The sequence below is a fragment of the Chanos chanos genome, chromosome 10 (assembly GCF_902362185.1).
Source record: "Chanos chanos chromosome 10, fChaCha1.1, whole genome shotgun sequence".
Lineage (NCBI taxonomy): Eukaryota > Metazoa > Chordata > Actinopteri > Gonorynchiformes > Chanidae > Chanos > Chanos chanos.
The window spans coordinates 22,153,815-22,224,483 of NC_044504.1; the positions used below are offsets into that span (position 1 = coordinate 22,153,815).

Below are 70,669 nucleotides of genomic sequence, written 5' to 3' on the forward strand. Positions count from 1 at the left end.
GTGTTCAACAGCAAACCGTTCACACACACACACACACACACACACACAGAGAAAAACAAGAATGGGAATGTGGCCTCTGTTTGTCTGTTAGATACACACACACACTCTCTCTCTCTCTCTCACGTGTAAAGTACGACAAGCATGAACAGGGTGTGTTACAAGCTGTGGGATCAAAGTAAATGGCAGTCTGAATCTAAACATACACAAGATTTACTGACCTACAGAAAAAACAACAAGCACATACTCATCACTGTTGGTTACTCCAGGCTCTGTTGCTTCAACTGGATCTCAATGTCTAGTATATCTCTACCATAAATAAAACAAGACACGTTTTTTCTGCTCGTCCTCTCATTTACCTCAGCGCTTAGATTTAAACGATCTCATCACATTTAATACTCTCAGTGTTATCCGGTTAACCTTTTAATGCCACATTGAAGTTCCCATAGCTTAAAAAGAGCATCTAAACACAGTTTGTGACAAACATAGAGATTCACACACACACACATACACACAAAACATCTTTGATGAGTGACTATGACCAGGAGATGATTTCATGGGTCTTGTGAACAGCTGAGGTTTAGCTGAGGTGGAGAAACAGACAAACTCCTATCTCATTACATCTCATGAGCAGTATCTGATGGTGTTGGCAGGGAGAAGATGGCATGGTCATTTGGTTATCAACTAGTGTGTGAGAGCTTCTCTCCAGATGAGGAACTGTAACAAACAGGGAAACTCACTGACAGGTGGAAGAGACTACTTATTAATTACTCATGTAGCATTAAAATACTCATTAGACTGGTCTCTAGTTTATCATACAAAATATTTTATCAAGATATTAATTATTACATCAACCTAGACATTTAGACAAACACACATACTGAAAAATGAGTGTACAAATACAAGAAATTGGAAAAGCCAGTTCCATGTCTGTTTCATATTTTAATATCCATAATACTTAAATAGTAATAATAGGCAGGTCACTTACAGTGTAGAACAATTCCCATTTACAGTTCTACTGTCTACAGGGGTGCATCTCAGGATGGTTTACATCGAAAAATAGAATAAATAATTTTAAGCAGCATCTTTGATTAGGAAAATGGACATCATTTCTTCTTCTTTTTTTCTTTTTTTTTGGACAAATGGTTCAAATATACATAAGTGCTTCATGTTACAAAAATACATCATGTTCTTCATCTTAGATCAAGGACATTAAGGACACTATATGCAGGTTTATCTCCACTGGGCATTAAAACTGAAAGTTTTTTTTGTTTTGTTTTTAAAATAGCTTATAGCTTTTGACAGACATGAAATCATCTGAACTCAATACAATAGGTTCTAGGCATGTGTCAGTATGTTACTTTTTGATACAAACAGTCCGGTAGAGCTTAGAATACATGAGTATATTTCACGTTGATACGTGTGTTAACGTGTGTTAACTTTGTGATGAGAAACAGGGACATGCCCCCCCCCCCCCTCCCCCCAAGGCCTGGTTACCCAATAGAGAGCCTGAAAATGGAGTTACCAAAATAATGAGAGCATTTAAGAGCAAAAAAACATCCAATCTCCAAGCCAAACTGTCTTTCTAAAGCCTAGTCTCAACTCTCACACCCACAAAATCATTTAAAGGAAAACACCCTGTTGCATCTGGCAGTATTAACCCTTTCTGAGCTGTAACATGTGACGACGTGCCCAAATAAAAAACGTCAAAGTCTCGCAGGCACAAAGTCAAAAAATTCCACTTTAAGAATTGACAACTGTGTCATAAAACACTGAAGATTAATGGTTAATTATGTACACGCAAAGTATTATTTCCAACCAGGCTAACACCCACACAGATTCACAAACAATCATAAATTCATTTGGAAATCTGTACGTGGGAGCTACCTTGATATATAAACAAACTGTTCCCTCCATAAGTTAGAATTATTTAAATATGCTCTAAATCTATAAAATTGAAAACATTCAGGAGACTGAAAAGTATCCAGGGGACATCTACGTGGATTCTGTTCAGATCCACCAATGCCAATTCATCCATCAATAACTCCGATTGCTGCCAAAAACACCATTAGAGAGAGGGAGAGAGAGAAGAAGAGAAGGAGAGGGAAAAAACAAATAGAGGACTAAGAGGCACAAGAATGAGACAGAGAGAGAGAGAGAGAGAGAGAGAGACGGAGAGAGAGACAGTGTTTTTCTGCTTGAAATTACAGATCAAAAATGCACAATGCTAATTTCACCTACCTGTAACTGCTGAGCGCAATCAGAAATCTCTAAGGATTAACTTAAATGACTATGTCGTCATGGAGACAACATGCAGTGAAGTTCATTAAGAAGAATGTCCATATAAGTCTACAAACAGCTATTAGAACAGTAAACAACAGCGGGAAAAGACAAGAATGAAGTGGTAAACCAGCTGAAACGAGTGCAGTAAGGTCAGTTGAGTCCCTGCTCTCCAAGAAGTACACATCCATTTATCCATTTCTCTTTTCATGCCATCTGTCAGTTGTTTGACCTTCATTGACCTCTGCTTTGGGCTTTGTTCATCAGGGATGTCCATTTAGCCAAAGTCAATGCGTGGTCTGTACTCAAGAACCATGGGGTACGCCTACAGTGAAAGGATAAGACACACATAAACATCCATTAAAATAAACACCTGCACACCTGTCAACAACAGCACTCTATAACTTTGAGAAGAAGGTTTTGAGAGTTTGTACTTTTTTTATTCTTGTGCTCATGTGTTTTTATTTATGTATGTGTGTGTGTGTTAATATTTAGCTGTGGATGGAGTGAATGTAGTAGCTGTCTTTAGTCCAAGGACAGTCGCTCACATTTCACATTCATGAGTTTTATTCATCTACGTACCCACTCACAACACTCATAAACACACACACATGCACACACACACACATGCACACACACGCATATACACACTCATCAGTGACTAACTCCTTTCTTCCAAAGTCTAGACCACTTTTCAGTATCTGATCCTTCACCCTCTGAAGAAAAGTAGCTTTACCATGCTGTCAAAAGGACACACACGGACACACACACGCAGATGGGCACAAATACATCAAGTATCTTGTTACAATTTACAAATACTTGCTCATCAAATGTATCAAAATAAAATACAAAATACTGGTGTGAGAAAATGTATTTAATTAAATACAAGTAATTTGCAATTTGAAAATACAAAAATACATACAAAATTATCTGTAACACTATTTTAGACACTTAGCAGATGCCTTTTTCAGGAGCAATTTACAATAAGTGGAACAGTGGAGTAAGCTAATTTCCTAGATCTCTAACTTTACAAGCAATCATCTGAAGAAGTGCAACACATTTAGTATAAGAGATTAACTGCTATAAAAACGCCTACAATTAGCTGTTAAAAATGAATTTTGTCCTTAGGAAAAAAAGTAGCTAGCCTGATTTATCGATAATGAAGGCTTCCATAAGACTAACCACAAGATGCCACTGTCCCCGGCTGTCTGAGCATGCCTGTGGCGCTAGCTAGAATGCCACTAACAAGCTAGCAAGTAAATTCACAAGTTTAAGAGCACAGCTGTTTGCTAATTGCTCTATTCTTCTGTGCTATAATGACATTCAGTGAGCAAATTTTGATTGTATATTTTACTACATACTTTACCATAAGACACTGGTTCTCAGCTCCAGTCTTTAGGGCCCACTGTTCTGCACGTCTTTGATTTAACTCTTCATTATCACAGTTAATTGAGCTAATCAAGGGCATGATGATTAATTGATCAGTGGAATCAGGTGTGTCAGTCCTGGGATAAGGAGAGTTGAAATAAAGACATGCAGGACAGTGGGCCCCCAGGACTAGAGTTGAGAATCACTGCCTTAAGGCAATTTGCACCGAGCACCAAAGCAGCTTCTTTCCTTGGGTTACTGGTCATGAAGAAAACAAACAGTTCACAACGAGCACGCGGGACCCAACAGGATGTGTCACGTGATTTACTTAGATCTAGCCAAAGACTGTGATAGGCTATATTTAGTAGTCCTATAGCAAGCCTGGTGATGAAAGTTCTTATCTTATTTCAGAATAAAATGACATATTTAAATACACAAAATACAATCTCTCAAAGCATTTTGTTGAAAATTACATCTGATTGTTTTCCATTTAGCAAAATACAAATTACAAAAGACCCAAAAGTAATTAAATACATATTTTAAATACATTTAACTGAAATACTGCCCGTCTCTGCACACACACAAACACACACACATACAAAGAGAGACACTTACGCTGTCCCCCTGTAATCTCCAGCGGGTTCGGTAGATAAACTCCAGGGTGTGATCCTTGCCCATGATCTCCCCATTACAGAGAACGTCCAACTGCGCGTACATACACACACACACACACAGACACATTCAGGGTAAATGCTCTACTACGGTTGACTGAAGTAAATGTTTGTGAAGTAGTTTAATGTAGTAAATGTGAAAGTTCTCACTTCATAAGAACTTGGCAAATTGAGTTTTAGACAAAGAAATTTCTTAATGGTTCCCACTGTAACACGGGTGGAACAGCGAATGAATTTCTTCATCAAACCCTGTGAAAATTACAGAAAGGTTAAACCCAAGCAACGAAATATGTACATGCAGAGAGAGACAGCAATGTACACACATACACACACACACAGACACACACACACACAACATCCCAATAAACTGTCGGCCAAAACACACTCAATCACTAGACGCAAACATTTGTAATTATGTAACACAGAAACCAACACAAAACCACAGTTGCAAACAAACACAGTTACACTTAAATATACTTGAATGCATATAAACACACACACACACAAAGAAACACAAACACACACACACATGTTCACACCTTTACAATGCTCTCTCCCGATTGCCCATTATTTCGGAGGCAGTCCAGACATATAGCGATTTGAGGATCACTCCTGTGGTAGTCTCCACCCTTCTCTCCCTCATCTTCCTCTTTATCACTCAATCGAGCCTTTTTGGATCTGGGGCTGTCTGCTAGCACAGCACATACACACATTTCAGCTCTTAACTGAGCAGGTGCTGAGTAAATCTAATACAGACCAGAGAAAGCAGACCCGATGAAAGCCTGCAAAATTCTCTACAGTTAAAACCACCATTTTTTTTTTTTTTTTTTGGTGTGTGTCGGTAGTCTGGTCATTTTAGAGTTGTACCTTCACCGTTTGTTTTTGACTTATTCTTCTTCCAGAAATCCATTTCCTGCTGTTCCTCCTCTAGCCAACAAGCACAGAAATGAAAAGCAAATCAGAGCATTATGAGAAGTGTAAACCACTTTCAACATATAATCATTCCAGACAATGTTAGAAAATATCAGTGCATTTAGGACTGACAGCATGTTCAGTTATATGATGTAAGTCTAGTGTGTGATATAGTGTACACGGAGTGTGTGTGTTTCACTCACTCTCTCTCAGGCCAGGCACTAACTTGAAGATGATTTCTTCTAAGGTCTTATCCAACCTTAGAGAAACAGAGAGATTGGAAGGGACAGGAGCATAAATGAATTCTTTTGGATGCAAAATGAAATGAACAAACTGCAGTGAGAGTCTTATCATCCATGGCTACGCAAATGCGAAGGAGAGGGGGAGAGAGAGAGAGAGAGAGAGAGAGAGAGAGAGAGATTTACCTCAGCATCTCAAGTGGGTTGGTTTCATGGACCTGAATTCCACACTCAGGGCATTCATTACTCTCTTCAAAGTGCTGAACAATACAACTCTTACAAACTAGACAAGAAGAGAGGAAAAAACAAAACAGTCAATGAATGTAAAACATAAAACTAGAAGTATACAACACAGATAATTCTGCAGGGAATTTGGGGGAATTTAATTACAGCTTTAAAAAGTGCTAAGTTAGCCAGTCTGTCGCAGTTTCCAGTTCCTGAATCATACTTTTAATTAGGGTGTTTGAAGCCACTGGTGAGCAGTCTGTTCTGTTTTCTCTCTAAATGTAGTTAAAAAAATAATTCACACTCATACTCAGAGACATTTACAGCAATCTATGGTATTCCTGGATACTTATAACTATCGTCATATAGCACAAGCCAGTTTCAGTCCTTACATCTCTCCAGTGACTCAGTAAGGTATTCGGTCAAACATCAACTCAGCCGTGACCTCTGACCAAATTCACTAACTTTCCACCTCTCTGACATCAGCCATTAATTTTCCACAGCAGACGGTTCAACGAGGTTTGTCACAGGTAGAGAAAGAAGGACATGGACAAATGAGAAGTGATAGTCAGTGTGCTGTAATGTCTAGCTCAAACGTTTGGCATCACTGAGTGTTCACTCACGGAGTGGACTTCTGAACTGACGTGCAGCATGACAAGCCACCGCGCACACATTAGCTATCAGGTGACATCATTCTCCAGAGGCAAAACTGCCACACGACTAAAAAGGTATTCCACTGATGGGATGTAGCTTGTAATTACATCTTGTTACCCTCCCACTATTACACTGTTACTCAATAATTATAACAGTGCTGCTGATAGGCCTTTTCGTGAATGGATCCATAAAGTCCCATTCTAACAAATGCATACAGACTCCAAAGTTGCATTGGAATAGAACTGTCGATGGGAATTATGAGCGTGTCTTTATGCTGGTAATTTACGTCTACATAGTTAATCTGGGTTAGTTCAGTAGAAAGTGTTAAGTGATGATTTTGATTGGAAATATTGATCTGTTCCACATACCTCACATTAAGCACTCCCCATCTTTTGAACAGAATTGTTTGTTACCCTCAAAACTAAACTTCAGTAGTGCTAATGCCATCGATAACTGGTTGATAATATGAGTATGGAGTGTAACAGTTTGAATGAAACTAATGGGTGAAATGTTTAGAGTTCTGGACGAGTGGACTGAGACACACTGAAATATTTTAATAACAAGAAAGAAAGAAAGAAAGAAAGAAAGAAAGAAAGAAAGAAAGAAAGAAAGAGAGAAAGAAAGAAAGAACGATGAAAAGAGACTCACAGGTATGGAGGCACTCAGTCACAGCAGTAGGTTTGATAAGGTAGCCACGGCACATGGAGCAGGTGATGTAACGGTTGAAATCTCTGACCAGGTGCCTCCTCTGGGACGCCATCTTGACTCGAAGATCACGGGGTGAGGAGGGTCATGAAACAGTGGTCACAGCCACATCTGCAACCGGTCACTGGGTTGCCTCAGTAACCTCTTCATGGCCAATGTTATAAAGCCCTCTTTCCTCAAATGTACAAGCATTCTCACGTGGTGATGGAAAAACTTGAAGCTTCAAAACTCTAGGGGCAAGACAACATTAAGTTAGTTAAGGGAATTTCAAGTGTAAGGAGACTGTAAGGATAGGCACAGGCACGAAATGTTCTCTAGGCATACCACTCATGGGTGTGTGTGAGTGTGTATGTCTGGTGTCTTTGTGTGTGCATGTGTGACCTTCAAAGGATTTTAAAAGTACAAATATACTTGGGAAAGTACCGGTCAAAGCAAAATGATGGTGAAACTTTGGGCGTGGCAGTTCCTTTTGGAAGTTTTCACTGGCATGATGTTACAGTTGTGTGGTTGTTGAATACCTTCCATGTATTCCATAAAAAAGCTTGCTTTTTCATACACATACTCTCTGTACAGCATAAATGAAATAAAAGAAATACAGCAATTACAGAAAACTGTAATCTTTGAATTCTTTTTTGCGTGACCAAAAGAGTACTGGCCATGATTTCGTTTGATAAAAGTTGTGCATGCAATGTAATGCACTATATAAGTAATACTTCACAGTGTAATAGCTTAACGTACTGCTAGTTTGGGTTGGGTAAAAAGGATACTGGTGCAACTGTTTTGGCAGTTTTCAAATTAGTTTTCTGCGGGCATGCTCCGATCAAAGTCAAGTCCAATGAGAAGATGATGAGAGCAAGTCCTCATTATAAAAGTGAATCTATTCTGATGACGCAGTGTTATTTTGCCGTTTCGTGTCGTTAATGACTTGTTTAACAGAGTCTGATTTACAGACAAAAAGTACATGAACTGCTAACGACTTTCTCATAAGAAGAGCTAAATCCGTGCCCTCTGAATATGACAATACGCCATCGAAGAATCAACAATTTGTAGCAAGCTAATGAAAAGATCTATGCGCACATCAAACTACAGGCTGTTGTTATTCGGTCTCTCTCTCTGTCTCACACACACACACACATACACACACAAACAGACACACATGTACTACCCACGCACCGTGAGCTATGAGCTACAGTACCGTTATCTCATCGCTTGAGCTCGAGCGCACTAGCGTCATGGTTAGCGTGACGTCATCTACATCAAAATCATAACACACGGTAACTTCAAATCGTTACTTCGTTACACAGTATACGTCTGTACTTTCTTTGGTTACAAGTAACCATAAAATTCCCGTTATAACTTTGTACAATCGATGTGCGTGTGTGTGTGTCTGTGTGTGTGCGTGCATGAGTGTGTGTGTGGGTTGGAAGCTAACTAACGGGGCACATGCTTCCTTGCCTGCCTGTGCTGTACCAACACGACACATGACACAAATCCTCCCCTCCCCAAACTTTGCACTCACATAGACACATACACAGTCAGCGTCGGTATCGTTACGCACATTCCCACGCTAGGTCGCGATGTGGATTTTACTCACCGTACAAAACAGTGTCGCTTAGCTTTCTGATTTGTTGTTCCGTTTAATGGTGGTAGGAGCAGATCTAAATCCACGAGAGAGTCACATCGCAGCTACCGAGCGGAGAGTCAGCGAGCGGACAGTGTGGTCGGTAAAGTGGGGAAGAACACGGAACCAGCGCGCCGCGCAGGGAGAAGTGCAGCGCAGAGGAAAGGGGGCGGGGGACTAATCGCTGCTGCTTGTTTACGCGATGCTGCCGATTCATGCAATCCAGACGGATATTCACTTTAATTTTTCTTCTGATATTTTGACAGTGTGATCGCGTGTGTAAAATGTTGCCTATAGCCTATAAAGGATTCATATCAGATAGGATTCATATCTACTCCCAGGAATCGATGAAGAATTGAAATTTGAAGTAGAATTTAAAAATATCAATGAAACATTTATCGGTCTTCCCCTTTAAAAAACCTACAAATGCGTCTGACATTCTCTAATTGTCCCCGTACACTCCAGTAAATTCCGTGACCTAATTTGTGTTATAGACTAGTCAGGTAGTAAGACTTCTAAAGCCATAGGTGACAAGGATCTGTTACTGATTTATGTACTCTTCCCATGTTTAGGTAATTTAGTCATTTGAACAGCAGAGCAATTTCTTTCTCATAATGTACTGATACACATGTTAAAGTTTACAAATACAGGTTAAAACAAACCGTTTTGATTCCTTGTTTTGCACAGGCCCTCCACTTTAACATGTATAACACAGTCTGACACAGATATATCAACCTAAAGATAATTAAAGTTTTTATTTTCCTCTGTAGTGAAATCAGCAGCCATTACTTTGGAAGGTCTGGGATGCTAGACAGGGGAAAATGTATTTTTAATAGCTTGATGTAAACAACATACCGTAGCAATGTTACCATAGCAACTGAACCTGGGGCTGCCCTCTGAACTCTTCCTCCCCCTCCACACAGGGAATGTTGCATCACCACTGAAAAAAAGGCAGAGCTACAGTGGATATTATATGGCCCCCGTGCAACTGTTTGTGCAGGTAGAGGGGAGTGACACACACGTGCATACACTCACATATAACCATGCTTAAAATCACAGAAAGTTCACTCATATACACATATATATTGTAACATAAATTTGGCCAGGTTCTGGCCTCCCACCACACACACAGATATGCACATGCACACGCACACACACACACATACACACGCACGCATGCATGCACATGAATGCACATACACCCATATACTCAAGTACGCAGTCAAAAGAATAATTGAAGTCAATATGGAATGAGTATTCTGTCTTACAAAGACTGTGTGATAAATGGTTGTTTGCATCGGGCCTTTAGAGGAGAAGTAGAGGAGAGTTTTCCCTTGAGACTTTGGCTGTCCTTCAAGCTCAGCTCCTGATCTCACCTGCCACCATAGGGTGCTATTTATAGATGAGCATACTGAAATGGAAGAAAAGGATGAAAAAGAGAGAAAAGTGTTATTCTCTCATCTCATTCCTACAGACACACAGGCTAACAAAAATGAGAGTCTTCATTCATGGAAATTAAGTCGTTTGCTCTTTCAAGAATACCTCTGCAAATGGCCATTTCTCATGAAGATCAACACTGACCATTTTACCAAAACACTACAAAAGTCCACTGTAGTCCCAGACTTTTACATCAACAGCAAATATTAAAAACTATCATGTAGATAGATAGATAGATAGATAGATAGATAGATAGATAGATAGATAGATAGATAGATAGATAAGCAGGCAGGCAGACAGACAGACAGACAGACAGATAGATAGATAGATAGATAGATAGATAGATATATAGATAGATAGATAGATAGATAGATAGATAGATAGATAGATAGATAGATAGATAGATAGATAGATAGATAGATAGATAGATACTTAGATAGATAGAGTAGCCAACTGAACTCTTATCTATGAACTCTTTTTCAAACATCCTAGTGCTAAAAAGGTGAATTTGGAGAGGATTTTAATAGACTGTTAATAGTCTCTGTGGCACCTTTTCTTTATTATTTAGCTTTTTATTTAACCTTAACAAGGACCAAATGATCCACTTTAAAATGTGCTCTTTAACCTGTTTTATATACCCACTTTATAAGCAAAAACTAGGGTGAATTTGTAAGAGATTCTGTATAGTAACAGAATGGAATTTAGCCAAGGAATTAATCATTACTGTCAGCAGCAGAACATGTTTGAGAATGTTCTCAAAATTTAGATAAATCTCACTGGTCTTTTTAAAATATATGATGAAGTTAAAGGTCCAAAAACGTTTTGAAGTCAGCTTCTCTTTACTCTAAATAGTCATCAGTTTTGGTTATCAAGGAAGCATTTGTCAGGTTATCAAAGCCTAGCCACTCACATGACAGACATTTGCATACTAGAGAAACCAAAAGTAGTGACTGTAGAGTAACTCAAAGCCATTTCAAGGAACCCTAAAAACAAAGGCGCCTGAATTGGAAGATCTGTAACTGAACTACAGATATCTTCTTTCCATGAAATACACTTACTCAAAATGTTTACAGTTCATTGTCATAAACTTTACTGTTTACTCACCAATAATCTGAAATCCAACTTTACCTTCAGAGCATCATTGGAAAACTAAACTTGAGCTAATATTACATTTTCATTGTATTGTTTCTCTCTCTCTCTGTCTCTCTCTCTCCCTCTCACTGAATGTAGAAATACAGGTAGGCTTCAGGTAGAGGTTGTGTAATTCCGCTCCGACATCTATTTTTCTATTTTTAACCTTTTATCACTCTCATTGTTTTCAGTGAAAGCAAGCCTAAGAAATGGAGAGGGAAACAGAAAGGAAGGTGGAGGGAGAGGGTAGGGGTGTGGAATGATTTGCTATTTTCCTTAGCATAAAGAAGATCCTGTCCATTTTCTGTCCTTCTCTCTCTCTCTCTCTCTCTCTCTCTCTCTTTCTCTCTCTCTCTCCCTCTCTCTCTCTCTCACTCTCCCACTCTTTCCTGTCTCTCTCTCAAGTCTGCAGTGGCTCAGATAAGACTGGGGTCACTTGAATAGTGGTTGCAGTGGGGTGGGATGGGGGTGTCAGTCACTGATGGGTTGATATTACTAAAGTGAACGGTCTCTCCACCATAGGGAATAAAATCCAGACATCACTCCAGCTGATTTCATAATTTAAAAATTCGTATTTGTCTGAGGCAAACACTCAACTGGTCTATCGTTACAACTGTCTTGTACATTGATGTTTATATGGTATTTTATTTGATATTTATGATGTGGCTTTAAAAATGCTTTGGAGTCTAAATCATCAGTATAGTTCAAATGATATATTTTTAGACTTGGCTCTTATTGAAGATTAGATGAAGATAGATAGATAGATAGATAGATAGATAGATAGATAGATAGATAGATAGATAGATAGATAGATAGATAGATAGATAGATAGATAGATAGAGTGACATTAAGTGCCTTTGCCAGACATGTTTATGTTCAGAAATAGAGAGAGTGACAGAGATGGGTGGGTGGGTCAGAGGAGAAGAAAGTGACTCATAAGCAGCTGAGAGATAGATTTTCACTTCAGTGTATATGTGTGTGTGTGGTATATACTATGTGAATACCACATATTTAATGTGCAAACTCTCCTGTGGGAGACAGAGTGAGTCGTAATCCCCCATCACGTGACAAATTGTCGAGGCAGAATTTTTGAGAAGGCGAGCAGCATTCCCAAATCCCTGTTAGTGGGAGAGCAGGCCATTCCCAAATCCCTCCTGCTCAGGGAGACATTGGTCCCCCTCTGGTATGTGTTTGAATTATCCCAGATACCCAGTGGTCTACTGTCCTTGTTGCTCTTCTTTGAGGTCCAGGAGTAAAGGAATTGTGATTGATATAGCCATAGTGATTAGTGCTTAGAGGTCCAGGCCAACAACAGTGTTTAGATTTTGTGATCTCGCCATTCCACCTCTTCAAAAACATAATTATTTGGTCAAATGTCATGTCCAATATAATCCCAAGAATGTCACCTTTTCATGACAATGACAATGAGGTGAGGGGGGATGGAGGAGGACGTGAATGAGAAAAGTCAGAGAATGCCCTAGATGGACAAAAAGGAGAGATGGGAGAACAGCAGATTAAAAAGCAGAGAAAATTTGACAGCGGGGACCAAAAGAAGAGGCAAGGGAGGGAACAATTTTGTACTTAGGAATTATGATGTGTTTTGAGTGAGTGTGTGTATGTGTGTGTGTGTGAGAGAGAGAGAAAGAGGGAGTGTGTGAGTGTGTGAATGTGTGCGCGTGCGCGAATGGCTATGTGTTCACTGAGACACACGTGCTCTTAAGCCATGGCTACATGGTTATTCTAGGCTGGTCCCGTGTTCCTTATCCTGTATGATAATAATAATCACTATTATAACAACAACTCTATTGGGATTTAAACAGCTGCCACCATATCTGAAATACCACACACACACACACACACACTCATGCCAGGGAAGTCCTTGGCCAAGGTCACTGGGTTACTCATGTAGGGAGTGCTGTGTAATCTCTGTGAGGTATTGACACATATCCAACACATAATACTCACTAAAGTAGTCTCATTAGTGACACCTGCAAATCACTAGCTATTTTTATACATACACATACATAAAGGTCAGATCCATCTGATTGCAAACACTGACCCAATATTCATTTCTGCATTTTATATATATGTGTGTGTGTGTGTGTGTATACACATATACATACATACACACATATATATGTATGTTTGTGTGTGTGTGTGTGTGTGTGTATGTGTGTATGCACATGTGCATATACATAGATAGATAGACAGGCAGACAGACAGACAGACAGATCAATGTGTGTGGTGGGGGGGGGGGGTGCAGTTATATGATTGGGTGTATTTGCCATGTTGTTGTCCATCAGCTCTTTATGATCATGTCAATAAACCTGTTAACAACCCTGTAAAACTGTATAACAAACCTGGTCAATCATTAATTCACAAACAGCATAACATATGCAATCAATCACAGCAGTTCTGTCTCATAAAAGTAGATTTATGTCACTGTAAGATTTACACTTCCATTCATAGTTAATGCTAAAACAGGTTGTAATTCAGATGCTGCAATACTGCTATTAATAATACTAGTATCCTCCACAATATCCTGCTTGGCTTTACGCTGTCACAGTTGGACTACTGATGGACAGTCCTCTGATGGCTGACCAGTAACAACTGCAGTGGAGTCGAGGATAGAGCCCATCCCAGGATGTTCCTCTTCTATTAACTCTGCACCTGTTAAATCATAATTAAAAGCACAAAATGTATTAACAAAACAACATTTGCTTCTCTTATCTTCTTTCTTTCTTTCTTTCTTTCTTTCTTTTTCAAATTTAGCCCAAATCCAATCTAAATCTTAGAGAGCATATTTTCATGTTATGTGCAATAAAGTGTGCTAATGCATTTTTTGCCAATGAATGAATGAATGGATGGATGGATTAATGGTTTTGTCTGAATCAGCGCATTAAGTATAGCTATTGTGTGGCCATCTGTTCCAATTTGCATTTTAATTTTTTTCTTTAAGTTGTCTCCCTCTCTCTCTTTCTATATATATATATATATATATATATATATATATACACACACACACACACATATATAAATATGTTTTACATGAATGAGTGATATCCATGATTAACCCTGTTTAACATTGTGAGTGTTGTAGTTGGATCAATTTAGTTTGAATATGGGTGATCTCTACAGATAGTCACTATTTTTTTTTTCATTGTATCTCATTTCAGCTGCACATTAATGCAAACTAAATGCAAACCTTTATTCCTCTCAGCTATCTCAGACCTGTAACAGAAGAAGAACCGTATATTAAATAAATAAGATTGTCTGTTATTGCACAGTTATATACTGCTTCCTCATGCAGCCCCTGCTTCATCACGGACAACTAACCAACTTATAACCCCGGAGCACCTGCATATATAAAGGCATGATTCAGTGACATCAACCGACGAGTTTATCTCTGTCCGTAAGCGGAAAGTGAAAACAAGTTGTCAGTCGTTCCCTGAAAGATATTAAAAGCCTATACCTCATTATTGTCACACGGTGAAGAACTCAGGGAGAAACTTTATAGGTGTGTCATCGCATATCTCTCATTCTTGCACACGAGAATCACGGCCAGACCGGCGTGTTCTTTTCTGTAAACGGGTCCGTGTTCCTCATAAGGGGAAGATATGATTTATTACGGTCATTATTAAAAATAGTGGCGTATCTAATATTCTATCACTTAACCACAAGCATGTTGAGAACCGGAAATATGATACTGTATAAACAAACCAAACTGTAACGACTGGCTATTTGATCTCTAAATGATCCAGACAATTTTTGTCTTTTTAAGGAGATTCATACAAGATCTTGCGCTGAAAATATTTTACATGACAATTTGAGTATTTACATTTTACTTGAGTCGCGTCCTTGACTCAGGAGGTAAAGGCGACACAGTCATACGTCCAATGCTTCGCGTGAGCCGGCTAACCTTCACCTGCTGCTGGTAAACGCGTGGGGGCGAGGGCAGACGGAAGCCGCGCATTTCTCGGTCGTTTAGTCACCACGCGCAGCAGGACAAACTGACCTCGTAAACTGCATTGGGTTTCACCTTTCTCATAGCAAATGCCATCAGTAAATAGAGAATGAGAGAAAGACAGGGTTTAAAGAATGTGTGAACGTGTCTTGCCATGCGGTAACTTTTTTCTTAGCCGCCTAAGGGTGACATCAGATCATGTGGTGGCTAAGTGCCAAACGAGCCTAAGCGCCAAACGAGCCTAAGAAGACACTTTGCCTTCTACCCAGCCACATGGGTGGGGTGGCGTGGGGTGGGGGGTAGACTGTGTGTCTTTCTGCCCACTCAGGAACGTGATCTCACTGAGAGTTTTTTTAGGGTCTCTCAGGAACAGTATATATATGAGAGGTGAAAGAAGAGAGGTCCAACAGAATACAACCAAGAGACTTCAAACCACTTGGGAACTCTAATTAAGAGACTGGACCTCGGCGTGTCTCAACACAAAAGAGCAGATCATACAGGAAGACAGAGAGAGAAAGAGAAGAAAAGAAACAGAAAAATACAGAAAGACACATTGAAGACAAATTCTCAGAAATACAAAGATGGGTTTGCTACGCGTGGAAGAACTGGTAGGAGACATTTATGGATTATCCAATTATCCAGTATGATTTTTGCTTCCACTTGGTCTTTATGTAGGTTGATATTAATGGATATTTTATTGAAATGTAACTGTGTTCTCCTCTTCAACAAGAGAAAAATGAATTACTCTAAGTCGCAAAAAGAAATTTACAAGTACAACAGGTTGATCTGTTGCTCTTTGTCAAACACACACGCACTCACACACACCCACAGATGGATGGATGCAGTGAGAGTTACTCCACTTGTTTGGAATAAAACAACTGCCGAGGCATATTTTTGTATTAATATCTACTAGACGGATGGATGAATGCATCTTTAAATATCTCTCAGACCACAAGCGCCACTATGTCTTTAGCTAGTTCAATTTGACCGCAACAGTGCTCCAACTCCCACTTTAAGTTTAGCTTTGAATTTAAAAGCAACAAGGACTCTCTGGGCTGTGAAAGAAAGATTCAGGGCACTGTTTGAAATGGATGACTGATAAAGATGTCATCCAATCACAGGTTACTGGGAAGCGCTGTGAGGGAAAGGAGACAGGAGACCGTCGTGCTGAGGTGTATGCCGTGGGCGAGTATGAATCCTCTGTCAACAATGAGAAACAGGACGATCTAAGGACACACAAGGAGCTGAGCGCCACATGCAAGAGTGACAACATCACTGAGAATGATCTCAACATCACACTCAATGTGAGAGACACATGCAGTATAAATACAAAAAGCTCATTAAAGATAACACTTGCACATGATTTCAGGAGGGTTTTAACAGCTCCGTTAAAACCAATAGCAGACTCATTGTGGATAGATGAGGGACAATTAAAAAAAGCGCAAACTGAAAAGTCTAAATAAAGTCTCTGCGTCTTAGAAACTTGATTCTTCCTCTTCTTTTAAACCACTCTTTCTCCCTCAGGTTGATTACTCTGGGCATCTAAAGCTGGAAACAGTGGATGACCTCTTTAACATCATTAAGCTGAAAAAGAGGAGAAGAGAGAGAAAGAAGCTAGTGCAGAAGAAGGATCCGGAACCTGAAGTCTTGGTGAGAAAGCAAGGAAGTGAGCGTGAAGAATATTTAGTGTCAGCTGTAAAAACTCATTTTCTGTTATGGCATACACAGAAAATGGGACGTAATTAGCATTGAGCTGTTTGCCAAATCATTGTTCATATGAAAACCACTATGTTTTATAATAGCCTTCAACAAAACAAAACAACACCTCATGTTAATCATTGTCTGTACCCTTCTTTTCCTCAGCCAGATGTTGTGGATAAGGCTATGTTCCTGATGGCTGCTATGGAAAATAAATTACCTGTGGTGGAGAAATACCTTTCAGATGGAGGAGATCCCAATGTCTGTGATGATGTGAGTGTTAATAACCCCCAAAGAGCCAGGCAAATCATAACGTGACCTTAATTCATACATATGATAGACCAGAGACAAGGCAGTATATTAATGTTCTCATATCCAGTTAAAACACTTACCCTGATCTAAGGCCTATTGCACACACACACACGCAGAAAATCACTGTGGTAATATATACCATATCCTATATCCTTCTCTTCCCACTGTGCACCACCGCCAGAAGAGCTGTTCTTAGACTCCTATTATCTCTCTCTGTTACGTAATAACCTTCTTGTACAGCACTGCTCTTCACACTGAATCTAATTCTCTCTTCCTCTCTCTCTCCCCTCTCTTTCTCTCTCCCCCTCTCTCTCTCTCTCTCTCACACACACACACACACGCACACACACACACAGTTTAAGCGTACTGCTTTACACAAAGCTAGCTACCGAGGTCACGTCGAGATCATGAAGAGGCTCATTGAGGCTGGAGCATCCATCGAGAACAAAGACAAGGTAGCCTTCCTAACTTCCCTCTGTACAGCACACAACAGACAGAATTTGATGCTTGTCATTTTATCTCTGGCAGACACCTCCTGCCTTATACAGGCAGGGCGGAGTCCCTCAGAAACAGTGGCAATACAAAATAGACTTTTTGTCAAGAATGGCCTACTACAAAAAATGAGATCTGAAATATATTAGAAGAACCTCCAACAACAGACAGAATTGCACCCACTGGCAAAAAATTTCCATGATAACTTTAAAAGGAATTAATAAATGGAACATAATTTGATTAAAGATACGAAATTAATCTTCACAGGCGTTCATATTTAGACCCATTTATTACCACCCTAATATGGCTCTGTCTCTCTAGCTGGACTCCACAGCTGTGCACTGGGCGTGTCGAGGGGGTAGTCTGCCTGCCCTGGAGCTTCTGCTAAACCATGGAGGCAAATTTAACACCAGGGACAAGGTACACCAACATGCACAGTGTGCATTTCAGTCATGAGGATTAAACAGCTCTCTTAAACAAGTAGGAGGGATATTATGGATATATGAGATGATACTGAGAACTCTGTCAATAATAATTCTTAATCAGAACAAATGACAAGACCTGTTGGTGATGACTGTTGCAACTACAACCTTTGCTGCACTGCTATGCTCTTAGTAGTTCCCTACTTGAATTACTTTATCACTGTTGTCTTTTATAAACGGTTTATTGGTACCAGTAAATAATGTATTATAGTTCTTTAGGTACCATCCTTGCTGTTGTTTTATTATATTCAAAGTTGTCCTTTTAAGTTGTAGTGCTCTAGAACTCAAATAAATAGTCATCTAAAATATAGCAGGCTAATATGTACTTCAGCTGTTCAGATCTGTAAGTTATGGGTTTTTTTCTCTGTGTTCTATCAGCTGAATAGCACACCTCTCCATGTGGCAGTGAGGACTGGTCACTACGAATGTGCAGAATATCTCATTCACTGTGGAGCAGACATTAACGCTAAAGACAGGGTAAGATGTATAGAATTGTCATTCTTTCACATTCTTTCTGCTCACAAAAACAGCACATATGCTTATCTGTGTTAAATTGGCTGCGGTGTTAAATGATGAGAAAGAAAGCAGTGTCCAATAGCAAAAAATATATACAGAACATTAAAGCATTACATTACAATACATTACATTAAAATACATTCAACACATGATAACTCCCACAGAATAACCTGAGTGTTTTAAGGCTGAGTCGTATCATGAATGTAATTTGTAAAAGCATATATTTTAAATTCATCTTGACTCAGACTGACCTACATGCACTTGAGGAATCTCAATTACACGTATTGACAAAATTTGACTTGTACTTTTAGGACGGAGACACACCTATGCATGATGCAGTGAGGATAAACAGATTCAAAATGATTAAACTCTTGCTTCTTTATGGGGCTAATCTGAAGACAAAGAACAATGTGAGTAAAGACTAAAACTACATATACATACATACATACATACATACATACATACATACATACATACATACACAGACTGAGGTGGTCCATCAGCTCTGATCATGCTCATGAACTACAGCACAGCACCCTCTGGGGTTTAATTCAGACACTACACAAAGAATTACTGAATCATTACATAACTTTGATTTATGGAGTCTAAAATCTGTCTACAAACATAACTCAATAGTTTTCTTATTATTTTTCTCTTCCTGATGCTCTTTTAGGACGGAAAGTCTCCAATGGACAGTCTTCTATCTTGGCAAAGTGGAGCTAAAAACATTTTGAACAACTTTAAAGAAGATTCAATAAGTCCAACGATGTAAAAAAAAGATTTTTTCTCATCCACATCCTTCAGGGGTTTTATTAACTTCTTACAAGACTTGGTCTTGATAAATGCAAGCTGTGCTTCGTGGTTGGCTTATTATAGAACTGTCAACGATTGCTGGCCAATGATTTGAGGACTGAAGCCCTGATAGCAGTGGCTGACATAACTTTTTGTCTTGTAGTGCTGGTAATGGCTGATAAGATTCTCTGAGAATGCAATGGAAGGAGTTAAATAAGAGGTCAAAGTATAGTTTGGCATTATGTGAATCTGCTGGAACTTTATGTCTCTCACAGTTACAGTCCAAGTGATTATAAATGTTCACTATGAACACAAATGAATTTTTAGGACTGTCCTTTTAGTGACAAGAGGGCCCCATGTTTAGTGCTGAGTATGTGTGTTTATGAGTAGGCACAAACATGGGAGAATACTTGAATATGAATGGAATTGAATGTGATCACTGGTCTGGGGATGTTTTTTCTTAAATAGAGAATCTATTTTGAAATGTTTGCTACTTTCCTAGATTTTTAAATTAAACACTTTGGCAGACATTTTCAGTATTCCATATGATGGTAACCAGTGTTTTACTATGCTATTTGTGTTATTGTTCTGTTGTTCTCTTGCATAATGAAATTAAATTATCATTTTAAAATTCTACTTATTTTATGTGCTTTTATTTGATTAGTCACATAATTTGCATAATTCTGGCCCTTTATCAGATACCACACAGCACATTTTGCTGCAAACTGGGGACATAAAAATAATTTTGAATAAGTGCATTCATCAGCACCCACTTCTCTTCCAGACGTGCCTGCTACAGGCATACAATATATACTTAAGCTGTACACAAAAGACTCTTACCTTAAGAATGATAATCCTCCTGACGTGACCTCATCTTCACCTAAAGAGTTGATATACGCTAAAGTTCAGGTTTTAAGCATTCTCTCTCAAACATTGTGCACGTGCGGGTTTTAAGAAACTTCAACTCCCAGCAACCCGTCTGGGCGGACCTGATCATTGATTGGTTGAATTTAAAAATAAGACCGCGCCTGTTTGGAATGTGACAGAAGCACAGTGGAATTTTTTAGCGATATTACAAGTGGACAAATGATTTGACAAAGATCTGCCATGTAAGTATTGAGAAGGTTATGTCTCATGTTTTATAATTGCTTGGTAACCGAAACAGACTTGTTAGTTACCTGACTCCATGACATGTAGTTATAACTATACGTTGTTTGAGTTTGAAAGCTAACGTCAGGCTGTTGTCGATAAACAAGTGTCGTTCAAATGAAATAACCTTTAGCTACATAATCTAATCTAAAACTGATTTATCCTCAACTTGATATGTTATAGTAACCTTGATAAATCAGATTTTTAGCCACAAAAGCGTTCAACAATGCTATTTGTACTTCATGTATGCCTTCTTCGATGTTTTTAGTGAGATGGACACATTTTTGAATACCAAAGTGGAGAGAGTGGAAAGTATTACAGTAGAGGACTTAAAGAAAGATTTACGGTCGGAATTTTTTGAGTTAACATCAGATATCCAGGTAAGAGATCGACGGCGCTGTTTTATTAAGTGCATTTGCTATATTTAGACACGTTCTAGGCAATGAGCGTTGTACCAGGTTACAGCATTCGTTTTAAACGTGTCGTATCAATGATCGTGTAGAATTGATTATCATTTTTTATAAACCAACAGAACTCATCTGCGGTTTTGGAGAAAGAACATTTGCAAGTATACTTAAGAATACGACCATTCACATCTGCGGAGACCGAAAATGGAGAATCACAGGTAATTGTTAAATAAGGCAGTCTCTCGGTTTGGTACGTTGTTCATTGTTTTCTGTGGTTTTTGTGTGAGCTCTGAGTTTTAATAATTCAGTGATTGTATTTACGAAATACTCATTCGCTGGTAAACTGAACGGTTTCATATCGAATAATCGAGACAGGATTCTGAGCGGGCATGGCTCTGCTTTTTTCGTATCTAGGATTGCGTGACCATCCAGGCTCCAGACACTGTGCTTTTAAAAGCTCCACGGACATCTTTGTCTGCTCGGCAAAGCGACAAAGCGGTTCCACAAACGGCCCAGCGGTTCCAGTTCTCACAGGTGAATAGAGGAGTTTTTTGCGGTCTTCTTATGTTTACACTGTCATTTGTCCAGCTGCAGCACTGTTAAACATTGTAAAAATTGTAAAAAGAACTTTTGTAGAATAACCGTTATAAATGTATATTGAATTTAGATTTTCAGATGTGGCTGTCAGTGAGATCAAATTGTCTATTATCCTGGAAAAAATGCATCTTTTAGAATATCACTGGACTGATTTATTCACCAATCCATGTTGCAATTTTGTCTCATCTTTATTTAGAATCACTGTAGGTGTGATTTCAACCAGCTGGTGATTTAATGTATGCTTGTGTATCCAGGTTTATGGACCTGAGACCTCACAGAGAGACATTTTTGATGGCACAGTGAAAGGACTTGTAAAGGATGTGCTTGAAGGCAGGAACTCACTCATCTTTACGTATGGAGTTACCAATGCAGGAAAGACCTTCACATTTATAGGTCTGAACTTGACTCCCTTTCTTCTCTTTCTGTACCCACCCAATTAATATTTTTCAACAGTGTCACACAAAGGACACAAAATACTACACTGTCTGATTAGTCTTTAAAATGTGCTTTTTTTAATGTGTCTGGCTTTTATTGTTCAGTCTGTCAGTGATTGCCCATATGTAATAGAGAGAGACAGAGAAACGCCCAGTGAATTCATCACCCTAAATGTGCTGAAACCCACCTAGAAGGTGTTGTAGTTCTGCTGAGTTTCTGTTGCGCTGAGACAGCTGTAGCAGGTGTGAACGATGTACCCATCTAAGGATCTCTCTACCCCCCTCTTTTCAGTTTGTGAAAGAAACACAGTATCTACACACTTAAAAGATCCTTACATACACAATACCTACAGACTTGTTTCTGTTTTTAGTTTGTTTTGGGTGAAAGTCTTTCTTGTTCACCTTATAATGTGAATTTCCCTCATCCCATTTCAAGCACCGTGCTCTTAGTTGTTGTTTTCTCTGACTGTAGGACCAGAAGAGGACCCAGGGATCCTCCCTCGCTCTCTAAACCTCATCTTCAGCAGCGTGGAGGGGCGAGTGTATGCCCAGACCACCCTGAAACCTCACAGGTGCAGAGAGTACATCACACTCACTGAGGAGCAACAGAATGAGGAGGCCACCAGCAAACGCAACCTCTTCAGACTCCTTAGAGAGGTATAAAGGGCCTTAGTATTAATGAAATGGAATTATTTAGGTTTTTCTTTCATTTATTTTGATCTAGTCATTTTGATTGTTTTATATTGGCCTACATTTTTATTTAATACTTTATTTGACTTTGACTGTGCTTTTATTGTACTATTAATAGGCACAACTATTTACCATTAATAGTTTGAGTTTGGCAATTGTATTTGATAACTGAAATTTATTCTATTGTTTGCTCCTAAAATGTTTTAATATACTGCATGTATAATGATGTCTAGATACAGTACAGGAGATCCCATAGTTTTTTTTTTTTTTTAATTGCTTGTATTATTCTCATTTGTAGAAGCTTATCCTAATTTTCTCTTCATTTTTGAATGGCAAGCTGCACATGAACTCTTGTAAAGTGTTTCCTAGATAAGACATAACACACTTCGATACATACAAATAAATGTTTGACTGTGAATGGCCACTAAAAAGCAATGAGAGGTGGACTGGCCTCATGACACAGTCACATTTCCCCTGGTGCCTCATCCACAGAGCGAGAGATGCACCTCTGTAGCACTTACAGGCCCTTCCTGCCATGTTTTAACTCCTTTAATCCTCCTCTCTCTTTCAGAATGAGAGCCACAAAAGTCTGACGAACCAGTCAAGTTCCCGAACAACTCTAGAGGGTAAAGTCAACTGTGGCAGAAGGAGTCCTAATAGTTTAGTTGATTCTTGTAAACGTTTTATTTTGTGGCGTTTTTAAATTCTTTTCCTGTCTGGTTTCATAGGTTCAGCCTTAGGCGATGCTGATGCACTTGTAAATGAAGAAGGATTCAGTTTAGATGTGGGTGATCACACCAAGTTTTCGGTGTGGGTTTCGTTTTGTGAAATTTACAACGAGAACATCCATGACCTTCTGGAACCAGTGCCGAGTAGCAGTGTCAGGAGAACCGTGCTGCGTCTTGCCCAGGATGTTAAAGGGAATGCTTTCATCAAAGGTAATGACAAGAACCTTCCTAACATATAGATCTTTAAATATAAATCATAATAAATCATAGAACTGTCCTGTGGCTTCACATCCATACACAAACTTTCTTTTTCAGTATGTGTTGTCTAATGTATAGATAATAGTTTAGGGAACTGTAAGATAAAAGAAAGTATAATCATGTGCCAGGGCTCCTGATCCCAATGTCATTATTTTGCAAACATGGTCAGACTTGAGTTTGAATCTTTTATTCATGGTCTTTGGTTGGTTACAGACCTGAAGTGGGTTCAGGTAAATAGTGCAGAGGAGGCGTTTAAGGTGCTGAAACTGGGCAAGAAGAACCAGAGCATCTCCAGCACCAAACTCAACCAACTTTCCAGCAGGAGGTAGTTATCTGCCCGCCTGATGGTTTCTCTCCTCCTTAAACCCCCATAGTTCTCTTTTTCTGGGTTACATTTTTCCCATGTCTTTGCCTAACCCAGATACTTCAGATACATTCTACACAAACATTGCCAGTTGTAATGTAGAAAAGACTATACCACATATAACATTTTGTTTTTAGATAAATAAGCACAGGCTAAGGGTTTAGAGACTGTTAAATGTTTGCTCAGAGAGACTTGTTTTACTGCTCCTGTTCTTAAAGTTGTTGTTTTTTTTCCCCCCTGATATTAGTCACAGCATTTTCTCCATTCGTATCCTGCGGATTGATGACTCTAGCTCTCCCAGATTTCAGACAGTCAGCGAGTGAGTTCCCAAAAAATATTTCATTTGAACATGCTTTTCTCCACACATCACATATAAGGTGAATGGGGATGTGAGAGCTACATGTTGTTTTATTTGTTGGCTAGATTGTCGCTTTGTGACTTGGCGGGCTCGGAGAGGTGTGCTAAGACGCAGAATAAAGGCGATCGCCTGAAAGAGGCAGGAAACATCAACACATCCCTGCTCAGCCTTGGCAAATGCATCAACGCCCTCAGACAGAGTCAGCAGGCCAGGTACAGAGAAGCCTGTCTCTTTCTCTCTCATTCTCTTTGTCTGGGATTCAAGAAAAAGGCTTTAAAAATGTGTGTGTGTGGGGGGGCTTTTTGGCTTCTCTGTCTTTCATACCATCTCTCTCAACCTTATGATTTTCTGTCGCTGTCCACACTCCCCCAGGCAGCACGTGCCATTCAGGGAGAGTAAACTCACCCACTACCTCCAGAGCTTCTTCACAGGGCGGGGCAAAGCCTGCATGATTGTCAACATCAACCAGTGTGCTTCCATGTATGACGAGACACTCAACGTACTCAAATTCTCCGCTGTTGCACAGAAGGTGTGTGTGTGTAATGAGTTTATGAAATGACCAGCGAATATTAAACGTTCAGCAGTGGGTTGTCTGTACTTTTTTTTGCTCACGCTCACCCTATGTCTTTCTATCTTTCCTTGTTTCTCCCTCTCCCACCTACCTAAAAGGTTGTAGTCCTCACCCATAAGTCCATCCCCGTTGTAGTGAAGAAGAGTGCGAGAGAGGTGTCCTTCATCATCAACAATGCAGACCGTCAGAAGCTTCGCCGCAGCTCCATGGTACGCTGGGATACCAGCCTGGAGGATGTTCAGGAGAGCATGGACTCTGATGAAGAGGATGATGATGAAGAGGAGGAGAGTATGATGGAAGACACCGTACAGGAGACAGAGGATGAGGGGAAAGAGACAGTGCTCCTGGATAAAGATGCCTATGAGGTTAGGAGAGGAGGAAAGATTATGTGTCTTTTGACATATTGTACATTCACATATACATTTTCATATCAGTTTGCCAGTTTGAGTTCCGAGGCATAAAATGAAATGTGATCCAAATGTATTTTAGTGGAGTTATTTAGGGGTTTTTTTTGTTTTTTTTTTTTGCATAAAGATGTTCACGTCATGTACACATCACACTAGAGATAATGAAATAGCCTTTCATATAAGATATAAATTGAGAAGCATGTAATGAAGTTTTTTTTGTTTTTGAATTGAATTTAGGGACAACTCCGGTTATTGGAGGAGCTTCAGGAGCTGCTGCAGAAGGAGAGAAATACCAACTTGTCTCTGGAGGCCCATGTACGGGAGGAGGTTACTAAGGAGTTCACTGAGCTTTTCTCCCAGATGCAGGCAGACTATGAGTAAGAGACGCCTTAGACCATCTCAGTTTAGATTGCTTAATGTTCAAGTGTTGTGTTTTTTCTCTTGGTGTTGTCTATAGTGACATGTTTACAAATCAGGGAATACGGTGGGAAATGTTTATTAACTGAATAAAGTCAAATTTTTACTTATAGTTTCAGTCAAAGGGCTACAGTCAATGCCAGTCCTGGGGCCCTATTAGAGTTTACACTTAGACTTTCAAGTTGCAGGTTTAGTTATCAGTAGATAATCTATATGGCATGTAGTGGCGGACGAGTGCAAAAAAAGTACTGTTATGTAGATCTAACAGCATCTAATAAATTTCTCTTTCTCTCGCACACAGTGACCGCTTGACGAAGGAGAGGGAGCTCATGGAGGAAAGATGTGAGAGACGACTGGAGATCTTAAAGAATTTAGTCCGAAAAAGCTCCAGTGAGGATGACGATGACGCTGCATCAGAAGCCAAAGTCAGCGTGACCTCTCAGGTTACTGATCCATTCATGGTCATTTATCAAAGCATGGTTATTACTTTTTTTTAAAAAATAACATCGTCACAACAAATGAACCGGGTAGGTTTTTTTTTAATCTCTGGTGTATTCCAATCTCCCGCCCTGTATGTATGTGTAGGATGAAAAACCAGCGTCTCTCACTGGAATGATTGACTCCATGTACTCTGACCTCGCTGGGATAAGAGAAGACGCAGAGGCTGCTAAGTCCTGTTTGGTGATCTCTGACCCCCACATGTCCACAACCTTGATTGACCATAAGAAAAAGGCCACTGAACTTTCAGAGGAGCTCAGTAAAACTCAGACTCTTCTCTCAGTGAAATCGCAGGGTGAGAATATTAGTGAATTCAATACCAATTTTCCTCATCCATCATACCGAAATATATCCATCAATACGACTCCTTACTGTTGGCCACTCGTTCTAAATACAGCAAACATTTTCTTTTGCAGAACTGGAGAGTCTGGGTTGTCAGTTGAAGGACTTTGAGGAGACAAAAAGGGTACAAAGCTGTGAATGAATTATTCTTTTATTCATACACAAATCTTTGTGTATATCAGTCTGCTGTCTTGATGTAGGACCTCTGACTGTTGACTTTGACTGTTGCTAACTGCCTGTGTTGTGTTCTGTAGCGTCTTGATTGTCAAGATCAGAAGGTGATGGACCTGATGGAGATGTGTGATCAGAAGGATCAGATGATCTCAAAACTTCAGATCTCTCTGGATCAGCATGTGGAATTCACCACCAAGGACGTGAGTGTAATAAGAAACTGGCACTTGGAGCCAAAACTATTTTATTGTTTCGCTTCATGCCTTTTTCTATAAGTTACATTGCTTGGGCTCAGTTACGTGCTAACTAAGAGCTGCTGTTTCATGTGCTATAAGGCCTTATTTTGCTCAGTTTGATTTATCGTGGGTTTTGTAGAAAGCCTTGATTGATTCCATCAAAGACGAGCTCATTCAGCTGAAGAAGAACTGCACATGCTCAGACCAAAAAGTGTGGGGCTCCCGTGTGGAAAACAGGAAGAGACGACCAGAAGGGGAGGTGCAAGAGCAGCCTCCTAAAAAGAAAGGTACAGACATCGCCCTCAGTGCTGAGAAACCCCTCCCGTCTTTTGTCTCCAGCCGAGGGGTGGGGCGAGAGAATCGGGTCAAAGGTCGCCGATACCTCCAAGGCAGAAAAAGACTTTCTGGGATAAAGAAGTAGCTCTTTTACTGAATATGTAAAGCTTCATATCTGCATTTTTAAGAATTATTGTATTATTTATGTATTGTTATTTACATATTTATCTGAATAAAACTGTTTATTTCTTTCTGTTTTTTAAACCCTGGGGCAACTTTTCTGGTCAGACACTGTGTGCTAAAGCAGCGTGTCTGTATTGTGGTTAAGGAATATTATTTGTGATGCCCATGGAAAAAAAAATACTGCACCCATGTTATTGTGTGACATAGATCTGACATCATGAGCTAAAGGTTTCCCTTAAACCACGCCAGTTCTCCGCAGTCTCTCACAGAGACATGCATAAACCATGAGATAAACACGAACAAAAATGCAACCACAGTGGACAAAGGGCAAAGCAAATGTGGAAAACTACTTTTAAGAGTACAGATTGGCACCACGTGGGATACGTTGTGCTGGAAGATGATGTGTAGATATCAGACAGTGTATCAGTATATTTGCATGTGCCCAAAATGAGCAAGTTCAGCTAAACACAAATTTCTTGAGAGAGTCTAATTCATCACACGCAACTTGTTTGAATCACATAAATTCACTTTTGTTTGAAAAATACCTCTACATCAGAGACTGCAGAATATCACTAATGAGACTGTATCCTGTGTCTCTAGGAGAACTGGAGGACTGTACTATCCCAGAAGTCAACTCACAGGGGGGATTTGATAACTCTACTCTTGATGTTGAAGGCCAGCTTGAGTGTCTACGTGTAGAATCACGGCGGAAAGATGAGCACATTGTAGATATGAAGAGGCAACATCAAACTCTGGAATTCTGCATCCAAGATCTGAAATCCGAGCTGAAGGAAGCAGAAGGTTGCCGGGACAACGTCCTGAAGGAAAAGGAACACCTAACTGCGGAGATAAGTGCCCTCCAGAAGAGGGGAGAGGAACAACAACAGAAACTCAGCGATTTGGAGACACAACTTAGCTCCATGGAAGCCAGACTTGTCGCTGCCCAAAAAGAGTACGGGGCTGTGAAAACAGAGCTTGTCTCCATGGAGACCAGCAAAGCAGAGTCAGAGCGGGCTTGTCATTCTGCCCAAATTCGATTGGCTGAGCAGGATAACAAGCTTAAAGAGAAAACTGATCTTGCTGAGAAGCTTCAGCAGGAAGTCATGCAACTGACTCAGAATATCAAAACGTCCAGCTTACAACAGCCAGGCTTTCAGCGTTGCCATGATGACCTGAAGGCACTGCAAAAGGAGCTTTCCATTTCACAGGAGGAGTGTCAGAAAAGAGGAGAGAGAGTCAAGGTTCTAGAGCAGCAACTCAAAGAACAAATAGAGCAAGAACATGAGTTAAGAAGAGTAATCACTGAACTTCAAGCTGAAGTCAAAACTCTGAAAGAGGCCATTGCCCGGCAGGAGGAGCAGGCTAACAGCCATCAGATGAAGAGTGAGGCTGAGGAGAAAGCCGAGAAAGAGGCAATGCTTTTGGCAAGAGAGGAGGAGCTCAAACAGAAGGAGGCAGCACTGTCTCAGAAAGAGAAGTGGCTCTCACAAAGTGAGCAAGAGCTTATTGACCAACAGAAAATCTTAAAAGAAAGGGAGGAGAAGTTGGTGGGCCAGCAAAATAGTTTGAAAGAACTCCAATCCAGTAAAGACATTACAGAGAATTCTACAGAGATTAACAAAAACACTACCGACGGGGAAGCTAATCTGGCTCAGAAGGAGGCAATGCTCGCTGAGAAGGAGACGCAGCTCTCCCAGCTTGAACGGAGTTTGAAGGAGGCACAGGAGCGGCTTGAGACACAAGAGACTCAGGCAGTGCAGGAGGCACGCAGGAAGGAGGTGGAGAGAAGGAGAGAACTTCTGGCTGTAGCAGAGGAGGCTATCGCTCAGAAGGATGCAGATCTTAAGAAACGAGAGGAGGAGATTCAGAGGCAAGACTTTGACCTTAGAGAGATATATACTTTAACATGAATTGGCAAATGTTCAGGTGTTTTTGTTTTCCGTAGGACTCTAAAGTTAAGTTTATTTGAGTACTTATTTGCGTGTGTGTGTGTAATGCACAGGTTGAAGGAGGATGTGAAGACTCATTCAGATAAAGTGAAAAGTCTCACATTGGACCTAGAGAGGAGAGATGACGACATGTCTGACCTGAAAGAGAAACTAAGTGACTCTAAGAAGCAGATCCAACAGGTGCAGAAAGAGGTGAGGGCCACAAACCATCTTAACATTGCTCTGTCCACATGAGCACAATCTCCATAAGACAGACCACTTGGCACCTGACACTCCTGTAGGATTATGTTCCTTGATTGGAATATTCAGTTGTTTTCCAGCTCTATGGCTCAGATAGATAGAAGCATGTACTGATGGAGTGTTACCACTTGACAGAGTGCCATCCTCAACTTCAAGTTCAACCTCGCAGATTAGCAAAATAAATCCTGTTTCTTACACTTAACACATTGTCATATCTGCAGACACACACTTAGTACACTGTAGTATTTGTGTGCCGTAAACCCAGCATCGGGTGAACATCATCTATGGTTCTGTGTTATCTCATTTAGATCTCATCCATGCGTGACATTGAGAAGTCTCTGAGACAGAAACTTCACGATCTGGAGAAGGTTAAAGCTCAGCTACAGAGTGATGTGTCCAGCCGGGATCGCACTATCCTCCAGTTAAAGAGTGTAAATACTGATTTTTATCTGTGCCTGGACTTCAGATGTTTTGAGGATTGTAACGATTTTATCTGAACTATCTGAATCGCTTCTTATTTGTCTTTTTTTTTTTTTTTATCTCCTTCAGGAAGCATCCTCAGACTCTAAAGCGGACGGACATTTCCAGCTATACCAGAAAGCATGTAAAGGTATTTCATTCCTCAACGTTTACGTGTGAAAAGGTCAAGAACTTTAGGTCCACAGTGCAGAGGTTCAGCTCACATGTGGAATTCATGGTTTGAATCTCAGTAGCAGCAGACTTGCTGACGTTAGCCAGGGGCCTGAAGGAGTGTGAGAGGATGTGTCGCCAAAGCAGTTACAGCTCTCATCGTGTGTATATCTCCTCCACACACATTTGAAGTGCTCTGAGATGCCACACAGCTTATAGCTCAGAAAAATGTGCTGATGCCAATAACTTCAGCTGGAGTGGCTGCAGAGAGAAGGGAGACTCTCTGAGAGATCTTGAATGATGGGGCAGTTCCAAAAATACGGACACGTTTTACAGAAAAGGGGACCTTGTTGTACGTGTTGTGTGTTTGTTGTTTTTTGAATGTTGAGGGGCCATAGGACCTGTGCATGAGTGATGGGTTGATTTGGTGTGTTTACAGACCTACAGGCTCATGAGCGTGTGATAGAGGACATGCGCTTGGCCCTGACCGAACAGGAAGAGACTCAGACCCAGCTGGACCTGGAGCTGGAGGCCAGAGAAGATCACATCAACGAACTCACAGAAGGTTAGATCAGACATTGTACAATGAAATACATTATAACACAGCATTGTTTTCTGTTGATTTATTGCTTTTTATCTGGTATGTGTATTGGTGTTTTGCTGTCAGAGCTGGAGAAGCTGAGAGGACTGGTGCTGGAACCTAGGAACGGCAGAGAGGCTCTCCCCTTGTCCACCTCCCTGTCTTCTGACGACATCACACAGGCCAGAGAGGAGCTGAAAAAGGCTCAAGAGAATTTAAAGGTCACATATCTAAGAGGTTCTTTCCCATCAAGAGAAGGGAAAAATACTTCTAAAAATTACATTCTTAAATGTTACCCATTTAATGCACGTATCAAACATTGGGTATCTTGTTAAAATTTATATGTGTGTATAGTTGGCAGATGAGAAGCATCAAGCCGATCGGAATAAATGGTTGGAGGAGAAGAAGGCCCTTATTCAACAGGCCAAGGAGACAGAGGAGAGAAGGTACCAGGACATGAGGCGATACGCAGACGACCGGGAACGCTTCGCCAGCCAACAGACGGAAATGGTAAAGAGTGACCTTCTTTCCTCTCAGAAGTGTGTATGTGTTTGTGTTTGTATGAGTACATGTTATTTGTTGCGGTTCTAAATTCCTGAGAAGACTTTTATAAGGCAATATAACGGTTTTAATGCCAGCTGTGTGCGTGTGCTGATGTGCATATCTGTGCTGTAGGAGTCTCTGTCCGCTCGTCTCAGCACTCGGGAACAGGAGATGGAAGCGTGGAGGAAAGAGAGAGATGTGCTTGTCTCTGCTTTGGAAGTGCAACTGCAGAAACTTTTATCCTCTAATGCAGAGAAAGATAAACAGATCCAGGCACTCAAAAGCAGTAACACCCTCAGCCCACCAGAGGTCAGTACAGGGCAATCTAATACATAGCAGTAACAGTTGAGCGGTATTTGGCTGAATTTAAGATAGTAAGTAGTAAATTTAGTAGTAAATTTAGGGAACATTAATAGGGCTGTCTGTCAATCTTAAAAAGTGTAATTTAAAAACTACATGTTGTATTATTAACATGGCAACTGTCATATCTCTAGTTATCATGCTAGTTGTAGGAGCCTGCTGTATGTGTGTGTGTCTTTAATAGATAAGCAGGTTGACAATGTCACTGGTTGGTCAGGGGATATTTTTAAAACTTACAAAACGATTGCGTTTCTGTGCGCTTTCACGTTTACCTTTAAAACATTCCTTTTGTCTTTCTGTTTTTTCTCTCTCTCTCTCTCTCTCTCTCTCTCTCTCTCTCTCTCTCCCAGCGAGCTGACGTCAGGGTGGAAGAGCTGCAGGGTCAGCTCAGTGAGAGACATGCTGAAATCCTGAGTCTGCAGGAAAAACTCAGCGCACTACAAGACAACCAGAGAGAAAGAGAGACCAGCACACACAGAGACTCATCAACACAGGTCCAGTATCCGTCTAACTCTCTGAACTATACCCTCCACTGTCAGCACAGCAGGCTCCCTCCTCAGTACTGAATCGGTGGTTTCATCAGTGCGGGTCTTTTTTTTTTTTTTTTTTTTAGATAAGAAAACAGTTTTCTGCCCCTTCCAGTGCTGGAAGTTCTGCAAAGTTCCAGTGCTGTTTTTGAAAGGGATTCTTTTTGCTCTCCAAGCATTTTAAAATGTGTATGAAAGTGAAGAAGTTACCCCAGGAATATTTATACTGATGACACAGGCTCAGATGAGAGGAGCATATTTATCAGGTGATTATATATATTAATACTACCAAGTCTAAACATGTTTTGTGTTGTCTTCAGACTTTGTCAGCAGAGGAATGTGTGTTGCCCAGGCCTCTGGACAGCAGTACACTCAAACAATGCCAGATCAGAGGATCTGTCTCCAGCCAGGTAAACTACACACTCAGCTCCTTCATATACCATACCACTCATCAGCAGAACCCCACTCATCTCTACACTCTACACTTTGATTAATCATTCTGAATGAATGAATCCAACTATACATGCCAGTCTATACACACACACACACACATATATGTGTGTGTGTGTGTGTGTGTGTGTAGACTGGCATGTATAGTTGGATTCATTCATTCAGAATGATTGATCAAAGAGATGACTGCTTTGAGTAAATGAAGTGTAGAGATGAATATACATACATACATATATGTGTGTGTGTTTGTGTGTATATATATGTGTGTGTATGTGTATACATATACATGCACACACACACACACACATATATATGTATGTGTGCGTGTATGTGTATGTGTATGTCTGTGTGTGTGTGTGTATACGCACATACACAGAGATTTGACAAAATGGAAAGGAAAAGGAACATTTAATGTTCCTTTGTCTGTACAAAGAGCACAGATCAAAGCTTTAAGTGTGTGAATTTGCTTGTACATCTAATCTTTTCTTCTCTCTCGATGCCTTTTATCTAGGATTCATCTAGTAGCTATCCATCTGTTCTGGACTCTTCAGAGATCTCCACAGAGGCGGGCCGGCGCTCCAGGTTCCCGCGGCCCGAGCTGGAGATTTCATTCAGTCCCCTGCAGCCCGACCGCTTCGCCCTTAAACGTCAGGGAGAGGAGTCGGCCGTGACCGTCAAAATCGCCCGCTCTGCTCGCAAACGCAAGAGCAGCGAAATGGAAAAGGTACAGGGATGGGCTTCGCTTCACAATACTGGTTCAGAGAGTACTGAGGCTCTAGATGTGTGTGTGTGTGTGTGTGTGTGTCTGCTCTTTCGCAATTGTTCCAGGTGTGGTCCTGTTCGTATAATTCTTGCTCTTTATGATAGAAAAAAAACCCACTGAGTTTGACTACATAACAACTACAAAACTGTTGGCGCAAAGGCGTGCCAGTCAGCAGTGTGGGAACTGTCAGACATGCCTTTATTTGCGTCTCACCAAATATTGTGCCTTTTTAGTCCTAACTTTCAAAACACAAGATGTCCATTTTGGAGTCCTTTCCCCCTCTTTAGGTGGAGTATGTTAGACCGGTAAAAGTGTAGGAAATTAACAAGAGAAACAAAACAGCAGCTTGTTAGATCTGAGCGTTCCACATTTCATTTGTGTAACCTAATCCGCCCGACAAGCTTACGCTGCCTGCGGCTTTTTAATTGACTTAATTAGCCATTAACAAGGTTCTAATTGGCTCTCGTTTAAGTGTAATGATCAAAGTTCTACAGTGTAGTAGTAAGCTCATTAAACAGACTGCTGTGTGTTGACTGCATGGTTGTGCTTGGCAACAGCAACGCTGTAAAAAAAAACATGGCTCTACATCACTCACTGCTGCCCAGAGAAACAAACAAGCAACTTCAGTGAAAGTTCTGGTGGTTTGCTCTGTTGTCTGGGTGTCTAACATGTGATCGTTTTAAGGGATACTCTACTGAATGTGAAGCTGAAGTTATTATGACTTCCCCCCCCCCCCCCCCCCACCCACATGTCTGTTGGAATCCTTATTTTGTTCTTTGCCCTCATGCTTTCCATAAGGAGGTTTAGCTACTGATAAAAAGTTGTTGGCATCTTCAGAATGACCGTAATGGACAAGCGACCACAAAGAGAAAGCTGTGAAATACCACTAAAATTTGTTCATCGCCAAATATATTGCCAGACATCTGGTACAACTTAGCCCAAGGCCCGCACAGCCACACAATAGCACAACGGCTATAAAAAGCTTACACTTTAGCCTATGTTTAGATTTGAACTCAGTACCATCATTGTCGTTCTTCTTCTCCTTCCTCCTTCTTTCTTCCTTCTTGGCAGCCTTTCACCATGCACTCCCCATAAATGCCACATGAACAATAAATACCCCAACAGTGCAATTAGATTTGATTAATAATGCCTGTATATACTGCAGAGAGGGCATTGACTATAAATCAGGCGTAAGACTTGTGTGGTGATATGGTTGCTTGTAACTGTTTGGTTTATCACTATATAATATCTATTAGGTATCTACAGAGTGTGGTATGAAGTTTAATTAACTTAGGACTGTACTGTCATGCCCCGTAAGCGGAATAATGAAATATACACTGACTACATGCTGACAGAGAGAGATGAAGAGAGGGTAATCTCACACAGTGATATGGATGGTAGGGGATAAAGGCTGGCAGAAAATGAAAGTGCAGTGTCAGAGACACACACACACATACACGCGTATCTACTCAAATACTCAGAGCTCTCCGTCATACAGTGAATGGATCAAAATCATTCTCTGACACAGCCCACGGGTTTTCTTTAAACATCTGGACCCTTGGTGGTATTCGTGTGTGACAGTTAATGAATTGACCCTCTGTTTGCCCTTGAAGAAAGGAAACCGGAGCAACAAAGCCAGAACCAAAAGGGCCCTCGACCATCAAACTCAGGTATCACCACGCGCCGTGTCGACTTATCCCCTCCACCCATCATCCATCTCCATTCTGAGCACATCATGGTTAATAGGGATCTTTCAGCCTTTTAATCATTTATACACATCTGACAATGTCTGAAAATTTCCCTTGAGGATGGAAGTCAGAGAGTTAAGAACCTGTCTGAAGGGGTTTAAATGCCAGGTGACAGCTTTGACCAATGGACCTCCACCTGGGTCATGTGCCCTACCTCACTGTGTTGGCCTGAGAGCTCGGGAGCGTGTCATTGGCTGTCAATGAGGATGTCACGGCAGCTGTCTCAGAGCCGTGGGGGGAGAGAGGGAATAGTGATGACTCATTTTGGAGCAGGACTAATGAGTTCAGCTCATAAATAAGCCACCGTTAGAGCCAATCATTCCCTTATTTACCGTTTTAATTATTCCGTCCTTTGATATCTCCAGCTACCCCTCAGAACAGGTTTCTTTTAACATTTGTCTTTCTCTGTCCTCATCCCTGCCATTTGTTTTTGTGTGTGTGTGTGTGTGTGTGTGTGTGTGTGTGTGTGTGTGTGTGTGTGTGTGTGTGTGTGTGAATGGGTGTGCACATACATCTGTTCCAGTTACTTGTTTTTGTCTGTATGTGTGTGTTTGTTGATCTGTTCCTATCTGATAGCTTGTTTTTTTGTTTGTGTATGTTTCCATGTGTGTGTTTTTGCAAGTGCCTGTGCTCGTGTGTGTGTGTGTGTGTGCCTGAGTTATTTATATCTTTTCACTCATCTGTTTGGTTTTGTGAGTGTGAAAGCTCTGGGCTTTTGAGTGAGTGAATGAGTGTGTGTGCGTGTGTGTCTGTGTCGCGTAAACCCCACTGTGGAGACAAACAGTGGGCTAGATGTTGGTGATAACTAGTCTAATCCAGTCTTGGCTCTGGATCTGACACTAAGCCTTTGGAGCTTGTGTCTTGTGCCTTTGAGCTGTAGGAGATTTCTCTTTGAGACTTTGAAAGCTCTTTAACGTTCACTCTCTGACTGGCTGTGCCTCGATGACCCAGAGCCACTTATGCCTTATGCCCTCACGCCTCATAAACCTTGTAACGAATGGACTCAAACCTGCTGAAATTGCTGTGATTAGTTTTGTACTTTTCGTCTGAAATAAGTTGTTTAATTGACACCCACATCCCACATACAACATTTAATTCATTTAATTCTCTTTCACATCCACGCCGTCCTTTCCGTCTGTTAGTTTTAATTGTGTTGTGTGGTATCAGTAAGCACTGAACTCACTCTCTCTCTCCCTCTCTCTCTCTCTTTGCCTGTCTTTCTGTCTCTCTTTTAGGATGGTGTAGAGAGTGAAAACAGAAGGAACTTGAGGAGTAAAAATACACCCAGGTTGGGTGTACATGAGGAAGAGGTTTGTGTGAAACTATATGTTTCTCTTTGTGAATTTTATAAGAAAATTATAAAATAAATGGCTGTTTGCTAATTGAATCACTTATAAGACCATGTTTGAAACTGCACAACTGAAACTGCATTCTGGGCTGTAAAATCATTGTGGTATGTGGGGTAGGTACATTATTTTAGTATGAATAAAAGCTTTATATGTATATTTTACTCTTTTTGTCACCTTTTTAGTGTTCTCCAGCTTCGGATGCAAAAAGCCTGCAGAACTCTCAGTCCAGCTTACGCAGTAAGAAGGAGGCAACATTCCAGAAAATTGGAGACTTCCTTCAGGGTTCACCAACATTCCTCGGAAGTAAAGGTCAGCTGATCCTCACCTTTATTCTGCTCCACCTATCCTTCCATTCTGCTCTCTCACCTCCTTACAAACACATCTTCTCACATCTGTACTCTCTCGTTCTCCTCTGTAGCCAAGAAGTTCATGGGTTTGGTGAGCGGGCGAACTCCTGACAGTGCAAGTGGACCATCTCTCAGTCTGAAGCCCAAGCGGTCCAAAAGGAAACTCCACCGTCTTGAAATCTCTTCCCCTCTAGATATTCCTGCTCCGGTAAACAACAACTCTACAATCACACACACATATCTTACAAAACACGGTAAACACTTCCACAGAACCACATGGACACCTCTCATGGTACACACGGTCGCAAACCTAATCTTCTACTCTGTTGTTAAAGCGAAACAATATCTGGGTCGTGACTCATTCAGGCTCTATTCCTGAGAGCTAACCTTTTAACTTACTCTCTCTCTCTCAGATTGTTGGTCGAGATACAGATGAAAAAGATAGCGACCACCTCATCATTAAGAGACGTCTTCGGACCAGAAACTTTAAATAGATGACCAACAATTCCGCCCATCAACTCACAAACCACTACTTTGAGAAGGGAAGGTTGTCTCCAAGAACACTGTTCTTTTTTTATTTTAAATTTGAACGTTTTTTTCTTTAGTGGTTCTGTGCTTGAAATGGCTTTTCTTCTTTAGAATTCTTGCACTTTTTTGTATTGGCACACTGATTATTATTTTTATTCTATGTTCTCATACTGTATATGATGCGTAATGTAATTGCTTAATAATGAAAAATATTATTTGGAAGTTAGGACCATTTGACAAATTTGGGTTATGTTAGATTTTGCTGAAGGGAGACAGTTATTTTGTTGCTTCAAGGAAGAGAATGGTGGATAGTTGTCAACACTATTTGATGTGAATTAAAACATTCACAAAAGGTGGTCTTGTTCCCCTCAAATTTATGTAATCTTTGTTATGGAAAGACAGAAGTATGCTCTTTTTTAAAAATACACTAAAGATGTAATAGTACAGGCTTACTATATACTCTGCTTGTAAAAATATTTCTTTTAATATAATTATATTTCTGTAGCTATAAGGTAGAATGTTTTGTTTTCCCCTTCTGCCTGCCACAAATATATGTACTCTATTCTGCAGAACAACAACAACAACAACAAAAAAAACATACTGAAAAAAACATTTTGACTGTTGTCCTTTTTGAGATTGACTTTCGTGCTGATAATGCTTTACTAGCTCAGTGTCAATGACCTGTTCATATGTCCACTTGCGAGATGCCATTAGCCAAGATTAACCTCTGCTGTTACCGGGTCTGCATAGACAACCGTTAAAATGTCTGCCCAGTCCAAAAACAGCCCCTTTCTGCCGTCAATAAAGCCTCCCTGAGCTGCGTTCAAAACAGCACCCAATGGGACTATTTATCGTAATTACTGTACAAATGTTTACGCAAGGCTAACCAGTAATGGAATTAGCTGTTCGCAGTAGACCATATCTCTGATACGAGTTTAGATGGTGCAGAGAGACCTACAAAGAGATTTACAGTGGATGGAGAGAAACAGCTTAAGGATATCAGATGGATGAAGGGAAAGGAGCACAACCAGGTTAGGAATTGTTGGATGAAGGACAGATAAGTAGGGACAGGTTTAGAATATTTTGGATGGATGGAGGGTGAGAGACACTTACGGTTGTTTAGTTTGAATGAAGGGGGGGCGGGGGGGGTGCAACAGCATTAATGAGTCAGTGGAACAGCATGGCTGTGGAAAAGCACAAAATGGTTATGTGAGTGTGTGGGACGACAAGGAACAGCTGGCAAGTGAGAGATCAGGGATCTATACTCATATGTGCGCTCTCATACATTTTTGTGGATCACATGTTTCCAGTGGTGCCCAAGGAAGTTTTGTTTGTGGTGTGACTGACGTCATAATTGTCACAGTTCTCTAGAGGGAACTGAATCACGCTCCTCTCCCGTTTCAGATATTCCAGTATGTAACACATATTTCTGACTAGTCTGGTATATGTAATTTAGTTGTGACTGGTGTAAATCAGAATGAAGCCTGTTTTTGAAGATTTGTGTATTTAGAACATGTGTATGATCGATGTGTTAATCATTTTTATAATCTTATGACTATGACTCATGAGTATTTACTAATTTCTGTGTGTATCAGGTGACTCATATCTCATATAGGTGCTGGCCATTAATTTACTGACCTCAGTGGTTTTAATATTTCCATTAAGCTTTGTTTTCTCGCCTTTATACTTCCCTCTGATGTTCATTCAGCGCTGACACATCAGTGGTCTAAAGAAAATAAGGGATTTCAGAGCCTGTAATTAGCCATGGATAAGAAACTGAAAAGACGCTACATCTCCTCAGATCCTCTGCCACTGCCTAAGGTACAAGACTATCAAAATGTGGAGTTGCCAAGGGGAACAATCTAATTGCCTATCTTCATCTTTAAATAGACACTAGATAATGATTGGGGGTATACTAAAAAAAATCATTGAACATTTCAACTTTTCTTCTTGTTTATTAATTTGGAGTGACAAAAAGACGTGGCGAGGGGAAAAGTTTTCTTGCTTGAGATTCGGGCCTGGCTTAGCATTGGTCCTATTTTGTTTCATACTGAGAAATTTGAATGTCACTGTGATCTTGAAACATCACATCCCACTCAACTGCTGAATGCTGAGAGGATTTGTGAGTGACATCCTGTTTCTTTCTGCCAAAATCATCACAAGTCAGATTGTAAAATGAGACGTTAAAAAAAAAAAAAAACTCAAACAAAGCCCTGTGATTACCAAAATTTTAAAAAATGGACTTCTCTGGCAAGCTTCATGGGAGTTTAAACACAAACCATAGAATCACACCTTTTGCCCTGTTTTCTCACATTCCTTCCTCTCTTCAGCTACACATTTTAGCACTTCACACAAAACAGTGCAGAGGGACCAGCCAACACCATTTGCTATAATGGAAAGCAATAGAACTGAGAAGTAATGGTGCCCAACCGGACATCCAGGGACCAGGGCAATATACTACCAAGCACTGTCAAGGGACACAAGTCATTATAAGCTAAAGAAAAGAATTCTGTGTTTTTGCTTGTTTTTAGGACTTACTGTTTAAGCGTGTTATTTGCAGTCACTTTTAGGCCTGTTTACTCTTGGTTTAAAGTTGGCAGCATTGTTCTCTAGCCCTGAAAGTATAAGTTCAGTTATTATGTAATGGAGTTATGTGGGCCATTCTCTAACCCTGCAGTTGGGTTGAGGTTGAATACTTTTTCTGCAGCTTTGCTTTGTTAAGTGTAGTGATGATCCAATAAATATGCCATCATGAGGTGCTGAAAACCACTCAAATGGTCAGTGTAAGACATTGCTGGATCTGGCTCTGTACTTGGATTTAAGCACAACTTATGCATCTTGCATATATCTCAGAACTACAGAAGACTCAATCAAAGGGTTACCCTGTACCAGCAGGTTTTGTTCCCAATGTCAAAACTAGGGATGTGCCAAATCCAAGATTTGGTTTCAAATTTGGCCGAATATTCTCGTCTTTGAAGGGGTTTGGATTCGGCCGAACCTTATGCCATTTTATCGACCGAACTGAACCCTACACCTCGACGTAGGCCTAATGAGAGTGGATGCAAGTGATGATGGGAAACTGTTTGCATTTGGCAGTTCAGTAGTATAGCCAGACAGTAAAAAAGAAAGTCCCAACCAAAAAAGCATTGTGTGGCAATATTTCAGGTCAAAAGAAAGCGATTCGGTTTACCTGTGCACACCACCGACCTCTGTGCCAAGTGAGAGACTGTTCAGTACTGCTGGGGACATTTGGCTCCGACGGTCATAACCTACGGTGACCATTAAATGCAGAGCGTCTTATTTTCCTAAACGGAAACATGTCATTTCATGTGTTAGGCTAGATGGACAGTAGTATTAAGATTAAGATTTTGAGATCTGACAGATTTCTCGTGGGACAAAATTTTCAATTAATGTTTATTTCAATATTGTAGGCTACTTAATAGTTTTGTACGAATGAAGAAAGCATGTATCCTGCAGTTAATGATGACTTTACTTTCAAGCTGAAACATTTTGGTGTTTTTGAGTGAGCATTCAGCTGTTTTCGGTTGGTAAATGCAAGGTCCTAGCAAAAGTTATAGGCAGCCCAATCTTTTTTATTATAATTAAAAATGATGCAATAAATGTTTATCTGTGTTTATTTATTCTACGGTTGTTCTTGGTCTTTAGCCCACTGCATTTATGTGTGCATGACTGAAATGAGTGGGGTTCAGTATTCGGTTTCGGATTCAGCCAATCTTAAGCACTGGATTCAGTATTCGGCTGAACCTTGAAAAATTAAGACGTGGTGTATCCCTAGTCAAAACACTAGATGTTAATTCAGTCAATATACAATGTTTCGGAAAGAAGGAGGAGCTTTAAGCAGAGTGATGATTCATTTAGTTCCTTTAGTTTAGTTCCTTTTCCTCTTCATTTCACCTCTAGTATGTCCTCTCTTCCCTCCATTCCTTTCTTCTGTTTCACCATCCATTCTTACTATGGTCCATTAAAATGGCTAAACTGATTGTTGAATAATCTCTGGCACAAAGTGGAGAGATCTTCCATGAGCTCAAATACAAATCAGGTCTAGGTTACTCTGCACAGGCAACAACAGAAAAACGAAAATACTTGAATAATTAAGGATATATATAAGCCATACATACCTGAGGAATCTTCTGTGCTTCTGTACAGAAAGTATCTACAGATCTGTGAGGGCATTGCAAGAACATTGTCACCTAAATAATCAGACAAACGTTTGTTGTTTTTTGTCTGAAGAAACCGTAGCTATTTTTACAACATTCTGCCTTCAACCATTCTTGGCTTTTGTGAAGTAGTGAATGAGCATCACACAACAGTGATAGATATTCATGATGCAGGTAACTTACCCTGTAATTTAGAAAATGTTCATTTAGCGTGTCATCTCCTCTTAGCTAATTCAACAATGGGCCAAGAAAGAAAAAAAAAAACTAATTTCATTCTCTTGTTGGGAAAGAAGCGACAGTAAGCCCATTTTCCTCCTCAGTCTGCACACATGGCCAGCTGGCTGTACCATTGCTTTTGTTCCTCAACCACAAAGATGTAATTACTGTTTTACAATTAAGTTTTAGAGGGCATTTTAACTGAAATGGCAGCATTTCAACAAAAACATAGATTTCCGTCATCCCGTTTAAAAAGAATATGAATAGTCTAATATAATTGCGATATTTAAACGTTGAAACACAATGTGCTTGGTTGGCATAGTGACATGACCAGATTGTATCAGTGCAGTGAGTGCCTATCTCTAAATGGCCAAAGATATATAAGAGAAGATTTTCCATGCTAAGAGCACTTCCATTGCAGAATGTCAGAGGCGTTAGGTTTAAATTTAACTCTCCCAAACTCTCCCAAAAAGGAGGGTTTGTGGTCAATCATTTATGGACATATATGATTTGTCGACATTGCCGATCACTGAGTTTTATTAAAAATGTGTTGCTGTTAAGACAGAAGAGAGGCCAAAGAGGACAGCCACTTCAAATGCAAAACTGCAAGGAAGTGTAGGCTGATGATGCCTCCCATTAGAAAATGTCGGCACAAAACTAATTTTCCTTTAATCCTGCCCCCCCCCCCCCCCCCCCAAACTAGTTTGTCAGACCTTTTTACCATTGTCCTGGGGTTAATGCCGAGTGTTGTGTCTCCTTACTTAATGCCTCCAGCTCATTCGCCATGCTTCACGGAGCATGAATGGAGAGAATATTGGCGTGTAAACTTTATTTCTGTCTGTTATATTGTGTTTCTTAAGGTCACTCAATAAAATCCCATATGGAATTTCACTGTAAACAGAAAAGGCTGAACTCACCACACAGGAGAGGCAAGACCAGACTGGTCGATTGCATGCGCCACGCATGGTAACAGTATTCAGGTCAAGAGGCCTCTGAATTATCCAGGGCGGCTGACGTTCACATGGCTTTTGGGTTGGAGTCTGGTTCAATGGTTCATGGAAACCTAATGTGTGTGATATTTGGTTAAGTATTTCTTGTGCATGCCTTTCGATTTTGAGATCAAATTTAGAGGTTGAACACGGTGGACAAATTGATCATTGTGCAATAAAGGCAGGCATTAGTCTGATTATACCTCAATGCATTTTGTGCTACTGAAAAAATAGTAAAACATCCTTGTGTTTTGGTGAGAAATGAATGTGAGCTGTGTTCATAGATATGTTTAAATTTCATGTTTAATAGTAGAATTTAGATAAGTGACAACTGTGGGCTTAAAATCTCTCTCTCTCTCTCTCTCTCTCTCTCTCTCGCTCTCTCTCGCTCTGTCTCACACACACATACACTCAGACTCAGAAAGGAAACACTAATGACATGATAAAGTTGTCATCAGCTACACTCTGTGTAAGGGCTGTCAGGAACACACAGGAGACAAAGAGAATGAAAGAAAGAAAGGGAGGGAGGGAGAATGGAGATAGTGTTAGGTGTGAGAGTGAGGGGAAAAGGAGGGGAAGCCAAAAGGAGAGCAGATAAATTTAGAGAAAGGAAATCTGCAGGGAGACGGCTTCCGTCAGTTTTCGAGGGGAAAGACACATAAAAAAGAAGGATGGGAAGAAAGTTAAAGATGGATAGAGAGCTGGAGATCTGGGAAGGGAATAAGAGGAAAAAAGATGAGAGGACAGATAAGAATTGTATATGACAACACCAAAAGGAAGCTGTGCCCTAAGAATTCTCTTGATTTCAGCTGATGAAATGTTGCTTTAACTTCAGTTACCCCCTAATGATTCAAACAAACAAAAAAAAATCTTCATCCACCCTTTTTAAATTATCCAGAGACCCTTGCTGACTTGCTTTAGTGAGATATTTCAGTAAGGTGCCTCAAAGGGTCACCCAAACCTAAGAAAATTTAGTCCTGACACAAATCTTCAAACTCTGTGTAGCCACCATCATAACCACACTGCTGAGTGGACTAATTAAGATAATCTGTTTGGCTCAAAGACTGCAGCTCCAGTCAAACTCAGCATTAGCCATTCTCATTTTGGCTTCAGTCTGTTTGTGAAACCTGTAATCGATCACTTTAATTGCCTGCCCCAAAGCTGCTATCTTCCATATATTATTTGCAAGACCATGAAAACACATATTTCTCTCTCTCTGACTCTGTCCCTATTATTTCTACTTATGAAGAACTTGAGGCATCCAGTAGTGGTGGAAGTGTTTAGAATTTAGCAGCCACATTAAAAATGAATTTCAATGATTAATCATTAATTAGAGATGTCTCCAGATGAAAGAATTGTTCATGTTTGACTGCAGTACGAAGGGATTAGTTTCAAATGTGAAACTGAAATGCAGTGCTGATATGACACACTTGCTCTGTATTAATTATCATTTGAAGTTTAAATTGAACTGGAAACCTGCAAAAATACAGTGGTTTTGTTATTTATATTTGAAGGTCTCATCTCCATATTGTACCATAGTCAACATAATAGTTTTAGAGGAAAGTTGGTTTAAAATGCAACAGTGCAAATGGTTAAACTATAAGACTTTGAAAGATTTTGTGATATACAGTTTGTGTATCCGTGTGTGCATATGAGTATTACTTTGCCATACACATAAATTTGATTGTCTGGATTTGTGCTGTGTGCTATGTATGAGTGTGGGTTGGGTTGTACTGACTAATTGGCAATGTTTTCTCACTTTCAGACCATCATCAGACTAACACAAGACTCATAAAAACAAAATAATAGCAGTTTTAACTTTTGAAAAAAAAAAAAAAGTGTTTTCTGAAAATTTTAAAGAAATACAGATGCGAAGTCTGCTTCTGTAGCGTTTGTGTGTGTGTGTGTGTGTGTGTGTGTGTGGGCGTCTGTATGTCGTCTGCTTCAGTGAATATAATACAATTAATGCTACATGAATAGGATGTTGGTGTGCTAATAAGATTTGTAACGTATGAGGGGGAACTCTGCCCAGTGATGAGAAATGCTCAATCTAATCAAATCAGCAAATGAAGAGAGAAATGATTTGTTTGTAAGGGATGTGCCTCTGTCACGCCACAGCACCAGTATTTGCTGGCCAGGCAAAAATTTCCCACTGTACAGATAGCAGTAACCCAGCCAGCTGGCCCTTCAATTTTCCCGCATTTAGCTGAGTTTACGGAAATGCCAATGACAACTGCATTCATTAATGAAAGCATCAAATGCCAGCTATACATTTTTGTTTGTTCACTGCTGCAGAGATTGAAAACAATAGCCTAACACTTCAGTGTAACATTACACATCTCATTCCAATGAAGTTAGTGTAATTGCAAGGTATTTTCATGAGCTTAGCAAAACCTCCCTGTTCTAGTTTCACAAATTGTTTCAGAAGCTACAAGGGAGATGACCAATACTGGTAAATGTTAATCAGTATTTCAGATTTTAAAAACAAAACCTGAAACTGTTTAAAATTTTTATTTCAAAAGACTTAAGTTTAGGTTTAGGTCTTTTTTATCACGTTAACATAAAACTATGGATTTTAAAGATAATGGTTTTATTTTGGCATATGCATTCATTTTTGCTATATCCGCACTCACAAATTGTCAACTTGTACCGGAAGTATAAGGCATAAAGTAATAAAATTCTCCAACTTTCCTCAAGCTGAAATTTCTATAGCCATATATATTTTGTCAATAGAAACTGTAGTTGTTTAAAACATGTAGCTTATGTAACATGTAGATAGAATATTAGGAACATGAAAAATTGATACATTCACTTTTTTTTTTTTCAAAAGTTACAAGCTCAAAATAATCCCTGAGTAGCTGATTAGTAGTATCTGGTATCTAATAAACAGCTTGGACACCCTTTGCCTTCATAACAGCCTTAGTCCCTCAGGTTTGCGGAGAGGTGAAGAAGGTGAAAATCTACTCTGCACTGTGCAGTCCTGAACTTCATGTGAAGGTTCACTGATGATAGATCTGGTGACTGGGGAGCCCATGGAAGGGGTTTGACTTAACGTTGGTGATCATGAAACCACTTTTCAATCCATTTATCAGTGTGCATTGGGGCATTTCCATGTTGCAATACAGAGCCGTCTTGAAGGAACAGTATTTGTATACTATTGTACACCTGGTCACCTAAACTCACTCTGTTTCTTTGGTTACTATTCCACCATGCAGAACAATCTCTCGATCAAATGACTCCAAGCCAAAATGGCTGCCCATCAAAAGGGATGCACCAAATCCAAGATTCGGTTTCGTATGCGGCCGAATATTCTCGTTTTTGAAGGGGTTTGGATTCGGCCGAACCTTATACCATTTTATTGACCGAACTGAACCCTACACCTCGATGTAGGCCTAATGAGAGTGGATGCAAGTGATGATGGGAAACTGTTTGCATTTGGCAGTTCAGTAGTATAGCCAGACAGTAAAAAAGAAAGTCCCAACCAAAAAAGCATTGTGTGGCAATATTTCAGGTCAAAAGAAAGCAATTCGGTTTACCTGTGCACACCGCCGACCTCTGTGCCAAGTAAGAGACTGTTTAGTACTGCTGGGGACATTCGCTCTGACAGTCACAACCTACGGTGACCATTAAATATAGAGCGTCTTATTTTCCTAAACGGAAACGCTCAATTCTTGTTATGCTGGATGGACAATAGTATTAAGACTAAGATTTTGAGATCTGACAGATTTCTAGTGGGACAAAATTTTCAGTTAATGATTCTTTCAATATTTTACCTAATGTTTTTGTATGAATAAAGAGAGCATGTATCCTGCAGTTAATGATGACTATTTTCAAGCTGAAACATTGTGTTTCTGAGTGTTAGCATTCAGCTGTTTTGGTTAGTAAGTGCAAAATCCTAGCAAAAGTTATAGGTAGCCCACTATTTTTTTTTTATCATAATTAAAAATGATAACTGCAACAACCATTTATCGGTGATTATTTTACGGTTATTCTTGTGGTTTACTGCATTTATGCGTGCATAACTGAAATGGGATTCAGTATTCATTTCAGACTTGGCCGAAGCTTAAGTGCTAGATTCAGTATTCAGCCAAACCCTAATAATCATGATTTGCTGCACCCCTTCCCATAGCATCAAAAATCCACCAACATTTTTGACAAGTGGTAACAGACAGTGTGGGCTAAAGGCATCCTCGTCGTTCTCCAAACAGCAGTCCATCTGGATAATGACGAACTGATGAACAAACTGATCCATGACATTATCATATGTTGGTATTCTACTTGCGATGGGGGATATATTCCTTGTCATTAACTGAGATCACAATCTTTTTTTGTCCTTGTATCGAAATTAATATCCCTTCATTCATTTGATATGTACAGAACTGGTTTATTTATTTATCTCTTCTCAACACCTTTCTCCTTTTTTACCTTTTATTTTTCCATTTCGATTTGCTCATTTCCTTACACAGCGATCTGTCATCTATTCTCTTATTTACTTTCTATTCTCTCCTGTCCCACCTCTCCTTTGCCCGATATTCTGTCAATTCTTTTATTCACTATTCAATTGCTTTTCTTGTTATTGTCTTATACCTCTTGTTCTATACAGAATGCGTGTGTGTGTATGTGTGTGTGCATGCATGTTTGTTCCTGATTGGTCTAGGTGTCTAACTTTGAGTACCTTTTCTTTTCCATCGCATGTATTATCATGTAGGGACAGGAATTCATTCCTTCAAGATGAAGTGTTTGGTCTGTGGTATATGAGATCATGTATGTGTGAATTCCATGACTGTATCCATGCTGGGAGATTATGGTCACACTGTGGAGCCTTCAGCCCTTTCTAATCATCCTCACAGGAGGAAGAGGCTCCATTCTACAGGACAGTAGCACATGACAGATTATGGCTCAAGATTGTCAGGTCACGTTTACATGCAGGCCTGGGTACAGGGCTAATTTAAGTCCTGGATGGGAGTCAGTGTAGAGAATTGTGGGCTTTGGCCCAAGAATTTAGAATTTAACCCTGGCTTTATCTAACCCACAGTCTGGATCAGCAGTGCCCATTTCAAGTCCTGGGAGTCTTGCTGATTTTTTATCAACAAATCATAGTGGTTTGTGATTGGCTGAAGGGTGCACACACCTGTTTCCCATGTATAGATTAGTTTCTAATAGAGGGGTGAGGGCAATAAACAGCATGAGTTTAGTCCTCCTGGACTCCTGGATTTTGGCATCCCTACCTAAGAATTGGGAGGGACTATCCAACAAAGAAAATTAGAGATTTGTAATACCCTTTAACAATGCTTTGATTCAAACCAAAGGGCATATACTCACTGGGTTAGTGTGAGAATTTGGTATTCTCAGGGTAGTGCCAGCAACCACACTGTTTACCTATTGCTGAATTGTTAAGCATTAAAATACCCAATGATGATTTAAATCCCATACATAAAATAAAGACATCATTTTCAAGATCTTGAATAATTAGAGTTCTTTTCCCATGACATGCTTTTCTCACCTCTCCAGAGGACTATTTGAAAGTTCACTCAAAAGTTCAATCTCAAAAGAGTAAAAATCTGATGGGGAAATGAACGTCTACAATGATCCCATTTCAGTTTTCAATACAGCCATATCTGTGTTTGTGGTGATGTACTGAACAAAATTTCATCTGAAACTTAAATTATTTAATTTGATTAATTCAACAATTGTCACGCTGGTGGTGTTGTGCAGGACCCAAGTGCAAGACACAACGATGGAAGTGACAAAACGGAGGACTTTACTTACAAAATGATGATTAAAATACAGGTACAAACAGGAACGAAAAACCAGTAACAAAAGGTGCAGCGAAACAGTGTGCATATAAACACAAACAACAATAGACAAAGGACAAGGCAAACACAAGGGCTTAAATACAGAGGGAGAACTAAACAGGGCAAAACAGGATTGGTACAAATTAACGAGGTTAATAATTGGGACAAACAGGAACAGGTGAGGGGCGGAGACAGACAGAAAAAGAGCACAAAGACATATCAAAACAAGAGTCCAAAATGGAGGCGCAGGCTGTGACAACAATACATCTAGTAATAGCAGCAATCAATTTAATGACAACATTATTGTCAACAAACTCTGATTACCACTTAGTGTTGAATAAAAAACAAACACGAAAGAAACACAAAATGTGCCACACATACATACACAGATATGAACATGCAGTCTGCAGTGGTAATGTTTAATGGCAATATGTGAGACTGTAACTAAACATCCCATGATTGTAATACTGTCTTTGTAAATTTAAAGCCACCGAATTTGCTCCCTTGCATGACACCATCTGGCTGTGAACTTGTTTACATCAAATCATATGGTCTGGCCAGTCATGTGAGCTGGGAAGTCGTGAGCTGAGACACTGGACAGCCGGTGTCTCCACAGAGAGAGGGAAAGAGAGAAGGTGAGAGAAAGAAAGAAAGAGAGAGAAAGAGAGAGAGAGAGAGAGAGTGAGGATTTAAAAAATACAGATAGAGGAAGACAGAAAGAGATGGAAGAACAGGGCTTTAAAAATAGTGACTGCCAAATGAATTGCTCATATGACAGTAAAACCAGTATGAAACCAAACTGAAAATGGACAACAGACGCAGTAAATTTGGTCTCATACAGCAGGGCTGCCTCACATTTCTCAAACAAACTCCCAAAACATCACTGAAACATTGGAGATTAGAGATAAACAATACTTTGAAGAGAGGAAGTTGATACCATTCCCTCCGATGATTATAGCTGATTGTTAAATGACACTTAAAGTAAATGAGCCTCATATGATTGAGTGTGACAGCTTTGATTACACTAACAGCTCTGCTGTTTATGAAAATGAGACATTTAAATGGAGATTAATCCACATTTTGGATATCACATAATGAATTCCAGAACGCACACGCACGCTTTCACTCACTCAACTCCCACAGCCTCTCTCTCTCTCACACAGCAGGTTGTCTGAAATTTCAAAGAACCAAACACACCAACCTCTTCATATGGAAATTAAACAAATAAATCATTAAATGAGGCCGCTTTGGTAAACATTGCCATAAACATAACCCCTCGGAGAACCACTTAGGGTTTAATTTAACAGTAAAGTTATTTATTTAGGTGCTAAAAATGATTTAGACAAAAGTTCTGATCCCATCCTGTGTTCCACCACAGAACACTGGTTAAGGAAAATAATATATGATATAATGTATATATATTTCCTACATATGTAACATTCAAAAACTTCAAGTCACAGCTGATCAGTTTTGTCTTAATAATACACTCAGCCATCGCTTATTAGCCAATCTGTATGTGTGTAATCATTACCTCCCACACTTAAAGGAGATGTAAGCAACACAAGACTGAATGATTCATTTTATGAATATTAACACCTTGAATGTGTGGGTATTGTTCCTTCACATTTAGACGTCAGTGTGAAAAATGGTAATCTCAAAGCCACAAACATCATCAGCATTTCTGCCAGTTAGTGGGAATGCACGCAATGCCAAATGTTTTTTGTCAAACTTGTTTCAAATGAAACACATTGGTGAATGTAGCGTGTATTGAGATGTGTCGTAATTATGATCCGCTTTACAAAAGCTTCCAGCCAGTGAAAATCTTTTTAGTTTGTGAAAAGCAGTAATATTGGTAGGGTTGTCTTTAGATATATATTTAGTATTCGTGATCTGTTTAATGAATGTATGGAGTGATGTTTAATGAATGTGATGTTTAGTTACTCTCTGATAAACAGAATATATTATTATTTGCTTTTTACTCTTGATCTTGGCCTGATTGACAGTAGCTGAGGTCCCATGATGGAAGTACCAGAAGAGCAAAAAGGATTGTGTAGAAATAGAAATTCATTGTTACCCTTTGTACACCTCAGGATCACACATAATTTTTGCTAATGTTTCTATTTGAATTAATATTTCTCTACACGTTTAGGATCAACCAACTGCTCAGTGTCAGACAGGGATTTGGAGAGTAAGTCAAAAACAAGTGCATGAGAGAGAGTGAATAAAAGAGAGAAAGAAAGAAAGAAAGAAAGAAAGAAAGAAAGAAAGAAAGAAAGAAAGAAAGAAAGAAAGAAAGAAAGGAAATGAGCTGAGAGGAAGATGAATTGTCCCTTAAGCTTTATCTGCAGCCCCTATTGTATTCACTCTCTCATGAAATAAAAAGAAAGACAAACAGATTATTCACAGTGAAAACCATTCCATTATCAAACATGAACTTTTCTGCTCTATGAACACTGAGGAGCCATTCTGAGTGGTTTCAATCAGGTCCAAAACTATATGAATAGTTATCACACTGAAGAGTGTCATCTGAAGGAAGTGAAAGATATGTAGAAACTCTAACCAGTCATACTAAAAGCCGGGCTTTGCAAGAAGACAAACCTTATCATAAAGAACTGCTGTCTCGGTACAGAGAACTACTAGGGCGAACCTACATCTTGGTAAAAAGCCATACCTTGAATAAGGCTTAATTGCAGACTGACACCCTGATCCAATATATGTAAAATATTTTCCAAAGTCTAAGGAGGGATTTAGAAACAAGATGATTCAATTCTGTGGCATCTGCTTGAAGACTTACATTATTCAAATATGCTAATCTAATGCTGAGCCACACCTTTGGCATGTAGATAGCAACATAACAGTTGCATGACTTGTGAAGCCTGGAAATATATGTCCAGACCTACATTTCCTCACTAAGTTCTTTTTGATTGGACGTCTAATTCAATTGTCATAAAGAGTGGTTCAGTGAGGTCTGAGTGACCCAGCACACTTCCTCCACACTCTCCCATTCTTCCTGTCTGCGCAGCCTGGATATCACTGTGGGAAGCGTGATTTCAGAGATGCACAAAAAGCAGACTGTTCTTTAATATGATTGGCCAGTTTGAGAGGTTGTAAGACTCAAACATATGGGCCTCTTTTTCAACCCCTTGGCTGTGGCATTTGTGTTTCTTTGATGAGTCACAGGTTGATGTTGTTTATGTACTTGCTGTCTTAATAGGTTTGGACAATTTCCCTAAAATATGTCCGCTCACATAAACACGAACTAAATCATTTCATGTGAATTAAATCTGTAAAGAGTTTATGGAAATCGGTACTTGGTCTTGTTAAATGTAGGTCAGCACATGCACACACATCACACATTTTTTCCCTCTAATTAGGAAATCAGTAAATAAATAATGGCAAACATTACATGTATGAAATGGTACATGTAATGTTTGCCATTATTTATTTACTGATTTCCTAATTAGAGGGGAAAAAAAGTTCACAGAAAATGGAAAGTTAAACAACCAAAGTAATTTTGACCACTGAAGGAAAAACAATTAAGTATGCACTTTTCTGGATAATATCTTTGATTTTTACATTTATTCATTTAGCAGACGCTTTTATCCAAAGTGACTTCCGAGACAGGCAGAATACAAACCAAACATGAAGCCATTAAGGAGCCGTCTGTGGCATAAGTGCTACCACTAAGTTCACAATTAGACCATACTGTATACAAATGCAAGGGTGTTGAGGGGAGAGAAGTGAGAGAGTGGATAAGTGGTTCAATAGCTCCCATAATATAAACTATTGTGTATCTCCAGCATCAAGTATCACAAAATAAGTGCTACAATCTTTTGTTGCAGTCTGTGAACATTAATAAAATCCAATAATCATTTCTGCCTTACAAAGACAGCAACAGTAACAATGACAAACAGTGAAATGCATGAGAAAAAACAGTCCTCTGATTGTCTGAAGCTTTATTACCTTAATATGATATCCAAAACAAACGTTGAGAATATTTTAAATCAGCTCACATAAACATGCATATTGTACAGTACCAATGGCTTAAGAAATACGAAAAATACCCTTCAAAAAATCTAAATGAAAACATCTTTGTTTATATATTTTACATGTAAAAAAAAATATTGAATTAACAATTATTTAACCCAGAAACATAATTCTGCAACATATGTGAATCATTATGAGTTCAGTCCATAATTACACATGAATATTAAAGAGAGGAGAAATTGTTCTACTGATATTTCAGAAGACAAGGGCAAGGATTTTCTCAAGGTCAGAGTTATCTCTAGAGTTTCACCACAAGATATTCCCTAGGTGACGGGAGCTCTAAATACTGACCTGAGATCAAATTTCCGTCCATCCCCCCTCGGGCTAAACCACCATGAGATGAACAGTTTAACTGATACCAAATCTGCACTTAAAGGCCCTTCCCACCTGTCCTCCTAGATTCAAAGAGGTTTGTTGAGATGCTTGCTGTTACAGACCATGCGCTCAGAGTGACGTTAAGGGTGTCTTCAGAGCACAGCCTCCTATAAATCACGTTCACTGAACCAACAGCTTCTGACAGATGACTAATGGTTCAATAAATGGCTCTTAGAGACATTGTGTCCTCAAATTGTCTTCTATTTTCAACACACAAATGATATCCTGTCTTACCTTACTAATAGAGCTTCTTATTCTACCCTTAAAAGCAGACCAGGGGCATTGAATTCATCACAATACACAGTCGTCCTGTCCATTTCAAGCCTACAGACTGTCACATCACTTTAACCCTTATATTTAATCTGACTATACTGTTAGCTGCTCATTTTCTGCAGCTGCAATTTGAATATGGTTTTGCAGATGTGGGACCTATTGAACAAATTCTACATCAGTGAATATTTTAGTGTCTACAAAAATTGTAAGTGGACTATGATGTGTGATTTGGTGAATGTGTCTATGCGTGCCTTAACAACAGTGCTACAAATAGGGTCAAGCATATTTATAATATTTCCAAATCACCAAACGGACTCATGTTTAGATTCACGTCGTCAAATCTGTATATATTATACATCTACAAAAGTTTACAGATCAGTCCTTTAAAAAAACACAGATCAAGCTATTTCTCCAATCTACATAGTTCATAATATTTGCCTGAGTTGATCAATTCTCAGTGCCTCATAGTGTCCCCATTTTAAGCATCTGTAGACACAGATAAGAGAAAATTGTCCTGTACAGACCTAATTTAGATGGTAAACATGTCCTCTCAAGCAGTCCAAATTTGCTATAGTAATACTGAATGTGTATTTTTTCTGGCTCAGTTGCTCCTTTGAACCAACCCAGTTCGGCCTAAGTTGAGAGAATCAGAGCAGAGATGCTCTCCTCATTCTTTAAGCCAGAGTGTCCTCCATCTCACTATAGTGTTATCTATAGTCTTATCTTACATAAACATATCTTATATGATTTTGGCTGTCCCTGCTCTGTGGCGATCCTCAGATGACTGCATCTGGTCGCTCCACCAGTTTGAGGGCCTCATGCATGCCTGCGGCAGAGAGCCTGCGGTTGATGTTGCGATAGCGACAGCTGAGAAGGCTCCGGTACGTGGTGCGGAGGTCACGGTTGAAGAAGGCATAGATAAAAGGGTTAATAAGCGAGTTGGCGTAACCTAACCACAGAAGGGTCCTCTCCACCCACATGGGTACGCAGCTGCATTCCGTCCCACAGACAAACGGTCGGGCGGTGGAGAGCAAGAAAAACGGCAGCCAGCAAACGGTGAACGCGCCCACCACGATACCCAACGTGGCGGCAGCCTTCTGTTCCCGCTTGAAGATGGAGATGCTCCTCCTGTCCGCGCTACTGGTTCCGCCTCTGACTCCGCGCAAGAGGCGGGGCAAGTGGGTGCACTCCTCCACTTCCCTGTGCAGCTTCATCGCCATGGTTACGCAGTCTATGCCTTTCGGCTCCCTGTCGCGGCCCTCCCCCTCCTCCTCTTCGTCTCCTTCTTCCCCCTCTCCTGTTCTTGGGAACCCTGTGATGTTGTGTTTGGCGGCACTGAGCTTGGCTGCCCGATAGATGCGGTAGTACATGATCAACATCACGGTCATGGGTATGTAGAAGGCCACGGCAGTGGAGTAGATGGTGTAACCAAAGTCCTGACTGATTAGGCAAACACGATCATCATTTACATTCTGTGCCCAACCAAAGAGTGGAGGTAGGGTGATTGATGCAGAGAGTAGCCACACAGAGAGCACCATTTTGGCCATGCATCTTCCACTCTGTCTTACTGGGTATGTGAGGGGTCTGGTGATACCAAGGTACCTGCAGTGAAAAGGAGAAAGAAAATCGAGAAAAACAACTTTAGATGAATCTTAAAGTAATACTGTAGTTTAGTTGTACTAATTTTCACTCTACCATATTTTAGATCCTGTTGGCAACATATCTTGACACATTTCAGGTCTGCATCCTTTTTGGTCAAAAAGTATGAATTACTGCTGTAGAGAATGAAGTGTTCATTTAAATTTCAGTTATGCTTAATCTCAACAAAACAAAACAAAACATTGGAAGTACACTTGTAACTTGATTACTCTATCTAATTTGTTTCATGTAGTTTTTGGAGTTGCTTCACGAAAACTCACCTATCTATACTGATGACGCATAAGGTCATGATAGATGCGGTACAACACATCACATCCATAGCGATGAACACATTGCAGAAGAACTGACCGAAAATCCAACGGCCACCGATCAGATCTGTTATACTCACGAACGGCATCACCGCCACGGCGACGGACAGGTCCGCCAGCGCGAGTGACACGATAAGATAGTTGGACGGCTGCCGTAACTTCTTCACGAAACACACGGAGATGACCACGAGCAAGTTCCCGCAAATGGTGATGAGCGTAAGCATGGTAAGCACTCCACCAATGAGAACTTTTTCCACTTTACCGTGGCTCAGGATCTGCTCCCCGCAGCGCGTGCTGTTCGCCATCTCCATCAAAAGGCTCGGGGAGCTTGAGGGCAAAACTCTGGGAGAACCAGAGGACGCTGCCGCAACGGCCACTGCCGCCTCTCCAGCCTCGTGCGTAATCTTGATCAACTGGGATACGAGCGCATCGGAGATCATCATGCCGTTTGAAGAAGCAACACCAACAGCGCCGAGATCACTCGTGCGCTCTTCGACCATAGAAGACCTCATACTGCTGTCTCCGAATGCACTTCCATTGGTGTCACTCAGCACCATTCCGTGCGCTTTTTATCCATAAACTTCAACCAAGCGTCCGACTGCAAAAACTCAGACGCACGGATTGAATGATGCGCAGTATGACCCGGTCACACGTAGACTGACACGCATCTGATATTTTGCTCTATTTTTAGAACGACATCATACTCTTGCGCTTTTTTCCCACCTCCCTCCAAAAGAACTGAGCTCCTTCATCGAGACGCAATGGGTGAGAGCAAAGTGATCATGTCTAATATTAAAAGTGACGTCAACGTATTCACCTTCATCATTCGAGCTCCAGCATTGGGTGGTGTATCGATGGAGTTTGAGCTCTACAAACGGGATGCAGAGACTTGGATTTGTGAAGCCACTGGATCACACCAACTGCTATGGCTCGTTACTTTACATAATTATTTACATACAATTTCATATAATCATATTATTTATTTCTCTGTGGGCTGTTCTTATTTCTTCACCTAGTTCAAATAAGGTAAAACTGATCTGAACTCAACATCTTCACTTTATACATACATACATACATACATACATTGAGGAAGTCTACCATTTCAGTCTCCATGGCTATATATAAGCTTACTGATATTATGTTCTCACTGAAATATATGTATGTATTTACATGTGTGTGTGTCTGTGTGTGTCTGTGTGTGTGTGTATGTGTGTATATATATATATATATATATATATATGTGTGTGTGTGTGTGTGTATGTATGTACACACACGCGCGCACACACACACACACACACACACACACACACACACACACATATATATATATATATATTTTTTTTTTTTCTTTTTTTTTTTAAGAAATGCTCTCAACAACAGAGTCAAATACTGCATTCAAAGCTTCATAGTCAAGAACAGTCAGGCCTACAGCCCAAGTATAGACGCATAAATTGGGCCAAGTTGGGCCATAGCACTTTCTGTGTTTTTCTCAGAGTTTCTGTGGGAGCCTATGTGGAATGTCTTTTCCAGCAATGAAAAGTGCTTATGTTGCCCACAGGTGATTTTTCTTGAGAATTTACAGAGCAAACTAGGACATGAAACCACTTTGGAAAACTGCAAACTACTCTGGCTAGATGCACAACAGTCCATTTTGTGCTTTAAATGAGATAAGAGGAACTGTCAGTTCAGGAATAAAAGAAAATTCCTAGCACATACTGCAGCATTGATGGCAGGAGAAAAGTGTAGGACAGAAAATATAGAGGCCCCCTTTACAATATCAGTAGGCAAAACACAACTGATTTTGTACAGACAAAGAAATGTGTGTAATGCTGAAAGCCTTAATATCAAAGGTGAGATGATCTGTGACTGAAGCAAGGCACTCCAAGAACTAAAGAGTCCATTAACTACAAGAATCCTGAGAAAAGAAAGTTAAGAAACAAAACACCATCAGATATCGCACACAAGGCTGCATATGTTTTGCTCTTTGGAGATAAACTGCAGATATACGAAATCTTTTAATAAGATAAGGAAATCTACTGTTTTAACTTCCAAAATAGACCTTAACACCTGATTTACATTCACTGTTTTATATGGACTGCACTGCATCGACCAGTGCATTACACAGTAAATGAACCAAACAATTTTGAACATATCACACTTATCTTGGCATCAGTCACATGTTGTAATGTCAGCCTTTGCAGCAAAACAAGCAGACTGGAGGCAGAATGTGAATAAAATCCACGTAATTTAGTTCATGAGATATTGAGGAATGACCACGGTTCGTAGGCTATTGTAGCCTACTAGTTTGTAAATCCTCTCTATGCGAGGTTTAAGAGTGCCATCTACTGGAAAAGAAATGTAGTTTAATGTACGTAACTGCATATCATTTTAACACAATATGTGCATTGAAATATTCTGTTGTCCTCTGTATGACTACTGTCTTCTATTCAGATAAGCTAATGAAACAAATACACAATGGCAAACCCCCCATTATTCCTCTTTAGTAAGAAGAGAGAAAAAACATTTTAAATGGGGTCTCGCGATCGAAAGCGGTAAAGCGGTCTTAAGACATCTGTCAAGAGCCCACAAATCATCCTAACTCTCGCACAGTCGCTCCACGTGAGTGAAATGGTTTGTACTTTTTGCGGTGGGGCAAAGTTTGGTTACAAAACATAACCATGTGAGTTGTATAACTATCCTTCCTGTCGCCCGACAGAGGGCAGCTCAACTAAACTCATTCATTCATTGTGGTAGAGTAGCTTGGTGTCATGGCTGCCGTAGCGCTTGTGCAAGGAGCGAGCAGGGGACTTGGTTTAGAGTTTTGCAAACATATCCTTTTAAACAAAGCTCCGGCGGCTGTAATAGCGACATGCAGAAATCCCGAAGTAGCAGCAGATCTGGCTACTTTGTCAGCACAACATCCGGGCAGAGTTACCGTACTAAAACTAGACGTAAACCGGGAGGATGATATCAAAAATGCAGCCGAAACGGTTAAATCGGCGTTCGGGAAAGTTGATCTTGTCATCAATTCCTCAGCTCTGCTTCACCCCTCAGGTAAAGGAGAAACGAGTCTGCGGGACGTGTCTGCTCAGGTAAGTGTGCGACCAAGTATAATAACACTTTATCTAGCCCATCATTGCCGTGATCCTGACTGCTGTTCAAGGATTCTGAACTATAATCGGTGTAATTCTATCATTTCAGGGGGGTTTTCACAGAGGGAAAACATTACCATAGGCCTCAGAATAAATAATAATAAAAAAGATTTGGACCCACCTATATTTTTTGTATATAACATATTTTGTGGCAACAGTGTTTCTCAATACCACCCAGTCCTGTTTGTTTCTGTCCCTGCCCTTCATCTGTTACTGACACACCTGGGAGCAATTTGACAAGTTATTTGGCCTCTGCTTAGTTTCATCAGGTGTACAAATGCTTGACCAGAAAAGCTGAACTATGGAAATCATATTATCTCTATGATAGCTCTTGCAAGTTCTATACAAAGAATGTCCTCATTTATCAGTGTTATCGCTGGGTCTGAGTACACCAGAATTGCAGTTATCAGTCACTATGCACTGGATCTGAAGAGATGGACTACTTTTAAGGACTTTGAGATATACACAGTCTTCAAATAAAGTACTTCTTACAGAGACTCTGACTGCTTTTATCATCAAATTGATCAGGACATCAGAGAAAAATGGGACTCTTACCAATTAGGTTTTCAGTGCTTAACTTGCATTTATTCATCCATGTGTGTGCTGATTTTTCTCTCTCTCTCTCTACTTTCAAGGGAGTTATCTCCACACTAACTACGAACACTGTAGGCCCACTGGTAATGGCAAAGTACTTTGCTCCTCTCCTTCAGAAAGGTGGAGGGATGTTTGGGCAGCAGCCAGTGGAGAAAGCCAAGCAGCACAGTGGAATAATTGTGAACATGACTGCTAAAGTTGGTTCCATCGGGGACAACGGTGAGTAACTTTAAACATTCTTCAACTCTTCAGATATGACAAGTCATTCACTCTCACTCGAGCTATCTACTGGCCATTAATCAACAAAATAGTCCATTCAAAACAGGGCAAGAGTATCTTCACCTTCACCTGTGTTAATGACTGCGTATGGTTTCTCTTACATTGTGATGTGCTTAAGAATTTGAATTGTGTGTTGGTGCTGGACACAAAACAAAATTGGTGCTCAAGAGTGGGTAAGTGAAGTAAATGAAGTTACGGGCCAGGGATTCCTTTTCGGGGCTGCAATAAGTTATTCCATTGACTGATTACTTAAAGATGGTTCTATTCCGAGTTAGTGTAATGTCTGTGTTTCTCTGGTAATGTTCTTTATGTTTGTCTGTCTGCAGCTCTAGTGACTGTGTTTCTAATGTTCTGTATGTTTGTCTCTCTGCAGCTCTAGGTGGATGGTATAGCTATAGAATGTCCAAAGCAGCGCTGAATATGGCTACCAGGAACCTGTCTATTGAGCTGGCTCGCAGTCGACCAAGAATAGTATGTGTGTCCTTACACCCGGGCACAGTAAACACTGACCTCTCACGCCCCTACCACCGCAACGTGCCCAAAGACAAACTCTTCAGCACCGAGTACTCGGTGCAGTGCCTCATGGGAATTATCGACAGTCTCAATATTGATAAAACTGGGAGAGCGTATGCTTGGGATGGGTCTGAACTGCCTTGGTGAATTATAAATTGTATACACACACACACACACACATACTCTCTGTCAAACCTTTGGATGCATACACACACATTCCTTGAATATCTGTCACCATCTTTTACTTTCTAAGACCTTTCCCATGAATTCAAGTCTCTAGAGAGAGAGAGAGAGAGATGTTTTCATAGCTGTATATGGGGAATTTTTCTTCCTTTTTGGAGCTCAGTCGAATAAATTCATTTTTATGCATATATCACAGTGAAGTTTGTCAGTGTTAAATACAAATAACTGCCACCTCAGATACAGTAACGTCTCCATTTTTTTTTACCTTTTTCTCACAGAAAATATTGTTGTAATTAAGATTAATTTATTGAATGTAGGAATGTGGGCTGTGTAAGAGCTGTAGCAGTATTAAATTACATCAGAGACATCAGAGGTGAGACATTGTCTTTCTCAATTATTGTGGAACTATTGAGGTCAGTGCTGGTTGTTTAGCAGTTGCAAAATATCCTGTAGAGAAGATACCCTTAGAGCACATATATAAACTTTCAGACTGCCTGATGCTATACTGTACAACTGGTGCTCCAAATTCTACATATATTCATGGGTTCATTCACACATTCAACAGAAACTCTAGACAAATCAGTCTGACTTTTAATCAGTCAGCTACTACTCATATTTATGAATTCCCTTTATTGAACATGATGGCCCAATAAAGTCAAATGAATAAATATGATGTCCTCAGCAAACTTTTTATACAAGTGCAGTTTGTTTGAGCTAGTGAACAGTGAGAGAGACATATGTTTTTAGTCCTGCTCAGTTCTTTCCTATTGTTATCTGTAAGTAGTCACTGTAGTATCATAAGGAGTTGTTAAGTTCATTCTTTGTTTGCCTTAGGGATATATATAATATGCACGTGCCTGTCCAGTCTATCTATTGCCTGTCCAGTAGGTGACAGTGGTAGGCGTATTTCATCTTGATTGGTTTCTCTCTTGTATTCACAGCTATGGCTTGAGCCAAAGCAACTTAGTCAGCTCAGGACTGCACAATGTAGCATCACATGCATGGAAAATTGTTCTTATTCCCTAATAAAAATGTCATATTCCTCAGCTTATTACACATAAGTTGTAATGTATATAAACGGACTGGCATCCTAATTTGATTTAAGTTAGCAAACTTTGACTTGTGACCTACTGATTGCTTTTATTTTGTTGCACCCCCTTTAATGCCTTAGAGAGCAATCAGTAAGGGGGAACTTCTGAAGGGCCTTTCAAAATGTTAACCAGATGTGGGATAACTCACTCTATTTTAATACAGCTAAAAAATGTAATTGTCATTAAATTTAATTTGAGCATCTCCCAGAAAAGTCTTTATGCATTGTTTTTAACAATGTGTTTATCTGCTTATCTTGACCAACTAGTGCTCACATTTCCCAATTATATGATATTGTCAGTGACTGGACTCCTAGGAATATTATGTTGTAACTAACACAAAAGAAACGCTATTCGTAGTTTTCTTTTGAAGATCCATACTATCCTTACAATAAGACATAATGAGTTCAATGGATGATTTTCAGCACCTTAAAGCTGAGACTCTCTTATTATCTCTCTCTCTCTCTCTCACACACACACACACACATACACACCTTTTTATTCTCTTGTAATTTCTCTGCCTCTGTGACACTTCATAGATACCAGCCAGGAAAGGTCTTGAAAGGTTGCCAAACTGCCTTACTTGGATGAAACCAGTTCTGTTGGTTCTGTTGTTCAAGCGAGTATCGGGAACAATGAGTAATTTTCATTGTACACTTGCTATGTAGTTAGGTATGTAATAGTATGAAGTGATAATTACAAGAAGATAGGGCAACAAGGAAGTAAATAAATTTAGCAATCATAAATGTTTTTTTTTAATTCCTTCATTGGAAACCCAATCAAATACAAATTATTCTTGAAATTGTTCTACTGTAACGCGTCACCGTGAAAGACAAACAACCAGTTATTTCCTTGTTTTCATTCCCATAAACACAGTCTCTACTTTGATTCATAATCCATAGACTGATGATACTGGTGTGACCATATGACGTGATGAAATGCCCTCGACATGCTGTTCATCCCAACATAATAAACATAGCTATGTTTAATATGCTTGGACGTAAACGGCTAAATAAAAACATGAATTGTGCACGCGGTCCGATGGAAGCATGGCGCAGTGCCTGTCTGTGTCGCTGTGAGAAGGCAAGAGAGTTGGAGGAGCCATTATTAGTGACGTAAAGAACCGGCTGTTTGACTGCGAAGCTTCTGCAGCACGGGACTACAAAGTACAAATATGACCGATAGTGACCTGAACCACACGGTCTGACAACGGTCGTTCTTCCCTCCTGTGCTTTCACAATTTAGAAACGAAACATTGATTTAACAGCATTACTGCGTGGAGGTTTTTCATCCGTATCTTACGTTAAGGTTTGAGATTTGCTCTGGGTAAAGCTTCTGTCGTGTGCTCAGCAGCCGAAACCGTCTCACGGCTCGTTCTTTGCCGTTTGGTCTCCTGTCTTTTCAGACCGTAGTGTGCATTGAAGTCAAGGCATGGATAAAGCCAAATCCATGATGGACCAGAAAGGATCGGGTCCGTGTTATACCAACGGCTTGCAAAAAACATTTCGGTCACAACTTAGCAATGGAAGCTGTAGCCCATACAACCCGAATAGCAGCAGTAGTGGCGGTATTGACAACTACCATCACCTTCACTATGACCCTCAAACCAATGGATCCCCTGCGAAAAGGTGTCGACTGCAGAGAAGGATGGATTCGGTGAAAAGAAACAGACCTCGTAAGTTCTGTTAAATGGCTTTCGCTAAACATAGACATTTGATTTCACATTGAATGGTGTTTTTTGTTGACACGAATATCTGTGTCTTTAAAAGTAGTATCCGGTTTGCGTCATCATATAGCCTAAATGGAGTGGTTGCTTGTTAGAGTCAGTCCTTTTTTTGTTTATGTTTTGCTGGGCGACCAACATTACCTGTGCAGATATGTTAACCACGCTGGACATTTAGGTAAACCTATCAGTATGCACAGTTATAACAAAGTGCGCGCGCTGATTCCTGTAATTTGACGGTGAAATTTGAAAATGGGGAGTAATGTTGTCCATTGAAGGCATATTTTTTCAGACTATAAGGTACCCGAAGAAGCCGGTATTTTTGTTTAATCATTGACCTGTGGTGTAATTTTATTAATGCATTGTTCAGTTATGTAGAAATCCATTTCCAAACAACTATAAACCAAGAGTCCAACGTTTCAGCGTGGGGTAATTTTATTTTATTATTCAGGATAATACAGGATACGATAGGCTATATGAGAAGTCATGTCGTCCTATGTTTTTTCTGAAACCTTTGTGATTGTTCATCGCGCTCTCTGATAGGATGGTTCTGTGTCAGGAGGTGTGTTGAGATCGCTCCTGATAGAAGGGCTTGGTGTGTTTCAGCCAATTAGCGCTTGACTTTTGTCTGCGCGAGACCGTCTTGAAGGAAATGGCTCCGCCTCCCCAAATATGCGGAATATTCCCCCTTTCGGCTCTTGAAAATGTAACTTTCGTGGACAAAAATTTGTTCAGCACGAGAAGAGGCTGTTTTCAGTGTGACAGCAGACTCAAACCGGATAACTGAAGGATTAAATACTAATTTATTATCAAAAGTACTTGTGCCACACTTCTACATATATATAGCCTGCATATTTTCGAGTTTACCTCAGTATAATCATCATAATGAAGCTGAAAGATATTAGAAAACCAGGTAAGACGCTGGGTTTTTGCACAATTACAAGGGGACATTTTAATTCATTTAAAACTGTTGACAGAGACCTATCTCTCACAAATGGTAACCTGAACATTAACTTGAAGCGTGAAAAACTCGGTGTCATCTTCGCCTTGTGCCATGTTTAGGCTATAATGGGTGATGTATGCGGTACTGATGTGGGAAATCAAACCAAAGTGAAACATTCGCCACAACACTTCACCTACAGCACTGGTGTATGGTTTGGTTGCACACTTTAAGGAGAGTCAGCTCGTCAGCATTCCTCAACTTCACCTAACTGTGTTGAGTTTATGTGTGTGTGGTGTATGGTAGTGTAATACCGAGAGAAAGAGTGAGTTTTCTTACACTCCTTCACAGCAGATCTGGAATGTTCTATTTTCTAGCTCCCGTTAGTTTCATACAGGCTATAACATATATTCATACGATTGCACTGTGGCAGTTAATCAGCTAACCCTAGTCATCTTCTGCGTTAATCTTTCCATTGTTCTACTGCATTGTTTTGTGATTTACTTATATGAATGTTATTACTTTTGAGTTGGAAATGCACAGACATTTTACTGTACAATGGTATACTAAACTTGAGCTGCCTTATCTTCATATATATATATATAAAAGAATGGGCAGCTGGAAGTAATCTCTAAGGACATTGACTTTATCAGTCTGGCAAAATATTGCCGTGGTTTGTCAGGAAAATGTTGTGTGCAGCAAGTCCAAAGATTACTTTTAGTTCAGTTGTTCAGAGTATAGGCTATTCTGCATGTCTCTCAGGCTGATTTCCTGATAGATATGCATGTGTGTCTGTGTGCATATACATGTACACACAAAACACGACACCTGTATATTTCCTTAAATCTCAGTTCATCAAAGCACTTGAGTGAGTTATTGGAATCATAAAATTCCAGTTAAACCTTAGCAAGACTTCAAGAGGCTGGAAAATAATTTTTGTGTTCTTTCTTTGTTTGTTTTTTTAGGCTGATGAGACATTTAGTACTTTTTCAGTAATGCACTGGGGAATTGGCCACAACTTTAGTGTTCAGTGTCCAGCGATTAATTGTAAAGCAAGACATATTTCTGCAACTTCTGTTTCATGCTCTGTTTCCCTCATTCTTATTCTCTTCACCTCTTATTCTCTGTACCCTCCCTTACAGCTTGCTCACTCCTCTACTTTAATGTGTCTGTCTGCATCTCTTTCTCTCTCTCTATTTCTTTCTTTCACTCACTCTTGGCCTCACTTACTCTCTCATCCTTACCCTCTACACAGTCATGACCTCTTTACACACCCCCCCTTACATTCAAAAACTCTCTTGGCAGTCTCTCTCTCTCTCTCTCTCTCTCTCCCACATACACACTCAGACTCTCTACTGCCAGTTTCTCTCTCTCTCTCTCCCTGACAGGGGAGAGGGAGGTAAACAGACCTTTCACCCACATGCGCTCTACGGTCTGTCCCTTCGTCACTGTGTCACACCACCATTACACACTCTCTGCCAGATCACCGCTCTGGTCACTGACCGCTACTTACCTCCCCAGCTCCTCACAACCAGTCTACACCAGCAGACACTTTTTATTTCTGCACAGCACACATGCATGTTCATATGTTTGTTTTAAAACCGTATGTTGTCTCTGGAGAACTAAATGCCTAAACGACATTCTGAGACAGAATGCTTTGTCTCATTTATTTGTGATCTAGGTGTTGGTTGATTAATTGGTTGGTTTTTTGAATGGTTGACTAATGATGTTTCATTTATATTTCTCTCCTGGCCCTGTCCTCTCAAAACCTAAGTGAAGTCCTTTGGACTGTCTAAAATAACTTTCTGCTCCGCACACACCGTGACACTTCCAACATCACAAAATAGCACCTCTCTATATGGGGGGGCTTGGAAGGAGGAGGAGTGAGTGACATCCGAGACACTGTGGTAGTGACCATCAGCTGTGGCCAGACAAAAACCTGTCAGCTGCTCTGGCCAAAGCCAGAAACTTTTTGGTCCTCCTTTTACCTTAAGCCATTTAACATAGAGGTTATAGATATGAACTACATAGAACTGTATTGTTATGTTCCGTATTAAGGCTGTGTTCTGTTTTGATGTGTGTAGTTTTGATGCAATCAGTACATATCTCAAGTTTCAATTTAAGAAGATTTACTTAAGAATTTTGCTTTGCCATGCCATCTCATAGAGTTGGGAGAAAATGTTATGCAATAAACCTGATGGATTTGTGTTTTTGTGGTTAGACCTGTTAAAAAAATTTTGTAATAACTTATTTGCAGTGAATTTAGTAATGTTTATGTTCTATGTTATTACACAGTAGTATTGTGTTGTGTTTTGTCACACTTTGTGTTGCTATGGTCAGTCATAACCAAAGTCTGTATTCAGCAAGGAATGTTTTACAACACAATTGATTTGAGTTAAACTTAGGCCATCTGGGGTCACATGCACTAAGAGCAGATTGCATTCTGTTCTTTTTGATAAGAGTTTGACTTGTGTCATGTCTGTTCTGCATAATGATTTTATGACTGTGGGGACAAGAGACAGCACACTGCGGCCAGTTGAGCCAGATCCAGGATTCCAGTTGTTAATACATTTGTAGACCTGTTGCGTAAGGTACAGTTTCATCACTCAAGTGTACTGGCCAGAGAAGAGGCAAGAGACCAGCTCTGCTCGGTCAGGAATTGCTAAATGCTGCCTTAGTCACGTTGGAGCTGAGGAGTGTGGACATACTGTGTGTGAAGAAACTAAAACATGTAGGCCTAGCTTTTTACCGAGAACTTGGAAAAAAAAAATAGGAACAGTAACAGCTGGAAACAGGTGGCTGAGAAGAAAAACATGAAGATTAATTGAAAACGGAAGAAAAATATGCTGCACATGCTTGTAATGTGAAGTTTTCTGTAAATTTATTTTTCCGTGCTCGGCCAGTCTAGATTGGTTCATTAACGGCAGTCACTTTGTAAAACTCTTGACAGGTAGCAGCTCTAGAAAGTTCTGATTTGAGTGAATGTTGTTTGTGCCGTAGAGATTGTGGGCAGCTCACAAAACAGTGCACGCCTTACCTCTGTGTTTTTGCAGATTTAGGTTATGAAATATCTTTTCCACTTCATTCTCTCATTCTCTATCCCTCTTTTTTCTCCTTCTTTTTTCTGCCCAAATCTCCTCTCACTCCTCCTCCCTTTATTATTCACTCTCAGTTCTATAAAAATGTCCTGAGCTTTCTTAGCATAACAAATAACAACTGTATCACCAAAGCCTTGAACAAAATGAAAACATGAAGTCTTCCCTCCGTCTCTCCCTCCATCAGCCTTCCCCTGGTTTGGCATGGACATCGGGGGCACGCTGGTCAAACTGGTCTACTTTGAGCCAAAAGACATCACGGCGGAGGAGGAACAGGAGGAGGTGGAGAACCTGAAGAGCATTCGTCGTTATCTCACGTCCAACACGGCCTACGGCAAGACGGGGGTTCGCGACGTTCACCTGGAGCTGCGTAACCTGACCATGTGTGGGCGCAGGGGCACACTGCACTTCATCCGCTTCCCCACCCACGCCATGCACCGCTTCATCCAGATGGGTCGAGACAAGAACTTCTCCAGTCTACACACCACACTCTGTGCCACTGGTGGTGGAGCCTACAAGTTTGAGAATGACTTTCGTACGGTAAGATCCCAGTACTCTACCAGTCCACAGTCTTTTTCCCCCTCAGATTATTGTCAGAGAATAAAGCTTAATCTCAGTTACATATAGGACTGATTCTCTCCGTTGAATGGGCTTTGATCTGAGACTGCCAGTGATCTGTTAACTTACTGTAACTGTGTTTCTCTGATGCCCTAAACAGGTGCTTTCTATGGTGTACTCCTTCTTTTCTCTGTGTGTGTGTGTGTGTGTGTGTGTGTGTGTGTGTGTGTGTGTGTGTGTGTATGTGTGTGTATGAGAAATTCTTAGTTTGAGTTTTATGTTTCTGTTTGTGTGTTGCTCACTGCTCATGTTGTTGTCAGTATCTGACAGTATCTTGGTCAGATAGTGATTTGTTTTATAATGAGGGTGTTGGCGCCACTTTAATGTGCCATGGTGCAGAGCTAAGTATTTGAGCGTCATAGTAGTGTTTTGAATGGAACGCTGCTTGTGTGAGCAATATGATAGGTTGGGTCTGCCGTGCCTGAATGCCTTATGATATGTTTACCCTGTGCTCTGTGCTTCTTCAAACTGTGCTCTGCTGTGTTTGCACTGAGCTGTATCTGAATGGACTGAGCTGTGCTTTTGCTGGGTTAAACAGGCTAGGCTGTGAGCTGTGTCAGAGGTGACTGTGCTCTGTTTTCATTCGCTTACTCATTCATCAGCTCACACATTAACCTGAGTCTGCTCTCTGTTCAACTTGTTTCTATAGTTAACTCCTTCTTTCTCTGTCTCTCTCTGCCTTCTCGCTTCTCTTTATTCCCTCTCTCTCCCTCTCTCTCTTTCTCTCTCTCTTTCTTTTTCTCTCTCTCTCTCTGTCTGTTTGTAGATGGCTGACTTGGAACTCTTGAAATTGGATGAACTGGACTGCCTGATTCAGGGCCTGCTGTATGTGGACTCTGTTGGTTTCAACGGTCACCCTGAGTGCTACTACTTTGAGAACCCATCCGACACACAGAACTGCGTAAAACAGCCTTGCTGCCTGGAGAACCCTTTCCCCATGCTGCTGGTCAACATCGGGTCAGGGGTCAGCATACTGGCTGTTTATTCCAAGGACAACTACAAACGTGTCACAGGAACCAGGTCAGGCCAAAAGGGATCAGAGGATTAGCCTATGTTACGCAGCGTGATGCTTCCATTGATGTGTGACTTTGGAGCGTACTTCTATAAGCATTATACTGTTCTGTATTTTTTAGACTCAAAGTCGGGGAAAGGAATGGCGAAGGTTTTAGACTAACTGATAACCAGAAGGTTGCAGCTTCACAATACAGTGCTGTTGCAGTGTAGTTTTTGCTGTTGACAAAAGCTTTATATGTATTTGTTGATATGTGGAGAGCTTAGGTATGACTTTGTTCACATGACCATAAAACGTGGTAAGGCCACTTTAACATTGTAATGCTAACTGTAATTGTAAGAGTCTACCAAAAAGTATTGCATATTTATAGAAGCCTGTGTTGTTCTGAGTTAAATGTCTAAAATAAGAAGTAATTATTGTGTGTGGGTTTAAGTGTGACATGCAGAAAACAGATCTAGGGTGTTTTTTTTATGAGTTAGGAGAGAAGTGGGTCTGGTCACAGTGTTATGTCATGTTACTCCTGAGTGCATCAGGAAGTCTAAATGATCACACTATTAATCTCCTAGATAAGAGTGTGAGTGTTAGTGTGTTTCTGTGTGTGTGTGTGTGTTTGTGTGACTGTGTGTGTGCGTGTTTGTGTGAAATTTTGTGTGTGAGTGTGTGTGTGTGTGTGTCTGTGTGGTTAGGGGTGGGGGGGTGAGTGCTTCTGCCATCTTATCTGATTTCATAGAAAACTCTGACATCAGAGTTATATTTCCTCCTGAGAGAGAGCGAGCGAGCGAGAGAGAGAGCGGTGTTATTGTGAGTTCATGGGGTCTTCCTCCGTTATGTTTCTGGTGTAAGACACTTACCACACACCACCTCCAAATTCAGGCACTGAGTACGTGACTTCACAATGAGACATGGATTTTGTCTGTACTCTGTTGTTGGGGGGAAAACAACAGGCCTGTGTTACACAGGAATTGAAAACCTTAGACAAAACAGGTAGAGAGCGAATGTGAGAACAGTGAGACATTGTGATGTAAGCCTGCATTTCTGACTTGTCCTGTGTGACTATAGTTAGCTGTGATGAGTGTGTGGGCAGATGCATGTGTACATGTATGTCTCAGCCTCTGTCTATAAGGAACGTGACTCCAGTTAAAATAGACTGGACATTATTCTGAGTTGGTTTTAAAATAGGACTGTAACTGTAACTGACTGTAAGCCTCTCAGCTCTCACAGCTCAAGAGGAATAGTAGTGTGTGAGTAACACATGGGAAACTCACCCAGCTCTTCTCAGTGTATGTGTGTGTGTGTGTTTTTGTGTGTGTGTGACATTTTCATGGCCTTCCTATTGATGTCTTTAACCTTGGTACAGAGAACAAGTTGTCAGGGAATGCTCTGACCTGCACTTGTTATTCAGTGGACGGAAAGGTGTGCGTGTGCATGTGTGCATGTGCGCGTGTACGTGTGCATGTGCATGTGTGCGTGTACGTGTGCATGTGCACGTGAGTGTGAGAGTGCATGCGTGCGCGCGTGTGTGTGTGTTTCTCAGTCCTTATATTTTGCACTTTATAGGTTTAATATATATCTTGTGAAATGATTTTGACCCATACTCTCTGTCTGTGTCTCTCTCTCTGTGTCCTGTAGTCTGGGTGGGGGGACATTTCTCGGTCTGTGTTGTTTGCTGACGGGCTGTGAGACCTTTGAGGAGGCTCTAGAGATGGCCAGCAAAGGAGATAGTACAAATGTTGACAAACTGGTCAAAGACATCTATGGAGGAGACTACCAGCGCTTTGGTCTGCAAGGCTCTGCTGTAGCCTCCAGGTGAGTGTGTTTATGTGTGTGTACCTTTGACTTCCATAACTTCCTCCAGAAGAAGGATAGCTTCTGTCTGTGTGTGTGTGTGTGTGTGAGAGAGAGAGAGAGAGAGAGATTTGGCCTCTATGTTCTGCAGAGTGAAGAAAAAGAATACTGTCAATATTGACCTTCTTTCCATGTGTGTGTGTGTGTGTGTGTGTTTGAAGTGTATCAGGTGGACTAGTGTTATTCCACCT

General features: G+C 40.3%; 6 protein-coding genes across 7 annotated transcripts in view; 4 read left to right on the top strand and 2 right to left on the bottom strand.

Annotated features, from left to right (window-relative positions):
* Positions 1 to 2,386: 2,386 nt before the first annotated feature.
* On the bottom strand, positions 2,387 to 8,731 carry pcgf5a (polycomb group ring finger 5a). The gene is made up of 9 exons (XM_030786992.1): positions 8,646 to 8,731; positions 6,995 to 7,281; positions 5,654 to 5,750; positions 5,432 to 5,487; positions 5,184 to 5,243; positions 4,856 to 5,007; positions 4,467 to 4,565; positions 4,261 to 4,350; positions 2,387 to 2,602 (listed from the first exon to the last, which is right to left on the bottom strand). Exons 2-9 carry the CDS (start codon positions 7,104 to 7,106, stop codon positions 2,555 to 2,557), a joined length of 714 nt encoding a protein of 237 aa, XP_030642852.1. The 5' UTR covers positions 7,107 to 7,281; positions 8,646 to 8,731; the 3' UTR covers positions 2,387 to 2,554.
* A 7,054-nt stretch (positions 8,732 to 15,785) lies between these two features.
* On the top strand, positions 15,786 to 19,476 carry ankrd1a (ankyrin repeat domain 1a (cardiac muscle)). The gene is made up of 9 exons (XM_030787485.1): positions 15,786 to 15,812; positions 16,326 to 16,508; positions 16,729 to 16,854; positions 17,068 to 17,175; positions 17,571 to 17,669; positions 18,028 to 18,126; positions 18,567 to 18,665; positions 19,016 to 19,114; positions 19,378 to 19,476. The coding sequence occupies exons 1-9, from the start codon at positions 15,786 to 15,788 to the stop codon at positions 19,474 to 19,476; spliced, it is 939 nt and encodes a 312-aa protein (XP_030643345.1).
* Positions 19,477 to 20,917: 1,441 nt separating this feature from the next.
* Positions 20,918 to 37,562, top strand: kif20ba (kinesin family member 20Ba). The gene is made up of 34 exons (XM_030786802.1): positions 20,918 to 21,025; positions 21,178 to 21,270; positions 21,467 to 21,586; positions 21,904 to 22,042; positions 22,556 to 22,740; positions 23,345 to 23,399; positions 23,508 to 23,711; positions 23,973 to 24,084; positions 24,371 to 24,442; positions 24,547 to 24,693; positions 24,854 to 25,010; positions 25,151 to 25,417; positions 25,697 to 25,836; positions 26,178 to 26,307; positions 26,462 to 26,669; positions 26,791 to 26,840; positions 26,971 to 27,090; positions 27,263 to 27,410; positions 28,183 to 29,059; positions 29,117 to 29,452; positions 29,585 to 29,723; positions 30,080 to 30,202; positions 30,321 to 30,381; positions 30,841 to 30,966; positions 31,069 to 31,202; positions 31,336 to 31,491; positions 31,657 to 31,833; positions 32,235 to 32,378; positions 32,732 to 32,821; positions 33,373 to 33,585; positions 36,608 to 36,682; positions 36,904 to 37,030; positions 37,140 to 37,276; positions 37,482 to 37,562. Exons 1-34 carry the CDS (start codon positions 20,918 to 20,920, stop codon positions 37,560 to 37,562), a joined length of 5,451 nt encoding a protein of 1,816 aa, XP_030642662.1.
* Positions 37,563 to 54,245: 16,683 nt separating this feature from the next.
* htr7a (5-hydroxytryptamine (serotonin) receptor 7a) lies at positions 54,246 to 55,993 on the bottom strand. Its single transcript, XM_030786990.1, has 2 exons — positions 55,389 to 55,993; positions 54,246 to 55,071 (listed from the first exon to the last, which is right to left on the bottom strand). Exons 1-2 carry the CDS (start codon positions 55,991 to 55,993, stop codon positions 54,246 to 54,248), a joined length of 1,431 nt encoding a protein of 476 aa, XP_030642850.1.
* Positions 55,994 to 58,197: 2,204 nt separating this feature from the next.
* On the top strand, positions 58,198 to 60,391 carry LOC115823124 (C-factor). The gene is made up of 3 exons (XM_030787136.1): positions 58,198 to 58,528; positions 59,224 to 59,401; positions 59,835 to 60,391. Exons 1-3 carry the CDS (start codon positions 58,205 to 58,207, stop codon positions 60,119 to 60,121), a joined length of 789 nt encoding a protein of 262 aa, XP_030642996.1. The 5' UTR covers positions 58,198 to 58,204; the 3' UTR covers positions 60,122 to 60,391.
* A 2,225-nt stretch (positions 60,392 to 62,616) lies between these two features.
* The window catches only part of pank1a (pantothenate kinase 1a), a 13,627-nt gene continuing 5,574 nt past the window's right edge, over positions 62,617 to 70,669 (top strand). Inside the window, exons 1-4 of one of the 2 annotated variants that reach the window (XM_030787317.1) lie at positions 62,617 to 62,920; positions 67,191 to 67,543; positions 68,388 to 68,641; positions 70,263 to 70,439. In XM_030787317.1, the coding sequence (XP_030643177.1) occupies positions 62,677 to 62,920; positions 67,191 to 67,543; positions 68,388 to 68,641; positions 70,263 to 70,439 (1,028 nt within the window). In that variant the 5' untranslated portion in view covers positions 62,617 to 62,676. Of the gene's footprint in view, positions 62,921 to 63,699; positions 63,882 to 67,190; positions 67,544 to 68,387; positions 68,642 to 70,262; positions 70,440 to 70,669 lie in introns of those variants that run through there. The other variant, XM_030787318.1, reaches the window with a different exon arrangement.

What these genes read in the sequence shown, in the direction of transcription:
- htr7a (XM_030786990.1), bottom strand. Translation starts at nt 55,993, where the DNA reads ATGGTGCTGAGTGACACCAATGGAAGTGCATTCGGAGACAGCAGTATG. An exon ending in TGCGTCATCAGTATAGATAG is followed by an intron (nt 55,072 to 55,388) that starts GTGAGTTTTCGT and finishes TTTTCACTGCAG; the next exon opens with GTACCTTGGTATCACCAGAC.
- ankrd1a (XM_030787485.1), top strand. Translation starts at nt 15,786, where the DNA reads ATGGGTTTGCTACGCGTGGAAGAACTG. An exon ending in TGCTACGCGTGGAAGAACTG is followed by an intron (nt 15,813 to 16,325) that starts GTAGGAGACATT and finishes ATCCAATCACAG; the next exon opens with GTTACTGGGAAGCGCTGTGA. An exon ending in ATCCCAATGTCTGTGATGAT is followed by an intron (nt 17,176 to 17,570) that starts GTGAGTGTTAAT and finishes ACACACACACAG; the next exon opens with TTTAAGCGTACTGCTTTACA.
- pcgf5a (XM_030786992.1), bottom strand. Translation starts at nt 7,106, where the DNA reads ATGGCGTCCCAGAGGAGGCACCTGGTCAGAGATTTCAACCGTTACATC. An exon ending in GACTGAGTGCCTCCATACCT is followed by an intron (nt 5,751 to 6,994) that starts GTGAGTCTCTTT and finishes CTTCTTGTCTAG; the next exon opens with TTTGTAAGAGTTGTATTGTT. An exon ending in AGTGCCTGGCCTGAGAGAGA is followed by an intron (nt 5,244 to 5,431) that starts GTGAGTGAAACA and finishes CTTGTTGGCTAG; the next exon opens with AGGAGGAACAGCAGGAAATG.
- LOC115823124 (XM_030787136.1), top strand. Translation starts at nt 58,205, where the DNA reads ATGGCTGCCGTAGCGCTTGTGCAAGGAGCGAGCAGGGGACTTGGTTTA. An exon ending in TGCGGGACGTGTCTGCTCAG is followed by an intron (nt 58,529 to 59,223) that starts GTAAGTGTGCGA and finishes TCTACTTTCAAG; the next exon opens with GGAGTTATCTCCACACTAAC. An exon ending in TGGTTCCATCGGGGACAACG is followed by an intron (nt 59,402 to 59,834) that starts GTGAGTAACTTT and finishes GTCTCTCTGCAG; the next exon opens with CTCTAGGTGGATGGTATAGC.
- kif20ba (XM_030786802.1), top strand. Translation starts at nt 20,918, where the DNA reads ATGGACACATTTTTGAATACCAAAGTGGAGAGAGTGGAAAGTATTACA. An exon ending in GCAGCCTCCTAAAAAGAAAG is followed by an intron (nt 27,411 to 28,182) that starts GTACAGACATCG and finishes CTGTGTCTCTAG; the next exon opens with GAGAACTGGAGGACTGTACT. An exon ending in TGGGTGTACATGAGGAAGAG is followed by an intron (nt 36,683 to 36,903) that starts GTTTGTGTGAAA and finishes TCACCTTTTTAG; the next exon opens with TGTTCTCCAGCTTCGGATGC.